Here is a 72,089-nt window from a genome sequence, read left to right as displayed (position 1 = left end):
TGGATTTACAAAAACAGATTTTTAAATGTATTGACTCAGATGTTCTATCTCATGTATTAGGGTCCCATTCTTCCCAATTGCTACCCTGACTTTGTTGTGGCAATCCTGTTGAAGTTGAAAATTTAATCTCCTCTGAAGTTTGCTCTTCTTAGAATTAAGTCCTAGAGCTGATCTGCAGTCCTTTCTGCTCTTTGGCTGCTGCAGGGCAATCACTAGAAAAGGATGCATCCTTTTTAAAATTTATTTTGAATTGAAATAATTGCTTTACAATGTTGTGTTGGTTTCTTATATACAACAATGTAATTCAGCCATAAGTATACATGTATCCCCTCCCTCTTGACCCTCCCTCCCACCTGCCCCTGGTCCCACCCCTCTAAGTCAAGACAGAGCTCCAGGCTGGGCTCCCTGAGTTTCACAGCACCTTCCGACTAGCTATTATTTTACATGGTCATGTATATGTTTCAGTGCTACTCTCTCAATTCATTTCATGCTCTTTTTCCCTCGCTGCATGCACAAGTCCATTCTGTACATCCATGTCTCTATTCTGCCCTGCAGACAGATTCATTAGTACCATTTTTCTAGATTCCATATATATGTGTTAACATATTTGTTTTTTTCTCTTTTTGACTTACTTCATTCTGTTTAACAGACTCTAGGTTCACTCACCTCAGTTCAACTGACAGTATGAGGATTCCTTTAAAAACTAGGACTAAAACTACTGCATGAACCAGCAATCCTGCTAGTGGGTGTATACCCCGAGAAAACATAATTCAGAAAAGCACGAGTACCGAAATGTTCATTGCCACACTACTTATAATAGCCAGGACATAAAAACAACCTAGATGTCCATCGACAGATAGATGGATAAAGAAGTTGTGATACGTATACACAATGAAATATTACTCAGCCGTAAAAGGATGCACCTTTGATCCCTTAGCAGCCAACACACCAAGGAGCTAGAGGAATGAGTGCCTTGATTCTGCAGGGGGATCTTCAAGGTGAACCAGGGCTTTTGCAGCAAGCCCTATGAATAAGTACTGAAAAAAATGCCCATTTTATGATAGTCTCCAAAGCAGTAAAATAACTTGCTCAAGGCTACACGGATAGCAAATAGTGACCCAATATTCAAAACTGGTTTGTTCTGAATATTGTGCCAGAACTCTTAAGCAACATGTTGTATTATATTTCATGAGTGTATTTGCCAAATATCTCAGTTTCAGAAACCTGCTTAGTCCCTTGAAAAAAGCTCTTAGTTAACTTTTGTATTATTTTCTGTGGTAGGCAGAATGCCCCTCCACATATGCCCATGTTCTTATCCTCAGAACCAGTGCATAAAACTACAAAGTGTCATTTTTAGTGAGGATCTGATACATTACTTGGGAGTTTTATTGTTGTTGTTTATTTATGTTTTAGTGAAAAGTAGTAGAAACCTAACTTGAGACTTTACTGATTAATATAACCAAGACATGAGATGCCATAGGCCTGGAGTTAGAGATTCCAAGTAGGCCACTTTCTCTCCACCTCTCATCTTGGCTTTTCTTTTCTTTAATTAATTAATTTTTATTGAGGTACAATTGATCTACAATATTACATGTTTCAGATGTACAACACAGTAATTGACAATTTTTAAAGACTATACTCCATTTATATTTGTTAGAAAATATTGGCTACATTCCTTGTAGTTTATTTTATATATAGCGGTTTCTATCTCTGAAACTTCTACCCCAATCTTGTCCTTCCCCATTCCACTCTCCCCACTGCTAATAGCTAGTTTCTTCTCTATACCTGTGAGGTGTTTGTGGGTCCTTCCTTTTATGGGATTTGACAAGAACTGTGTCTCTGAGTCAAAGTTCTTTACACAGACAGGTACAGAAGGGACAAATACTCCTTCCTCAGCTGCATAATTGCAAGTGAGGGAGATTTGGGAGGATCAACAACATGCTCCTGACAATCTCAGTGGCAGGGGATGACAGTGATTCCATTAAAATTAAATTACCTTGTGCAAAGGGACGTTCTAGACTAGGCACTACATTCAACATGAGGCCCTAGGATTTTTTTAAGGGAAGGAATGGTTTTTGCCTTGGTTTGTGGCTGGTTCTAATAGCTTTCCCTGGTGCAGTGCTTTGAGGCACAGTGGTTGAAATGTGAGGCGGTGTCAACTATAAGGGCTGCCCAGGTGGCTCAGTGGTAAAGAATCTGCCTGCTTATTTATTGATTGATGGGATATGTTTGTTTAGTATACATATTATTTGTTTAACATATGTGCGTTTAATGGCTGAATGACATGCCCCTTCCTTCACTTCCTTAGGTCTCCCTGGCTAGAGCCCTGGTCTCTCTGATAGTCACGGTATTTAAAACACATGTGTGAGCCACTGCTCCAGCGCAGTGCTCAGTGCTGTGCATTTAATTCTTACAGTAACTGACAGTGGTAGGTGCTCTCATCACTGCCATGTCTTACAGTTGGGGAAACTGAGGCTTAGAGAAGTTGCCACTGGTTTAAGTACCATGTGAGTCCAGGAGCTATGTTTCATCCACAGAACAGTGTTTTGCAGGAAGTGGGTCAGAATTTGATCTGTAAGTAGATCCAACACAAAGCAGGATAATTTTTGGAGATGTGAATCCTCATATCCCTTTTTCCTGCTTCCATTTACCGGCTCGGTTGTTTCTTATCCTGGGGAAGGTTTAATGCAAGGCAGGCAGGCTGATTTCTTCTCTTGCTTTGTTTTCCTCTGGGTGAGATCCAGATGCCATGTTCCTAACTCTGAGCAGTTTTAGGGAACAGGATTATAAAGCATCATTTTTGCTACACAATGGATGCAATGATTGCTCAGCAATTTAATATTTCAAGAACTAACCTACTGATGCTGACATACTTGCATTTCTTCCTCCAACCCAATTATTTCAAGTGGAGGAAAATCTATTGTAAAAAATATACAGATTGCAAAAACAAAAAAAAAATCAATTGACCCATCAGAACTATTGCCAATACAATGAAGGCTTTGAATAAAATCATTAAAAATGAAATAGGAAAAAAATATTTCTGCAGATCTGCTGAGATCATTATCATAAATACAATATATGTGCAAGTTTTGCAGAATAGGTTCTTAATTAATTTTATTTTGACAATTTCTATCTTTGTCTCTACAGTAGAATGTCTTTCTCCATCTTAAAAATTAAAAGCCATTTAAGTAACACAATGGGATAACCATGATTAATAGAGCTACTGCTATTAACCATGGAAGCTAAAGCAACTGAAAAAATGGAAGCAGTAACATGTTTATAATTTTGCTAATGTCAGATTACAAGATAGAATATTTTAAGCTTATTAAAAATTTTAAATTTGCTTGTAAAGGCAAAATCTTTAGTCTTCATCAAGTTTTTCCTTAAAGTTTTAAGATTCCATATTTGCTTATATAGTGACTTTGTTTATCAAAATGGATATCATTTTATGAATAAAGTTATGTGATATTTACTGATAGAAAAATAAGCTCTTCTTATTGTCCATAGACAAGATTAGGCCTATTTTATAAGAACATAGGAACTTGAATATATTTTTCTAATTTTAAATAAGTTCCAGAATTCATTGTAGTTGGTGTAGGTAACTCTACTCTAACTTTCAGGAATTTAAGGAAATATGAATAGTGGTCATGTGGGAAGATATTTAGAAATAGATTTTTGAATTTGGTAATATCAAATACTTCAAAATGTATATTTCAGGCCGATTTTCCTTTTTGTTTCTTACCAGGGTAAGATGTTTCTATTTAGTCAATAATGAATGCAGGTTAATATTAGAAACTTTTGGTCCACTTACGGCTCACTGTATGCCTGTGTAATGAGAAGAACTGGCAGGGGAGGGGGTCTTATGATACCCTGGAGGCACCATGTGATACAGAGGAGAGATTAAGATCATGACTTAGCTTCTCTAACCTTCAATTTGTTCATCTGTAAATTAGGGATGGTAAGTCAGACCTGCTTAGGAGAATGGAGACAGTGTATATAAAGTACCTGGCAAGTAGTATAGTTCAATATCATTTTATATGATTATTATTCCAGGTGAAAGTCTATCCTGGCATAGGCTGTTATGCCCCATAGTTACGTTACTCATCTAATTGCGCAAATAAAATTAATATTTTTTGAATTTTACCCAGTTCAAACAAATATGAAGGATTGCTGAAGGCATTTGTTTAACTTACTGTTGACAGCAGCCGGTTATTTACCTTGATATTAGGCAAGTATACTTTTGATCAGATGACTTCAATATACTCTGAAATTCAAGTATTTTGAATTTAAAATAGTTTTGAAATTATTTCAACATTTATGTTTTTTTAAAAAAGGAGATAGAGACTGGATCTTGAAATTGTAAATTTTAGTGATATGGATACAATTTAAAACTATCCATGATCTGGAGATTTTTTCATGGGATTTTTATGAGATTTACATTTTGTGCTGCTCTCTGTTGTGGTCTGAAATAACACAAAATGTGAAACTTTTGGTCTACCCTAACCTTTCCTTCTTCCTAGTTCAAGGCTAGTGATTGCACCAAGGATCCCAACCCCTCTCTCTTCTAGGAACAGGGGTAGTGGGGAGACCTTAACTTCCTGCCTCAAATCCCCATGTGGCTGTGTGCTCAGTCATGTCTGACTCTTTGTCACACTATGGACTATAACCCACCAGACTCCTCTGCCCATGGGATTCTCGGTGCCCCCCACCACCAGATTGTGAGCTCTGCCAGGGCAAGGCCTCCCCTTGATCCATCTTTGTCTCCTGGTGTCACTCAGCACTGGCTGGTGTAGAGGAGTGGGTTGCCATTTCCTCCTCCAGGGGATCTTCCCAACCCAGGGATCGAACCCATGTCTCCTGTGTCTCCTGCACTGCAGGCAGATTCTGTACCACTGAGTCACCTGGGAAGCCCCCCACCCCTACACATGGGTAACATCAAAATTTTTTCCTTCTCAGAGCCAGACTTTTCAGGGTGGTTAATGCTTTCTCCACTGTCTCAATGAATTGCCATCATATTCACTTCTCGACCCACATTATTTTGGCTTCTATAATTTTAATATATCTTCTTACAGTTAACACTGACTTCTGTGATGCTAATCCCAAGACACACATTTTATGTTTGGTCCTCATTGTCTCATGCGCCCAGAATTCATCTTTCATTTCAAGTGTTGTGAAACTCTCTCCTTGTGGAGAGTGCTCCTAGTTTCCCTCATACTTCTCTGTGGCTCCTTTTCCTCCTCTGGAGCCTCACACTTCTTACCCAGTTTTTAAAATATTGGTATTAGTCATGGTAACAGAGTACCATGACTAGACACATTCAAAAGTCTCCCCTTATGGCAGAAAGTGAAGAAGAACTAAAGAGCCTCTTGATGAAAGTGAAAGAGGAGAGTGAAAAAGTTGGCTTAAAGCTCAACATTCAGAAAACTAAGATCATGGCATCCAGTCCCATCACTTCAGGGCAAATAGATGGGGAAACAGCAGAAACAGTGGCTGACTTTATTTTTCTGGGCTCCAAAATCACTGCAGATGGTGATTGCGGCCATGAAATTAAGACACTTACTCCTTGGAAGGAAAGTTATGACCAACCTAGACAGCATATTAAAAAGCAGAAGCATTTCTTTGCCAACAAAGATCCTTCAAGGCTGTGGTTTTTCGACTAGTCATGTATGGATGTGAGAGCTGGGCTATAAAGAAAGCTGAGCGCAGAAGAATTGATGCTTTTGAACTGTGGTGTTGGAGAAGACTCTTGAGAGTCCCTTGGACTGAAAGGAGATCCAACTAGTCCATCCTAAAGGAGATCAGTCCTGGGTGTACATTGGAAGGACTGGTGTTGAAGCTGAAACTCCAATACTTTGGTCATCTGATGTGAAGAGCTGACTCATTGGAAAATACCCTGATGCTGGGGAAGATTGAGGGCAGGAGGAAAAGGGGAAAACAGAGGGTGAGATGATTGGATGACATCACCGAAACAATGGACATGGGTTTGGGTGGACTCCGGGAGTTGGTGATGGACAGGGAGGCCTGGGATGCTGCGGTTCATGGGGTCACAGAGTTGGACACGACTGAGCCACCGAACTGAACTGAACTGAAAGGTCTCCCCGATTCACTGGTTGTATCATTCAAAGGGACTGGGGAGACCAGTGCAACTGCTGTGTCACACAGGAGACAAAGAGAAAACGAGAAGGGACCTTAAAATTCTCAGTCTGGTGATAAGGGGCTTAGGGCAAGTCCCTTCCCCTTTTTTGGATTTAATTTCCTTATTCCAAGGACAGGACAAGGTCTAAATAATCCACATGGGTCCTTCCAATTGTGGCATTTACCCATTGTATTGTATCTCTTTGCTTATCAATCTGTCCCCCCCACCACCAGATTGTGAGCTCTGCCAGGCCACGGCCTCCCCTTGATCCATCTTTGTATCCTGGTGTCGCTCGGCAATGGCTGGTCTACAGGAGGCAACAGTGCCCGTGGCGAATGGGTCTATGCTTCCTACCTGAACATTTCCTTTCTCTTACCTCCAGGCTCTTGTGGAAGGAAGTAATGGAACTCTGTGTCCTTGGCCCTCTGCATGGAACTTGCTATGTAAATCCCACTGGTTCCTGTCTTTTCGCATCTTATGTGCCTACGTCCTCACATTAACCATGGTGGCTGTCCCAAATCACCACTCTGCTCAGGCACTCAATCCTCCCCGTCCCTGCCAGAGCGAACAATGCCTCAGAACCTTTTAAGAAAATTGAGGTTATTTGGCATCAGAAATCTAATCTACCCACTCCCTCCCTGTTTCTCACCTCTCACACTTCTCACATTTCTTCCCAGTTGCACCCCTTCAAAAACTATAACTTCTGTGTTAAATTAAGAGCAGAACGCAGTGATTTCTACCCAGCCTCAATATTTTCATGAAAATATCCATCTATAAGTTTCTGAGCCACATCCCACCGGCTCATTCATTCTATTCAATGCCCCATTCATCCGCTGGCCCTATTTTTTCTCTCTTATTGCCCCCTCTCAGCACTTTGCAACACCATGTCCGTTATGAACAAGCACCAGGCTCCCTGTCATGAAAATAACTGCCATTTTAATTTATTCTTCCTCTTCTCAACTCCCTTCCCCACTCCCTACGTTATGCTTATTCTCTTAGTATACAAACTGTTGGACCTGGGAAGTCTCCAGTTCTTTGTCTTCCATTTGTTTTGGAGATCATTATTCTATATTCCTCACTCTGCTCATTCCGAAATCTCCCCCTTCCCCCACATGTCTCCTTAGTTCAAGTGAATTAAAGAACTATTTTTAAAACATCTACTGTGTGTCTAGCCCAAAGTTGGGCTCCAAGAGAATCCAAGAGATGAAAAACACAATATTTGAACCACTATAGAGTTTCAAAACCTAATTAGGAAAGCAAATTGCATATATAAAGAGGTACATAATGAGGAATACATAATGAGGCTGCATAGGATTGGTGATTGTGAGATGCACAATAAATGAAAGCAGGAGCAAAGTGTCAAATGAAAGCTATAAAAATGTGTTGGGACGTCCCTGGTGGTACAGTGGATGGGAATCCACTTGCCAATGAAGGGGACATGGGTTCAATCCCTGGTCCAGGAAGATTCCACATGGTGTGGAGCTGCTGGGGTTGTACACCACAACTACTGATCTCCCACACTCTAAAGCCTGAGAGACACAACTACTGAGCCCATGTGCTACAATTACTGAGCCCGTGTACCTAGAGCCTGTCCTCCACAAGAAGAGAAGCCACTGCAGTGAAAAGCCTATGAAAAGCCTGAAGAGTAGACCTCGCTCACTGCAACTAGAAAAAGTCTGCGTGCAGCAATGAAGATCCAGCACAACACAAAATAAATAAAAATGGATGTGTTGATTGTTCACAGGATAGATTCCCATGGGCTGGGGCTGGTTAGAGAAGCATTTATAGAGGCAGTGAATCTTGAAGATGAGTTTGAGATGAGCACAAGACACACAGGACAAGGATTGGGGGGTGTCAGGGAAGAGGGACGTTAGGGAATATTAATTCTTCTTGCTTTGTCTATCTCAAGAATAGAAACATAAGGATCATCCTAGATTTCTTCCCTACTGTGTCCACATCCAGTCAGTTACCAATCCCCATAAAAACTACATCAGTATTTCTCCCACTCATTCTGCCTCTCTGTCCCATGATACTGGCAGTCCAGGCCATTTTCACTTCTTACCTGAACACAAAAATAGCATTTGAACTGTTCTCCTAGCTCAGGTCCTATATCCCTCTATTTTTGTGGCTTAGTGCCTAAGTTGTGTCCAACTCTCACAGCCTCATGGACTAGAGCCCACCAGGCTCCTATCTATAGGACTTCCCAGGCAAGAGCAGTGAGTAGGTTGCCATTTCCTTCTCCAGGGCATCTTCTTGACCCAGGGATCGAATCTGCGTCTCGTGTCTCCTGCATTGGCAGGAGGATTCTTTACCACTGAGCCCCCTGGGACACCCATATCCTTCTATATGCACACATAATTTGCTCCCATAAATGTTAAGATCCTGAGACCTGGATTCTTGGGATTGCCTCCTTACCCTCTAGTGTCCTTGGGCAAATTGCATAATTTCTCTGTGTCCCAGTTTCTGTATACATAAAATGAGGATATGTAAAATGCTAAAACCAATCTCAGATTTTTAATTTGATAATTAAATAAGCTACGACTTCTAAATCACTTTAGAATAGTACTTGGCACTTAGTAAGCACACAATAAATATTTACCTGCTATTATCATCCAAATAGTCATCAGAGTGCTCTACTATCTAACCCATGTAACTTTCCATCTTAAATCCCGTCAGTGGATTCTTATGTCCCAGGCAAAGCCTGAAGTCCTTACTTATTTGGACCTGCCAAGCATCATTGTCTGTGTTGCTGGGGGCTTTTTCAATGACCCCTGTCCCCTGTACTGCAGCTGAGGAAATTGAATTCAGTGGCTATTTGCATAAGAATGCCAACAGAAGGAAGGGACTGCTCCCCCCAAAATGGGATTTTTGAGTGCCAGTAAGTATGGAAAGCTAGTCTTTAGCCAGAACAAATTTCTAAGTTTCTCTACTTCCCCACTGTTGGAGTGAATGGTAGATCTTCACTCTCAATTGAAGGTAGACAGAACACAGGCAACATCATAAGGAAAGTTCTTCCTACATGAAATGGAGGTTGTGGAAAAGCCACCTCTTCCAACCTACTGGGCTGGGGAAAGAATGGGCAGAGGTCAGGAAGCCAGTGGTCAGGAGAGTAACTAATTTCTCTCATCTAGTCTAAAATCGAGGGAAGGCAAGTTTTGGATAGATGACAGAAAAGTTGATAGCACAACAGTTCCTTTTTGGGAGGAAGCAGAATGAAACTGGCAGTGAAGGAGAAAGAAGGCCTGAGCTAGCACCCTCATGCCTCTTAGGGTATATTGGTAAAAAGCCCAAAGTTCCTTTGTTCTGCAAGGGAGGACATGGAATGCTGAAAATAGGCTGGCCAGGTCTCAGAGAGCTAACACTTCCAGCAAGAGCCTGGGTGGGACTGGGTCAGGTAAGCTGTCCTCAGGCCCTGACCCTGCTGAGAGAACTAACTAGAAGTTCACCAACCCAAGGACCAGACCAGACTAGATCTCACAAAGCTGAGACTACCCAGGACCTAGGTATGAATCTGAGGTCTTCAGCCAGACCACTACGATGCAGTTTTATGAAGGCCACCATACACTTACCATGGTCTAGGGAAAGAGCAGGGCACAGAGGAAGAATCAGAAAAATAAAAATGCTATGACTCTCCCAGGAGAGATTGTAAACCAGCAGATTCTGATACACTGTTAAACAGCAGTTTCTGGTTGAGAGAGAGAGAGAGGCGGGAGGTGGTAAGGTCTGAGAAGAGGCAACTGAAACACTTCATGTGTGGTGCACAGTGGATTTAAGGGGCCGGCACTTGGTCCAGGTGAAATTGTCTTCATTGGAGTCTGTCCTGCCGTTACCTTGCCAAGTAAAACCTGGCTCCAGAGACTGGGGTGGGAGCCTGAGGAGTGGGTGGTACCAAGGAGCGGGGAGTAGGGGCTTGCAGCAGAGACTGGGTTTATTATTCTGGGCTGTGAGTCCAACACCTTACATTTGCCTGTTTTAGCATAAATAAATGGATGTATAAAAGAAGGCTAGATGTGAGGGACAGCAGCTTGAGAAATTAGGTCTCTTGAATCCTAGTTTACCGCCTGACGGTTTTGCTGTTGTCATTGTGTTAATCACCCAGTTCTGTCTGACTCTTTGTGACCCCATGGATTGTAGCCCACCAGGCACTTCTATCCATGGGATTTCCCAAGCAAGAATACTGGAGAGAGTTGCCATTTCCTTCTCCAGGGCATCTTCCCAAACCAGGGATCGAACCTGCCTCTCCTACATTGGCAGGTGGATTCTTTACCACTGAACCACCAGTGAGGCCCATATCTGATGATTAATAAGTACTGCTGCTGCTACGTTGCGTCAATCGTGTCCGACTCTGTGCGACCCCATAGACGGAAGCCCACAAGGCTCCCCCGTCCCTGGGATTCTCCAGGCAAGAAAATGCATAATTTTCTAATTTTACTATACTTTACTATTATCTATGCTCTTGAGATTATTAATAATTAGGTCTCTTGAAAGTGAAAGAGGAGAGTGAAAAAGTTGGCTTAAAACTCAAAATTCGGAAAACTAAGATCATGGCATCTGGTCCTATCACTTCATGACAAATAGATGGGGAAACAATGACAGACTATTCTGGGGGGCTCCAAAATCACTGCAGCCATGAAATTAAAAAACACTTGCTCCTTGGAAGAAAAGTTATGACCAACCTAGACAGCATATTAAAAAGAAGAGACGTTACTTTTCCAACAAAGGTCTGTCTAGTCAAAGCTTCGGTTTTTCGGTTTTTCCACTAGTCATGTACGGATGTGACAGTTGGGCTCAAAAGAAAGCTGAGCACCAAAGAGTTGATGCTTTTGAACTGTGATGTTGGAGAAGACTCTTGAGAGTCCCTTGGACAGCAAGGAGATCTAACCAGTCCATCCTAAAGGAAGTCAGTCCTGAATAGTCATTGGAAGGACTGATGCTGAAGCTGAAACTCCAATCTTTTGGCCACCTGATGCAAAGAACTGACTCATTGGAAAAGACCTTGATGCTGGGAAAGACTGAAGGCGGGAGGAGAAGGGGAGGACAAAGGATGAGATGGTTGGATGGCATCACTGACTCAGTGGACATGAGTTTCAGTAAGCTCTGGGAGTTGGTGATGGACAGGGAGGCCTGGCGTGCCGCGATTCATGGGATCGCAAAGAGTCAGACACGACTGAGTGACTGAACTGAACTGATGTCTCTTGTATCCAGGGCTGGCTTCATGGGCCTGAGATCTAAGCCCTGCACTCAAAAGGGTGTGTGCTTGGTTTAATGCTCTGCTGTCATCATCTTGAAATTTTTAATAAGTTTTAACAAGGAACCCCACATTTTCATCTTGCACCTGGATCCACAAATCCTGTAACTGGCCCCGTCTGAATCTGTGTGGTGGAACTACTATATGATGGTAGCAACTTTGCATCTCTTCCCAACTCAGTGTTCAGGGTCCTCTGCTGGCAGACTTGAAATAAGACTTGCTGGACACTGGCAAGCACAAGTAACCAGAGTGAGAACCAGCTGTAAGACATTACTGGCACACCACTGGACAGGGTACCTATATAAGGGTAATAATCCTACTCACGCATTACCAGCCCCCAGACTCTTGTGGGTTTTGACAGCATTTCAGGGGGGAACAAGTTCTTTTTTTCAGCTCAGTTTACAACCGCTTTGTGGCAAAGACGAAAACCAACGACTTTAGCTTTGGCATTATTTCAAAACCTAAAATTCAGATCTTCTGTGACTGAAAACTGTCACACATGAACTATGACACTCCATGAGAAGTCGTCCTGAATACAGGTTTGCATCCATTGATAAAGGGCAAGAAATCCGGGAACTCGCGCCTGCTTCCTCCAGCCAAGAGGGAACTGCCTCTCTCACCTCTTCCTCAGCACCCTTGGCGACGAGAGGGGGAAGCGGGGGAGAGGGAGAAGGGGAGAGGGAGCGGGGATCTTGCCTGAGGGCACAGAGAAACAGTGGGCGGGCTTTGCCCTGGAGTGAGTGGGTGGATCCTCCCCCAAGAGCCGGCTAAACAAAGCTCCCGGCGGGCAAGGCAATCCTCGCAACACAGAGCGATGGCGTCCTCCTGGATGGAGTCCTCCTGGCTTGAGACGCACTGGGCAAGGCCCTTTCACCTGACGTTGGTGTTCTGCTTGGCCCTAGGGCTGCTGCACGCCATCAGGCTCTACCTGCAGAGGCAGAGGTTGCTTCGGGACCTGCGTCCCTTCCCCTCGCCCCCCACTCACTGGCTCTACGGGCATCAAAAGGTAGACACATACGAGGGAGGGGTGAAGGAGGATGCTGGAAACCCGATCGCGCAGAGAAGCGGCTACTTCCTTATTTTCCTCCCATCCCTCAGTCCTGCACCGACCTTTCCTGCCCAGCCTGTGGCACCCGGCAATTACATTACTCCATGAAACACCCTAGAGCCACCAGAAGGGATATTTAGGGGGTGGGAGTAGGATGGGGGATGTTTAAAGAGACAATATGGAAAAAGAAAGCTGTGGTGTAATTCAGGTCTGTCTAAACTGCTTCGCTCATCTCTTGCATTTATGTATGCGTTTTAAAAAGACTTCCACATACATTGCTAAAAAATAGTCTTGTTATCCTAAACAACATGGGTTTGTTTTGTTTTGTTTTTTTTCTTTATTTTTGGCTGTGCTGGGTCTTCATTGATGTGCATAGGCCTTTTCTATTTGCAGTGAGCAGGGGCTACTCTCTAGTTGTACCCTGCACGGACTTCTGATTGCGGTGACTTTTCTTGTCACAAACCATGAGCTCTAGGGCTGGGGCGGGGGGTTCAGTAGTTGCTGCGTGTGGGCCAGTAGTTGTGGCACGGGGTCTTAGTTGCCCTGCAGCTAGTGAAATCTTCCCAGACCAGGGACCAAACCCTTGTCCCCTGCATTGGCACACAGATTCCCAGTCATATCACATCATCCGTATCATAGCATGTGTCAGAATTTCCTTCCTTTGTAAGGCTGAATAATATCCCAGTGTATGTATATATCACATTTTCTTTATCCATTCATTCGTTGATGGACACTTGGGTTGTTTCCACATTTTAGCAGTTGTGAACATGAGTGTACAAATATCTCTTTGAGACCTTGCTTTCAATTCTTTTGGGTAAATGTGCAAAAATGGAATTGCTGGATCGTATGGTAATTCTATTTGTAGTTTTTTGAGGAGCCACTGTACTGTTTTCCACAGTGGCAATACCATTTTACATTTTCACCAGAAGTACACAGGAGTTCCAGTTTCTCAACATGCTTGCCAAAACTTGTTTATTTTCTGTTCTTTTTTTGAATGGCAGCCATCCTAATGGATGTGAGGTAGTATCTCATAATTTTGGTTTGCATTTCCCTAATGATAAAGCTGAGCGCCGAAAATTTGATGCTTTGAACTGTGGTGTTGGAGAAGACTCTTGAGAGTCCCTTGGACTGCAAGGAGATCCAACCAGTCCATCCTAAAGGAGATCAGTCCTGGGTGTTCATTGGCAGGACCGATGCTGAAGCTGAAGCTCCAATACTTTGGCCACCTCATGCGAAGAGTTGACTCATTGGAAAAGACCCTGATGCTGGGAGGGATTGGGGACAGGAGGAGAAGGGGACGACAGAGGATGAGATGGCTGGATGGCATCACCGACTCGATGGGCATGAGTTTGAGTAAACTCCAGGAGTTGGTGATGGACAGGGAGGCCTGGCGTGCTGCGATTCATGGGGTCGCAAAGAGTTGGACACGGCTGAGCAACTGAACTGAACTGAATGATCAGTGATCCTGAACTGATGTATCACTGAACATCTTTTCATGTGCTTATTTCCATTTGTATATCTTACTTGGAGAAATGTCTAATTAAGTCTTTTGTTCTTTTTTAACTTGAAAATTTTTACTGAATGGAAGATTCTTTAAATTCTATAGTGCTTTACAATTTTCAGAAGTTACATACATATGATTTCATGTAATCCATTGTTGTTGTTCAGTTACCCAGTCGTGTCTGACTCTTTGCAACACCATGGACTGCAACACACCAGGCCTCTCTGTCCCTCACTATCTCCAAAGTTTGCTCAAGTTCATGTCCATTGCATTGGTGATGCAATCTAGCTATCTTACCCTCTGACGCCATCTTCTCCTTCTGCCCTCAATCTTTCACATCAGGAATTTTTCCAATGAGTCGGCTGTTCACATCAAATGAACAAAATACTGGCGTTTCAGCTTCAGCATCCTTCCAATGAGTATTCAGGGTTGATTTCCCTTAAGATTGACTGGTTTGATCTCCTTGCTGTCCAAGGGACTCTCAGGAGTCTTCTCCAGCACCATAGTTCAAAGGCTTCAATTCTTTAGCGCTCCGTCTTCTTTATAGTCCAGCTCTCACAACTGTACATGACCACTGGGAAGACCATATGCTTGACTATAAAGGACCTTTCTCGGCAGAGTAATGTCTCTGCTTTTCAACACACCGTCTAGGTCTGTCATAGCTTTCTTTCCAAGAAGCAAACATCTGATTTCATGGCTGCAGTCACCATCCTCAGTGATTTTAGAGCCCAAGAAGAGGAAATCTGTCACTACTTCTACCATTTCCCCTTCTATTTACCATGAGTTAATGGGGCCAGGTGCCATGATCTTAGGTGTTTTTTTTTTAATATTTAGTTTTAAGCTGGCTCTTTTTCACTCTCATCCCTCACTCTCATCAAGAGGTTCTTTAGTTCCTCTTCGCTTTCTGCCATTAGAGTGGTATCATTCACATATCTGAAGTTGTTGAAGTTTCTCCTGCCTATCTTGATTCCAGCTCGTATCTCATCCAGCCCAACATTTCTCATGATGTGCTCAGCATGTAGATTAAACAAACAGGGTGACAGCAGACAGCCCTGTTGTATTCCTTTCTCAATCTTGAACCAATCAGTTGTTTCATACAGGGTTTGCCTTTGCATACAGGTTGCTTCTTGAGCCGCATATAGGTTTCTCAGGAGACAGGTAAGATGGTCTGGTATTCCCATCTCTTTAAGAGCTTTCCACAGTTTATTATGATCCACACAGTCAAAGGCTTTGGCATAGTCGATGAAACAGAGGTAGTTTTTTTTTTTTTTTTTGGAATTCCCTAGCGTTCTCTATGATCCAGAAATGTTGGCAATTTGATCTCTGGTTCCTCTTCCTTTTCTAAATCCACCTTGGACATCTGGAAGTTTTTGATTTGCATAATCCTGAAGCCTAGCATACAAGATTTTAAGCATGACCTTACTAGCATGGGAGATGAGTGTAATTGTCTGATGGGTAGCAGATTCTTTAGTACTACCCTTCTTGGGAATTGGAATGAGGATTGACCTTTTCCAGTCCTGTGGCCACTGCTGGGTCTTCCAGATTTGCTGACATATTGAATGCAAAACCTTGATGGCATCATCCTTTAGGGTTTTGAATAGTTCTGCTGGAATTCCATTGCATCCACTGGCTTTATTAACAGTAGAGCTTCCTAAGGCCCACTTGACTTTACTGTCCCAGGATGACTGGCTCTGGGTGGCTGACCATACCATCGTAGTCATCCAGTTCATCTGTATCTTTTTTATACAGTTCTTCTGTGTATTCTTTCCACCTCTTCTTGATCTCTTCAGCATCTCTAAGTTCTCTACCACCTCTGTCCTCTATTGTGCCCATCTTTGGGCAAATGTTCCCTTGATATCTCCAAGTTTCCTGAAGAGACGTCTAGTCTTCCCCTTCTGTTGTTTTTTCTAGTTTTATACACTGCTCTTTGAAGAAGGCCTTCTTGTCTCTCCATGCTGTTCTTTGGAAATCTGTATTTAATTGGTATACCTTTCCCTTTCTCCCTTGCTTTTCACATCTCTTCTTTCTTTAGCTATTTGTAAGGCCTCCTCCCATAACCACTTGGCCTTCTTGCTTTTCTTTATCTTTGAGATGGTTTTGTTCACTGCTTCCTGTACAATATTATGGACCCTCATCCATAATTCTTCAAGCACACTGTTTACAAGTTCTAATCCTTTAAATCTATTCATTACCTCCACTGCATATTCATAGGGGATTTGATTTAAATCATACCTGGCTGTCCTAGTGGTTTTCCTCACTTTCTTTAGTTCAAGCCTGAATTTTGCCATGAGAAGCTGATGATCTGAGCTACAGTCAGCTCCAAATCTTGTTTTTGCTGACTGTATACAGCTATTCCATCTTCAGCTACAAAGAGTGTAATCAATTTGATTTCAATATTAGCCATTTGGTGATGTTCATGTGTAAAGTCGTCCCTTGTGTCATTGAAAAAGGACATTTGCTATGACCAATGCATTCTTTTGACAGAATTCAGTTACCCTTTGCCCTGCTTCATTTTGTTCTCCAAGGCCAAACTTGCCTGTTACTCCAGGTATCTCTTGACTTCCTGCTTTTGCATTCCAATCGCCAATGATGAATAGAACATCTTTTTTTGGTGCTAGTTTTAGGAGGTCTTCTAGTTCATCATAGAACTGATCAACTTCAGCTTCTTCAGCATCGTTGGTAGGGGCATAGACGTGGGTTATTGTGATATTGATTGATTTGCCTTGGAAATGAACCCAGATCATTCTGTCACCTTTGATGTTGCACCCAAGTACTGCATTTTGGACTCTCTTGTGGATTTCAGAGCTATTCCATTTCTTCTATGGGATTCTTGCCCGCAGTAATAGATATAAAGGTCATCTGCATTAAATTCACCCATTCCCATCCATTTTAGTTCACTGATTCCTAAGATATCAATGTTTATTCTTACCATCTCCTGCTTGACCATGTCCAATTTACCTTGATTCATGGACCTAACATTCCAGGTTCCTATGCAATACTGTTCTTTGCAGCATCAGATTTTACTTTCATCACCAGAAATATCCACAGCTGAGTGTTGTTTCCACTTTGGCCCAGCCGCTTCATTCTTTCTGGGGCTATTAGTAGTTCTCCTCCACTCCTCCCTGGTAGCATATTGGACACCTTCAGACCTGGAAACACTCATCTTTTGGTATTTTATCTTTTTGTCCTTTTATGCAGTTTATGAAGTTCTCAATAGCGAGTAAATTGGGGTGGTTTGTCATTTCCACCTCCAGTGAATCATGTTTTGTTAGAACTCTCTGCTATGACCCTTCCATCTTTGGTGGCCCTCCATGGCATGGCTCATAGCTTCATCGAGTTACATGAGCCCCCTTACCACAACAGGGCAGTGATCCATGAAGGGGTGCTTTACAATTTTTAAATTCTGTAGTGCTTTACAATTTTCAAGAGTTTCATACATATAATTTCATATAATCCATAATAACCCTTTTTTCCTCCTACCCCTATATTTCCCACCCCCCTTTCTTCTCGCCACTGGTAAACACTAGTTTCTTCTCTATATCTGCGAGTCTGCTTCTTTTTTGTTTTATTCACTAGTTTGTTGCATTCTTTAGAGTCCACATTTAGGTGATATCATACAATAGGTGTCTTTCTCTGACCGACTTATTTCACTTTGCGTAATGCCCTCCAAGTCCATTTGTGTTGTTGCAAATGGCAAAATTTCATCTTTTTTATTGCTGAGTAGTATTTTGTTATATATATGTACACCACATCTTCTTTATCCATTCTTCTGTTGATGGACACAAGTTGCTTCCATACCCTAGCTGTTGTAAACAATGTTACTATGAACATCACAGTGCACATATCTTTTTGAATTAGTATTTTTGGGATTTTTTTTTGGCTATATACCCAGGAGTGGAAAAGTCATACAGTAGTTGTATTTTTAGTTTTTTGAGAAGCTTCCATACTGTTTTTCACAGTTGCTACACTAATTTACAGTTCCCACCAACAGTATGTGAGGGTACCCTGTTTGCTGTGCTGTGGTGTTCTTGGTTGCTCAGTTGTGACAGACTCTTTGTGACCCCATGGACTATAGCCCACCACTGTGGCCATAGGGATTCTCCAGGTTTCACCATTTCCTTGCCAGCATTTGTTATTTGTTCTTCTTTTTGATGATAGCTATTCTGGCAGGCATATGGTGATCTCTCATTATGGTTTTGATTTCCATTTCTCTGATGATCAGTCATGTTGAACATCCGTGTACCTGTTGGTTCACATCTGCATTTCCTCTTTGGAAAAGGGTCTATTTAGTCCTTTGTTGATTTTGAATCAGGTTGTTTTTTGTTGTTGAGTTTTAGGGGTTCTCTATATATTCTAGATATTAACCCCAGATGTATGATTTGCTAATATTGCCTCTCAGTCTTTGAGTTGCCTTTTTACTCTGTTGATACTGTCTCTTCACGTACAAAAATTTTTTAATTTCATTAAGTTCCATTTGTTTATTTTTTCTTCTGTTGCTTATGCCTTTGATGTCATATCCAAGAAATTATTGCCAGATCCAAAGTTGTGAAGCTTTAGTCCTATGTTTCCTTTTAAGAATTTTATAGTTTGAAGTCTTCTCTCAAGAGAAGACTCTTGAGACTCCCTTGGACAGCAAGGAGATCCAACAAGTCCATCTTAAAGGAAATCAGTCCTGAATATTCATTGGAAGGACTGATGCTGAAGCTGAAACTCCAATCCTTTGGCCACCTGATGTGAAGAACTGACTCATTGGAAAAGACCCTGATGCTGGGAAAGATTGAAGGCGGGAGGAGAAGGGGACGACAGTGCATGAGATGGTTGGATGGCATCACTGACTCAATGGACATGAGTTTGAGTAAACTTCAGGAGTTGGTGATGGAGAGGTAGGCCTGGCATGCTGCAGTCTGTGGGTTCACAAAGAGTTGGACACGACTGAGTGACTGAACTGAACTGAACTGAACTGAAGTCTTTGATCTATTTGGGGTTATCTTTTGTATTTTAGGTAAGGGTACAACTTCATTCTGTTGCATGTGAATATCTACTTTTCCCAGCACATTTCCCCATATAATGGTCCTGGCACCTTTGTCATAAATCATTTAACCATATTTTGAAGGGTTTTTTTCTAGTCTTTCTATCCTTTTCTGTTTGTCGATATGTCTGTTTTTAAACCAGAACCATACTATTTTGATTAGTATACTTTTGTAGTGAGTTTTGAAACCCAAAAACATGAGTCAACTTTGTTCCTATTGAAGATTGTTTGGGCCATTCACAATCCTTTGTTATCCCACATGAGTTTTAGAATGAATTTTCTAGAATTTTTCTATTTCTGCAAAAACATCGCTGGGATCTTGATAGGGATTGCATTGAATCTTAGATTGCTTTGGGTAGTATTCACATCTTAAATCTTCCACTCCATGAACACGAGATGTGTTTTACCTCAGTTCAATTCAGTTGCTCAGTCGTGTCCTACTCTTTGCGACCCAATGGACTGCAGCACACCAGGCTTTTCTGTCTATCACCAACTCCCGGGGCTTGTTCAAGCTCATGTCCATCAAGTCAGTGATGCCATCCAACTATTTCATCCTCTGTCGTCCCCTTCCCCTCCTGTCTTCAATCTTTCCCAGCATCAAGGTCTTTTCAAATGAGTCATCTCTTTGCATCAGGTGGCCAAAGGATTGGAGTTTCAGCTTTAGCATCAGTCCTTCCACTGAATATTCAGCACTGATTGACTGATTGACTGGTTGGACCTCCTTGCAGTCTAAAGGACTCTCAGGAGTCTTTTCCAACATCACAGTTCAAAGGCATCAATTCTTCAGCACTCAGCTTTCTTTATAGTCCAACTCTCACATCCATACATGACTACTGGAAAAACCGTAGCTTTGACTAGACGGATCTTTGTTGGCAAAGTAATGTCTCTACTTCTTAATATGCTGTCTAGGTTGGTCATAGCTTTTCTTCCAAGGAGCAAGCATCTTTTAATTTCATGGCTGCAGTCACCATCTGCAGCGATTTTGGAGCCCAAGAAAATTGGGTCTCTCACTGTTTCCACTGTTTCCCCATCTATTTGTCATGAAGTGATGGGACCGGATGCCATGATCTTAGTTTCTGAATGTTGAGTTTTAAGCCAACTTTTCCACTCTTCCCTTTCACTTTCATCAGGAGGCTCTTTATGCCTTTTAAAATTTCTTTCAACATGATTTATAATTTTCACTGAATAAGTCTTTCACTTTTGTTTGGAAATACGTAATTCCAATACTTGGAAAGAAGGAGGCTTCACTTCCTAAGTTATTAATTTTTCTTTGATAGTCAAGTATCAAAGCAGGCTCAAATGCCCAGGGGAAAAACCCTTAGGTTGATAAATACAAGAGCTAATTATGGTATATATTAAGGTGGTAAGGATGAAGAATTAGGGACAGGACATTAACAGTGAATATTACAATTTCTTCAACACATCCCCCACCTCTCTCAATTTCTCTTTTCTCTCTTTCTGGATAGATCTAGAAAGATAGGAGTTCTGGAACTCCTATTGGTTGTATATAAACCTTCTAGATCTATTTTTTTAATCTTTTCTTCTGATTTTATCTTCCTAGAATTTCTACTAAAACATTGAAAAATTTTTTACTGTCATAATTTTGATTTCCAAGAGCTCTATCTTATTCTCCATCTACTTTTGCATCAGTTACCTTATGACGCCTTTTCAAAAAACTCCCTAAGGGACTTCCCTGGTGGCCCAGAGGTTGGGAATCTGCCTGCCAAGGCAGGGGACATGGGTTCTATTCCTGGTCCAGGAAGAATACTCATGCTCTGGGGCAACTTAGCACGTGTGCCACAACTACTGAGCCTGCACTCTAGAGCCCATGAGCCACAACTGCTGAAGCCTGTGTACCCTAGAGCCTGTGCTCTGCAACACAGAAGCCACAGTAATGAGACGCCTGTGATCCACAACAAAAAGTAGCCCCTGCTTGCTGCAACTAGAGAAAAGCCACACACAGCTGTGAAGACCCAGTGCAGCCAAAAATAAATTAATTAATTTAAAAAACACTCTAAAGCTAAAGCTTGGTGGCTTAAGATGACAGCCAGTTATTTAGTTCATGATTCTGTGGGTCAGCAATTTGAGCTAGACTAGGCTATGAGGTTCTGCTCTCATAGCCAGTCTCAATTGACTTCAGTTTGGCTCACTGATGCAATTGCAGTCAGCTACTGGGACAGATAAAGGCTGACTGTCATCTTGGGTGCCTTCATTCTCTTCCATCTGGTTTGTTATCCTTCAGCTGGTTAGCCTAGCTTTGCCCACGTGGTATCAGGGTCTCGAGAATAGCAAGAGAGCAAGTCTCAACGTGCAGGTGCTTTTTAAGTCTCTGAGTCATGTTTGCTACTCTCCCGAAGCAAGACACATGGCCAAATCAGTATGGAGAACTGACAATCAAAGTACTGAATTCAGGGAGGCTTTAACAAATTGAGGCCACTACTACAGTCAATTTAACACATTCCACTTTGTTACAGAATCCTGCTGTTGAAATACTATATCATATCTTTTTTTGAAGTATTAACTTTTTCAGGTGTTTTTTGTTTTTTTCTGTTGTGTATTAGTTATCTACTATAGTCTAGCAAATTACCTTCAAGCTTAGCAACTTAAAACAACACACGGTTTTATCTCACACAATCTGTGAAGTTTGTGAGAATCTCTCTGTGAGAGACTCAGGATCTCTTCCAAGGTTGCATGGGATTGGCTGGGGCTGTAGTCATCTCAAGGCTCCACTGGGGCTAGGGAATCCACTCTTAAGTTCATTTACAGAGTTGTTGACAGGCCACAGTTTCTCATTGGCTATTAGCCAGAGGCATCAGTTCTTTCCCACACGGACCTTTCCATAAGGCTGCTCACAACCAGGATGACCAACTCATTCCGGGTTTCCTGGTTGACTCCTGATTTTAGTTCTGAAGGTTTGCATCTGGGAACCCATTCAGTCAGGCAAGCTGGAAAGATTAGTCACCCTGCTCTCAACATGGCCGCTTGTTTCCCTCAGAGTAAGATATGAGAGAGCAAGAGTGAGAAATAGAGAATCTAAGATGGAAACTGCAGTCTTTTATCACCTAATCTTGAAACTTTTATTCCATCATTTCTACTGTAAGCAATCAGTCACATTGACAAATGTGTGTACAATGTGGGAAGGGACAATATAAAGAGATGGGAGATGATTGGAGGCCATGTTGGAGGCTGGCTACCACAGGTTGTTAGTTTTGCTTTATGCCTTTCTTGGAGGCTATCTCCAAAAATGAGAGATGGTCTTTAGCTGTCATTTCATTTTCTAGAGTGAGGCTCTAAAGATGTTTGAAGTCTTGTGTACATGGCGAGAACTTTCCCTGAGAGCAAATCTGTTGGAGGACTCAACCTGTCAGTATCTATTTGTTCATTTTTCATTTTCTTGGAGGTGAACCTGCCTTTCTGTTACATAGATTGCCAGGACTCCTGGCATTCTAGAAGCAGAAAAAGGAAGGGAGTTGGGAATCTAATCATTTGTTATGCAGCCTTTCACTGAATCTCTCTATTTTTAGTCCACTGATTCATCCCTGCCCTCCACAGTGTCTGGTTTCTTCAAGTCTTAGAGGCTCTCTGTTTTAGGTTTTCTAGAAAATAAAAGCTCTGATCTGTTGTGGAACCTGAGAGGGTGTTGTACGGGGAGAAGGCAGAGATTTGGGATTGAACCAGCCTTTAAGTTATTGCTTTATATCTAGATTTTTTTTTTTCATTTAACCTGATTAACTTTTTCTAAACTTTTCATTCTCAACTTCCATTTCCTTTGTTTCTCATTAGAGTTTAATTTTCACCTCTACACCTTCCACAAACCAGAATTGAGAAGGAGCTGTCAATCAGAAATTGGGAAAACTAAAAATGGCCCAAGAGATGTGTTCTATCAGTTATTAAGAATGATATATTAACATAGTACTTCTCAAAGCATTTGTGGTGAAGAGCCATTTTTCTTTCTAATCTGTTGTAGACAATTGTTTTCATTTTTTAAAAAAAGTAAGACATTTCAGCAATGTTAAATTACTATAAAAATTTGTAAGTGCTATGCTCAGTTTCTATAATTAACTCATCATGGACTGGTTTATGGATCGTACTTGGAGTAGCATTGTGGTAAAGTCTTCCAGTCTCATTGTGAACTTCTTTATTTCTCATTTTAGTTCTAATGTCCTTTTCTGTTTTATCAATTTTCAAGCTATAATATAGTGTGCATACAGGTTTTGAATTACTGTATCTTCTGGTAGACTAATCCTTTTCATATAAGAATTGTTCCTTTTTGTATCTAGTAAGACTTCTTGCCTTAAATTTTACTGTATCTAATACTAGTGTAACTATGCAAACTTTCTTCCTAGTATTGAAATGGTACTTTTTTAATCCTTTGTTTTTAACTTTTTGAACTTTTTACCTTGTGTCTTTTGTCAGTAGTATAGTTAGGCTTTTAAAAAATATAATCTGACACCTTTTGTCTTTTACTTGAAATAATTAGGTTATTTACATGTAATATAATTACTGATATTTTATTGACTTTTTCAGAAGATAAACTTATGAGATATTTGAAAAGAACTGAGACCATGTCTGGCACTTTGTAAGTGCTATGTAAGTGTTAAATGAAATGTAAGTTCCATATGTTTAATTTGGTGGACTTTCTGAGGACTTCACACCACATAGCTCTGAGAGACTGCTCCAAAAAGGTAAGCAAGGAGCCAGGGTATGGAGGAGTTCTGCAATAAAGATCACGTAGTTGGAACATCAAAAGATTACTATTAATTAAAGAAAGCCAAGGAAATTCCCTGGCAGTTCAGTGATTAGAACTTTGCATTTCCACTGCAAGGGGCATGGGTTCCATCCCTGGTTAGAGAACTAAGATCTCACAAGCTGTGTGGTGTGGCCAAAATAATAATAATAATAAAAGGAAAAAAACTGAGTATCTCAACTTAAGGAGTTTAGTGCTTTTCTCTGTATGGGAAAATGCAAGAGTTTGGATTCACTGAAATTATTCCTTTGATGTGTACTTAGCTATCTACAGCTAGTATCATGTTCTTCCCCATCCTGAGTTCCCCTAGGCTTATGGTGGGGAGGCAGCAGCAGTGACTGATGGCTTGATGGCCGAAACAGTCTTTGTTTGCTGATGGAGCAGGCAACATTTTTCATCCATACTCCCCTTCTCCCCACTAGAATATAGGATCTGTGAGAGGAGAGTCTTTGTTCACCACTATAAACCCAGTTCTTGACTCACAGTAGGTGTTCAATGGCTACTTTGTTGCTGGAGAGGATATAGAGAAAAGGGAACCCACCTATACTGTTGGTGAGAACATGAGTTGCTGCAGCCACTATGGAAAACAATATTGGGGTCCGGGGGGCTGGCAGGGGAAGATTCCACATGCCCCAGAGCAACTGAGCCTGTGCTCTAGAGCCCAGGAACTGCAACCACTGAGCCCCTGTGCCACAACCACTGAAGCCCATATGCCTAGAACCCATGCTCCACAGCAAGAGAAGCCACAGCAACGAGAAGCCCACACACTGCAACTTGAGAGAAGCCCACAAAGCAGCAAAGACCCAACCTGCCAAAATTAAATAAATAATTTTCAAAAAGCAGTATGGGGGTTCTCCAAAAACTAAAAATAGAATTACCATAGGATCGAGCAATCCCACTCCTGAGTATATATCCGAGCAGAAGTATAATCCCAAATGATATTGCATGCCTGTGTTCATAGCTGCAGTATTCACAATAGCCAAGACATGGAAACAATCTAACTGTTCATCAACAGATGAATGGATAAAAAATAGGTGGTACATTATATAATAGGATGTTACTCAGCCACAAGAAAAGAATGAAATAAAGGCATTTGCAGCAACACGGATGGAACGAGAGATTATCATACTGATACTGAGTCCCAGCTCAGTCTGCTCGCCACACACAGGCCAATAAATCAGGAGGCGAGGCGCTGAGGCAAGGAGTAGTAGAAAAACTGCCTGTCCAAGAAGGTGGCAGACTAGAGTTCTAGAGTCCCATCTTATAGAGGTCTGGATACTTATCTTTTTTATAGAACAGAGATGGGGAGGAGGTGAAGAAATAAAGTAAAAAGGCCACAAGTCTTGCAAAATATCTCCTAGTTTGGCCAGCCCCAGGAGGGGATGTGTAAATTTCTGCTTTCCCGCAGCTGTTCACAGGTGGGCGGGGTCAAGTTGTTTGCCTGTGAGCTCAACAAAGACACTTTAGTTTAACATTCAGGCAGAGGGGCAGGGTTCCCTAAGACAGGTGTTATGTAGGCTCGTAGCTATGGATATCGTCCTTTTAGTGATTATAGTAACAAAAGCAATGGAAAGCAGAGGTTAAAGTAAGAGAAACAGATCCAATATGGAACCAGATTTTGCTCTTCCTTGTTACAGTACTAAGTGAAGTAAGTCAAAAAGAGAAAGACAATAAAATATGATATCACTTGTATGTAGAAGCTAAAATATGACACAAATGAACCTATCTATGAAACAGAAACAGACTCAGACATAGAGAATAGACTTGTGGTTGCTATGGGGGAGGGATGGACTGGGAGTTTGGGTTTAGTGCATGCAAACCATTACATACAGAGTGGATAAGCAACAGGGTACTGCTGTATAGCTCAGGGAACTATATTCAGTATCCTAAGGTAAACTGTAATGGAAAAGAACAGAAAAAAGAAAGTATATATATATATATATATAAAACTGAGTCACTTGGCTAAAGAGCAGAAATTAACACACCATTGTAAATCAACTATACTTTAATTTTAAAAAGCTGCTTGGTTGAATGCACACATATATTAGATGCTAAATAAACTGACTCATTCAAAGATCTGTTGACTATAAAGAACCGACTAGGTAGACTGACATTTATTCAGTAGACCAGTGTATGCCAGTCAGTGTGGAGGACCTAGTGTTTATGCAGGTAAACAAACACCCCTAGTTTATGCGGGGGTGTGTATGTGTGTATCCTTATACATAATTCAGGGAAGGTCTGTGTAACTAAGTAGTTCTTGGGCTCCATAATTCAGTGCAAGTTTGAATCCTTACTACTAGTGGCTGGCTATATAGTCTGTGAGAAACACACTCAACCAGCCCAAAACCAAGGGATGGACTCAAGAGACACGAAGCACAGTGAAAGCAAGACTTATAATGACAGTCTTGCAAGATCGGGTGTCTGGTGGGCAGGCACACCCGGGACAGTTACAGCTAACACTTATTCCCTGGCTTGCAGATCCCTCCCTGGTTCCTCATTAGGTGAGTCCTATACAGTTACAATCTTCCCAGAATTGCCCAAGTCTCATAGGGTATTCTTGCTTCTCCCTTCCCACCCTAGGTTTACATTTTTCAACAAGGATTTTTGTTTATCCCTTCTCAGACATCCTGTTAGCTTAGGGACTCTTCAGGTGTAAGCTGTTAGGCAAGACTAGCTTGCCAGTAATTTTCAAGACAAAACTAGTAGCTCTGAATGGAAAACCGTTTGTTAATAATTTTCCACCCAAGGCCAGCTACTTGATTCTGAAAATGGACCACTTCCAGTTTCGTTTCTTACACAATCTGGAAGAGATTACTTAACTTCTCTAAGGCTCAATTTCCTCATCTGTAAAATGGGATTGCAATTGTATCTGCTTTATAGGGTTCCTGATGTAAAGAGTAAAGAATATAAAGCATAGAAAAGCACTAAATTCCTTAACTGAAGATATCTGGTTTTATTTAATTAACAGTAATCTTTTGAAGTTTTGACTACCTGGTCTTTGTTGTAAAAACTCCTATATATCCTGACTTCTCCTTCACCTCTTTAGAGCAGTCTCTCAGAGCTATCTGAGAGGCTGCATCCTGGGCTTAAGTCCTCAGTTCTGTCCACCATATAAAACATAATTCTCAACTCTCAGGCTCTGCATTTTTTTTTCTGTTGGCAGCAGCACCTAGCTCGTCATAGTGCTTGGTAAATGTTAGCTATTACTCTATCTCAGGGGACTAAGCTTTTTTTTTAATATTTCTGAGTATCTTTCCTAAATACATGTGATACTAATTTCAAATGTGTTTACATTTGTGGATGAAGAAATATAAATTCATATATTACAGAATTCACAATAGCCTTCTTTCCTTTTTGTCCAGACAAGAGTTACTAAAAGTATAACCAGAAAGCATGGCTGAGGATGTCCATGACAATTTCAAATATAAAAAAATAATCCTCATATTAAGCTGCTATTTTCACCAGGGCAAATAACTTGCCTGTTTTATATTTCTCTGCATCTCTGTGGCCTGGCACATATAATAGGCACTTAATAAATACTTATCTGTTTATTGTTTGCAAATGAATTGTTGTTGGGAAACTCCATTTGCGCTGTCAGTGGGCTCTTATCACTGGCTTGATTGTGGGAATGTTAGCAAAACAGGGTCTGCAGTATTTCAGGAACTAGATTTCAGGAGTCTCAAATGTTTTCGGGGCCCTAAAGTATCCAGGGACCATTTCATGGGTTAGAGCTACTAACCGGTAACAGGAAATTGGGAGCTGAAGTTTTCCACATTTTCACAATCACACAACGAGTTCTGATTGGTCACACAAGAAGGAACTTGCCAGCTTTAAGATTTCTTTACAGGACTTCCCTGGGGTATGATGGCTAAGAGTCTACCTGTCAATGCAGGGGACACAATGCAGAGGAGGAGTCCCTCCTTTAGGATGATTCCACATACTGAGGGCTAACTAAGCCCGTGTACTACAACTACTGAAGTCTGCACACCCTAGAGCCCATGCTCTGCAACTAGAGAAGCAAGTGCATCATAATGAGAAGCCTGCACACTGCAACGAAGAGTAGCCCCTGCTCTCCACAACTAGAGAAATCTTGGACATAGCCATGAAGACCCAGCACAGCCAAAAATTTAAATAAATAAATAAAAATTAAAAAAAAAAATTTTTTTAAGATTTCTTGGCAAGTCAGGCCCCCCACATTTCTGCTCAAATGCATAGCTAGGCACATCCAGACACACACAGAGGTGCCTCTCTACCCTCACACTTTATACAACAAACAGATGTGAATGGATCTTATTGTCATGGATTTAGAAGTAATTTGGGGGGCTCTAGGGTGCAGTAGCTTGAAGCAGGATCTTCGATCCTTGGTCAAGAATCGAATCTGGGTCATGGTGGTTAGAGTGTTGAATCTTTAATCACTAGACTCTGAGGGCCAGTGGGCTTAAAATGGGACCTCAGTCCTTGTCTTCTTTGAAGAAAGAATTCATCATAGACCAAAAGATAGTAAGGTGGGTAAAGCGTTTATTAGAAGCAGAGTACATGTGAAAAGAACACATGGGTGGGCTCATAGAGGCATGCTTTGGGGGTGACATAAATTGCTTATATGAGGGTGTGGATTTTCCAGGTTTCCTCTGGCCAGTCACCTTGTAGATTTCCTCTGGCCAATCATCTTGCTTGTTGCTCTTATCTGGTCAGATTCAAAGTCCTTCAGATGTGCATGCATATCGCCAAGATGGATTCACGCAAGAGTCTCTGCGAGGTTGGCAGGACATATTATGGATTGGTGCCTCCTCCCTTCCCTGACCCCTAAGGATCTTTTCTGCACATGTGTGGTCTAGAAGATCTTCTTGATTCCAAAAATATGTTGTCATCTTATCTTTTTGTCCCAGCAGAGCTCAGCTCCTCTCTGCCCCTGTCTTTTCTCTGAAATGTCAGCAGGAGACAAGCTCCAGTGGCTCAGCCCGAGGACCACCTACTTCCCTCCCTCAGAAGAACTATTTAAATAAGCCGTAGTAATCTGTTTATCAAGGCAAGAATTTCATCTCTGATGGCAGTATTTGTCCACTAATGTATAAATGTTGGAAGCTGAGAGTTTTGTTTTTGAGCTTGCTTCAAGATTTACACCAGAGAAGGCAATGGCAAGCCACTCCAGGACTCTTGCCTGGCAAATCCCATGGACGGAGGAGCCTGGTAGGCTGCAGTCCATGGGGTCGCTAAGAGTGGGACACGACTGAGCGACTTCACTTTCACTTTTCACTTTCCTGCATTGGAGAAAGAAATGGCAACCCACTCCAGTGTTTTTGCCTGGAGAATCCCAGGGACAGGGGAGCCTGGTGGGCTGCCATCTATGGGGTCGCACAGTGTCGGACACGACTGAAGCGACTTAGCAGCAGCATCAGCAGCAAGATTTCCACACCTATATAAAAGCGCCTTCTACTATTACAAGGGAAAAGAATTGGGTTTTCTTTGCAGATGGAATTGGCAGATTTTTAGAGAGCATTCACTATTAACTCATGAGAAAAAATAAGTCATCAGTATTTATAGAAATGGAATGGTGAGCTGGATGATGGGTCGTGTTCAATCTACTAACGTTTTTTCCTTCCCACCTAAAAACATTTTTTTTCAGCTTCTGGACTCCACTCCTAATCTAAGTGTGTGATGCTGGCAGGTGAGGCAGAGTGTGTGACTCTATTCACTGCACCTTCTCACTTGGGGAAACAGTTCACAATATGTATCATTCAACAGGAACATTGTCTGGTGATACAATATATTATATTGAAAAGATGAATATACTGTTTGGTTAGAAAATTATACTCTAGGCTTAGAAATCCCAAGGAAAGTGTGTTCACTTACCTCCAGAAAAAGTATCAAGCCCCTCTACCTGTGGAACCTCATTCAGGACCGGAGCTCAACTTGTGTCTATAGAGGGGGATGAGTCCAGACTGGCTGACTTCTTACATTTCTTTCACTTGTTCATTGCAGTTATTTAAAGATGGTAAAATCGAGAACCTTCAGAAGATTGTAGAAAAATATCCTTGTGCGTTTCCTCGCTGGGCTGGGCCCTTTCAGGCATTTTTCTATATCTATGATCCAGACTATGCAAAGACATTTCTGAGCAGAACAGGTAAGAAAAGAGATGAATCTCAGGGTCCTAATCCTCCTAGGAGTGATATGACACAACCCACAGGCAGGATTCTAAAGGAATTCTGAAGCAAAGATTGGTACTGGGCCTTTAAGAGACACTGGCGGAAGTGTGGAGAGGTTTCCCACCAATCCTGAAGGGGATTCCCACGTCCCCCTTGTCCCTTGTCTTGTTCAGACTTCCATGGACCGTTTTAGGGCAGTGTATCTTAAAGCCTAGAAGATACCATCAAATCTCCAGGGCCTTCCTTTCCTTTCTTGGTTTTGTGACTTCAGCATCAGTAATACTCCCCATCTCAGCCCCTTTCTTGAGTATAAAGTCTCCAGGAGAAATGTTCCCAGGGTAGATTATCTAATACCACAAAATTCAAATGTCCAGTTTTTGCTCTCCCAACTTTGTAAAGCTAATGATAGGCTCAGCTTCTTTGTGCTATTACTTCCCTTGCATGCAAGCATGTGCTAAGTCGCTTCAGCCATGTCCGACTCTTTCCGACCCCATGGGCTGTAGCCTGCCAGGCTCCTCTGTCCATGGGATTCTCCAGGAAAGAATACTAGAGTGGGTTGCCATGTTCTTCTCCAGGGGATCTTCCCGACCCAGGGATTGAACCCACGTCTCTTAAGTCTCCTGCATTGCCAGGTGTGTTCTTTATCACTAGCACCACCTGGGAAGCCCCGTTACCTCCCTTACTCTTAGTAAAACCTGATAAAAACAGCCTTTCACTGAAAACCTCCGTGTCTCCCAGTCCCACAGCTCTGATTTGTCTCATCTTGTAAAGGACAAGAGCTGTAAAACACCCTCATGTTAGAGTTCAGGAGAACCCTTTTAGGGTTCTCCTTCTCCGGGTTCTGCAGGTCCCGGCTCTAATAGTTAATTTGCTTTCCAAAAAAGATGTGATATATTGTCCCAACTCCCATCCTGGACACTTTGCAACCTTTGGGCAATCTCTGTTTCTGCTGGAGGAAGCAGAAACAAGGAAAGAATCTGGATTTGTGTACCTGTCTGCCTCCTGGAGCTGCTGTTGTCAGCTTCCTGAGCCAAGACAGTCAAGGGCTGTAGGGAGTGAGCCCCGGGCTCCCTTTTGCTCACTGTTTGTGGTTGGTTTAGGCAAACAAAGAGAACCTTCCCCAACTTTGGTGATTTTCCTCTAATGTTCTTTTGTTTCCTCTGCTTGACTCTGCAGATCCCAAGTCCAGCTTCCTGTATAAGTTCATGATTCCAAGCGTTGGTATGTATGTGCAAATGAAGGAGGTGACCCACTCTTTCTTGAAGCCCATTTGTATAGTAGATCTTGCCAAGAAAACTCAAATTAGGGTTCAAATACGTACTGAGAATATGGTAGATCTATACTACAAGTTTTCTAGGGGGAAGGTCAAGAGGAAGCCCTAAGGTTAGCACAGTGCAACTTCCTAGGAATCCTCCTTGTCAATTTCTCTGCCAAAGTCTCATTTGCAAGACAGCCTGTCTGTAAATTTGTCCCATCTCTTGTCTTTAAAACTGCAGCTTTACCATCCACATTCTTTATTTTATTCTTTCTTCTCTCTTGTTTTCTCAGATCTTTCCCTTTCTTTTTGGAGTTTCTGTATTTCCATATGCAAATCAGTAAAGTTTTGCTTCCAACTGCAGTTTGAAAATATTCCATGAGCAGACAAATTAAGCGTTTTAGTTCTATAATTGGCATTTATATTAGACAAGCAAGGAATTAAATGAAAGAATATAGGTTTTGGATTCAGAGCGACTTGAATTTGCCCTTCCCCTATCCCTACTTACTAGTTGAGTGATCTTGGGGAAGTCATCTAATTTCTCTAAACCTCTGTTTCCTCATCTTTGAAAATGAAGATGAGAGTAACATCTCTGGGCTATTGTGAGGATTGAATGAAACACATATTTTCATTTTAGCCATTTTAGTGTAATGGCTGGCATTGTATCAGTGTTGGAGCATGTATCTATTGCAAGCCTGGCATGTTATAAGCATGCAATGAATGACGGCAATTGTATATTAATAAACTTTAAGGTCCTTTTAAAGCCAAATCTTTACCTCTCTGGTAACAGAAGATTATGAGGCCTTAGGTTTGATGAGTATTTTCACTTTGTATCACTTACAGATGTGAAGCACAGACCAACACTGAAGGACAGGATAGCCGAAGACAGACTTAAACCTCTTATCTAGTTCCTTGTGAACTTTGTGTTCAGACAGCAGTTTATGGATTGGTTTGGAATAGAGAGGAGATAAATATTTGTTGTGCCTTTACTGGGACCAAGCTAGGCGCCTTATGTATATGCCTTTATTTAATCTGCACAGTGACCCAGTGAAGTAGGTATTTATTATCACAGTTTCTCATTGAGAAAACCAAACTCCGGGGAGGTTACATGACTTAATTCCTACCAGGTGGTAACTGGTGATTTCAGGGTTAGCATGCTTATCCGGCTTCAAAGCTCAGGGTCTTTCTTACAGTGCTAAATACATCCATCCCAGGTGTAAGCATCAAAACTCACTTCCTCCTTAAAGTGCGAGCACTCCTTTGCCATTCCACTGTGTCCCCACTGTCAGTGTACCAACGGGCACTCCATGATGTCTGTGTTCCCCACCTGTCCTTCCCCATCTCACCTAATAAAATGGCATGTGGTTTTGTGCCTTTTATTTCTCAAGGAAAAGGACTAGTGAATTTGGATGGACCCAAATGGTTTCAGCACCGTCGCCTATTAACTCCTGGATTCCATTTTAATACCTTGAAATCGTTTGTTGAGGTGATGGCTCAATCTGTGAACATCATGCTGGTAAGTGAAGGGATAAAAGTGCTCTGGCATGTTGTAAAATGCTACAGTGAATGTATCAGAGATCTGTTTAGTGGGTAGTGAGAGTCAAATGGGGATGATTTCTAGAAATTAGCCAGTGTACAAGTACCCACCGAGCAATGAGTGTCCGTGTAAGCCTTTGCTGTTGCTCTTTGGATGATAAAAGAAGATGAAGATCTGGTCATCCATCTTAGGTATATTTTGAGATCTTATGGCAGTAAACCAAGTACCAAGTGGTAAGATTCAGATGATAAGTGCTGTGGTGACAAGTAAGGAAACTGGAAGCAGCTATATTAGCTTCAGATTCAGAGGAGACTCAAATTTACTATGAAATATGAGCTGGACTTGAACATGTGGATAACATGGATGAGGGCATTTTAGGCACAATGAGTTAGCAGGAGTAAAAGTTGGAAGGTTGGAATAGACTTGCCTGAAGGTCATAAAGGACCTAGAAAGAATGTGTCTACATTGAAGTCGCAGATGTGAGTTTCCTCTTGCAGGTAGTGGAGTTGTCATTAGGAGCTGACCTGTGCTCTTCCAAAGGGGCAGAAGGATGTTGCAGAATATTCCTGTGGGTGGTCCCTGATTTATAAATGAGTTCCATTCCAAAATTCCCCTTGTACATGGCATATTTTTGATTTTTAAATTGTACACACTTGAAAATAAGACAAGTAATTCATTAATACAGTTTCATCATAATGCTTCAAACACCACAAACAGAGCCAAAGTTGCCCTCCACCTACATCTGCAAACCTATCCCTTTCCCAAAAGAGAACCACTGTTGCTACCTGGTTGGCTGGGTCCTCAGCCAAACTCATAAAAGCAGATTTAACCTGAAACTGACTGGGATTGTGATGAAAATGTCCATTGTGCTTTCTCAAGGCAGAAGCCTAGAAGTACAGGCTAGAGAGGAAGGGGACATGCTTTCTAAGTCTGGTGCTGTGCAGTTTTATGCACAATTGCAAATCAGCCTGTGGTGATATTTGAGTTTATCAACAGTTTGATGAACCATTTCTATCTTTCTTGCTTCTCAGTTGCATATTTCCCCAAGACTCCTCTTACAGCCCCTCCCCTGCTGAATTGTCGCAAGGTATCTCCGGAGAGCCTCTTTTGTTCTCATTTCTTCTAGACTCCCTTTTTTTGGTATTCCTGTAGCTTTCATTTTCTTTTATTTATTTTTATAGAATTCTCATTGAAATATAATTGATTAACAATATTGTATTAGCAAGCTCACTTTTTGTACTCAGTAAAACTTACATAATCCTCAGTCATGTCCGACTCTTTGCAGCCCCCTGGACTGTAGCCCTCCAGGCTTCTCTGTCCGTGGACTTTTCCAGGTAAGAATCCTGGAATGGGTCGCCATTTCTCACTCCAGTGAGTCTTCCCACCCCAGGGATCCAACCCGTGTCTCTTGCATCTCCTGCACTGGCAGGTGGATTCTTTACCACTAGTGCCACCTGGGAAGCCCTCAGGATGAAAGCAACTGACTAAACAATTGACACTTGGGTAAAAGATTTTTTTAAATTTCTTTGCCTTTTTTTCTGTGGCCTCCAAATCCTTAGCACCCAGCTGTAGGCATGGGTGCTCAACAAATCGAGCTTGATCTAAACTTAAAACATGTAGATTTATTTGTGTTTTTTACACAAAGAATGCTTATTATGATGAATACATTTTCAGCAGGGAACTTTGAGACAGTTTAAGCCATAAAACATCTTGGGTAGTGGAAGTGGGTCATTTGGGGGCAGAAGTAGAGTGAACACAGGCAGTGCTTGGCTGAGAGCCACCTCCCAGCAGCTGCTCCTATTCACTGCTTACCTCTGTTCTCCACTTCTAAATCCAAAAAAAATATTTTTAATTCCTAGTTTATTGTCAAGTGTAGCTATAATGGGTAAGAGTAGTGATAGGTGGGGTATCTAGCAATCTGGGGACTGAAGAAGGTGGAAGCCCTGGGGAGAACCTTGTTATTATGGGTCTTGTGTGAGATGATCTCTTTTACTGGAACCCTGATCTGTTCTAAAACAAGAGTGGTGATAATAATTGGAAGGCCAAAGATACTTACCTCAGCCATTTACCAGATACCTGGTCTGTTCCATGCTTTTTCTCATTTGGCTGGGTGCGTTTTTCCCTTCCTCATGCCAAGTAAGCACTTGGCTTATTTATGTGAAAATTAGTAAACAGAAATCTCATTTAAAATGGAGTCAGGAGGCCAGAAAGGGGAGCTCTCACATCCTACCACTAGAGGTCAATTGCAGACCCAATCAGAAGAAACCTACCTTTGCATGTCCAACAGGAAGAAGGCTACTACTTTACCCTCCAGCAAAAGAAGAGAAGAATTTCTCCTTACCCACAACAGCCTGGTTAATGAGACTATCACAACTTGGACAATGAAAAACCACTGCACTCTAATTTCCCAGTTTCCTTCAATGGACTCTTTGTTTATAACAGCTCCCCCCAACTCCCCCTTCTCCTCTATAACTGTTCCTGTCCATAGTTCTCCTGACTTGCCCAGGGGACTCAGTGGTGAAGAATCCACCTGCAGTGCAAGAGATGCAGGAGACACGGGTTTGATCCCTGAAGTCAGGAAGATCCCCTGGAGGAGGAAATGGCAACCCACTCCAGTATTCTTGCCTGGGAAATCTCATGGACAGAGGAGCCTGGTGGGCTACAGCCCATGGGGTCGCAAAGAGTTGGACACAACTGAGCACGCACGCACCATGATTGCATGTCCTGAGTTTCAGTTTTTTGCTGTGCCTAAATAAACCCATTTTACTGGAGAAATAAGGGGCAGCTATTTCAGGTTAACATTTACCTATATGACCTTCGACCCCTGCTAAGTCAGAATTGTCTCTGTCACATGGTAAGAGAAGCGTCAGGGAGAAGTCTTCAGATAAAAGCATTTTGATGATGATGATGTTGATCTTGACCTCCTGTGCCAGGATAAGTGGGAGAAGATTTGTGGCTCTCAGGATACACTTATGGATATCTATGAGCACATCGACTTGATGACCCTGGACGTTCTCATGAAATGTATTTTCAGCTGGGAAACCAACTGCCAAACAGACAGGTCAGTTACAGGAAGGGGAAAAAAAAAAGCCTCTTTCCAATTATCTAAGTCATTTACTGACATATTTTCCCCACTCTCTCTTCTAGCTCCCATGAAGATTATATAAAAGCCACAAGTGATGGCAGCAATATCCTTATGCAACGCGTGTACAATTTCTTTTATCATTATGACCTAATTTTCAAATTAAGCCCTGTGGGCCACCGCTTGCGGGAGGTAAACAAGATGTTGCATCAGCATACAGGTATTTCTTGAGTTTGGATTGTCCAAGTCCATACACTGTCATAGTTGTATTGTGTCTCTCTAGAGGAACAGTTCTCAGTGTGAAAAGAGAAAGAATTCTTGTCTTAATGGAGCTTTTATAGGAACACTGCTCAAATGAAATAATTCGTGTACAAAAGTGTGCTACATCCACAGTAATAGTCTTATCTGAATTTTTCTACATAGATGAAAGTGAAAGTCACTCGGTCGTGTCCGACTCTTTGCGACCTCACGGACTATACAGTCCATGGAATTCTCCAGGCCAGAATACTGGAGTGGGTAGCCTTTCCTTTCTCCAGGGGATTTTCCCAACTCAGGGATTGAACCCAGGTCTCCCACATTGTGGGCGGATTCTTTACCAGCCACAAGAGAAGCCCTTTCTATATATGACACCATCTTTATTATATGCAGTTTTTATTAATACAAAGGTAACATAGCAAGTGGGCACTTAACACTTTATGGCATACATGGCATGGCTTTTTGCATAGTGATTGTCATAGTAATGGCAGGCTAAAAATATTCAGGCAACATAGGAATAAACGGAGGAAGAGAGTAAACATGGACATACATCCGAAAAAAGGACCCCCTGGGGGCCTGTCCAATGGGTATAAAGCAGTTATGCATGATGAATAAGTTCTAAAGATCTGCTGTACAACGGTACCTCTAGTGAACAATATTGTGCACTTAAAGTAGGTAGATCTTGTTAAGCATTCTTACCCCAATAAAAAAATAAAAGAAGCTTCATTCGAAAATAAATAGTTGTAGCAAAACATAAACGTAAAAGTTGAAATTGATGAAGTTTTTAAGCAATTCAACACTACTTTTCATGAACACCAAAACAGAGAATATTTATCAGGCCATTAATTAATCCTTCCTCAGCTCCACCACTGAGTAGCAGTATGACTTTGGGCAAGTTACTCTGTAAAATGAAGATTGAAAAAAAAAATCTATCTCATTGTTTTGTGATGATGATTAAATATGTTAATATATGTAAAGCACTTAAGACAGTGCCTGGAACTGAATAAATGTTAAATATAAAATATATTTGTTCCAAGAAACTTGCAGCACACACCTACACATGCATACATATGGACACACACAAATATAGATATTATAAGGACATACAGATAAGCAGATTAGAAATCATCTAATATACAAATGGGCTTTCTTTATAGCAGTAGTTATCAAACTTGTTTGTATCATGGCCCACACCAAAAATATTAATATTTAATATTGGAGGAAACAGGAGTGGATTTGGAGGCATCTACACAGAACTTAGTGAAAAGAATTGTTCACCTTCTCTTGCTATTGCATAATTATGATGAAAAAACAAAATGTAGAACACTAGGGGGAAATTAAATGTTAAATTGGTCAAAAATAAAAACTTTTCAAATTTCAAATTTTTCAATTAGTCAAATTTATTCATATTTTCTTTTACTGCATCTAGATTTTGAGTGATAGTCAAAAGCCTTCCCCTATTCCAGAATACCTCAACTATGGCACTAATGACATTTGGGGCTAGCTAAGTCTTTGTTATCCAGACAGTGAGACGCTGTCCAGCGCATTGTAGGATGTTTAGCTGCATCCCTGACATATACCCACTTGATGATAGTAGGACTCTTGATAGAGTTGCTCTAATATTTCCAAATGATTATCCAATTGTCCCATTACCATTTATTAAAAAGTTCCATCTTTTCCAGTCAGTTTGAGGTAACCACTTTTATCATATTCTAATGCACTTGGACCTATTTCTTCACTTTCTTTTCTATCCGTTGGTCTATCTATTTGTGTGCTAAATCACACTGAATCAATTAAAGAGACTTTGTAGTATGTTTTTTTAATTAATAAGATATTTTTCAGGGGGTTTTAGGCTTATAGAAAAATTGAGCAGAAAGCACAGAGTTCCCAATATTGCTACTTCTTCACCACCCCTATATACATACTTTCCCTCATTAACATCTTGTATAACTATGGTGTATTTCTTATAACCGGTGAGCCATTATTATTTTACATACATATTTATTTATGTTTGGCTGCACTGAGTCTTCACGGCTGCACATGGGCTTTCTCTAGTTGTGGCCAGCAGGGGCTACTCTCTACTTGTGCTCCCTGGGCTTCTCATTGCAGTGGCTTCTCTGGTTGAGAAGCACAAGGTCTAGGCACATGGGCTTCAGTAGTTGCGGCACTTAGGCTCTGTAGTTGTGGCTGGTGGTGTCCAGAGCACAGGGCCAGTGGTTGTGGCACGTGGGCTTAGCTGGCCTCTGTCATGTGGGATTTTTCTGGACCAGTGGTGTCCCCTGTGTTGCAAGGCAGATTCTTAACCACTGGGCCACCAGGGAAGCCCTCTTGAGCCCCTTATTATTAACTAAAGTCCATAGTTTAGGGTTCACTCTTTATGTGTACACTCTCTGGATTTTGACAAATATGTAATGATATGTTTCCACCATTACAGTATCATACAGCAGAGTTTCACTGCCCTTAAAATTCCCCTGTGCTCCACCTACTTAGCCCTCCTTTCTTTGTGCCACACCCCTGGAAACCACTAATTTTTTTACTGTCTCTATAGTTTAGCCTCTTTCGTGTCATTAACTGGAATCACACTGTATGTAACCTTTTTAGATTGGTTTCTTTCACTGAGCAATATGCATTTAAAGTTCTTCCATGTATTTTCATGGCTTGATAGTGCATTTATTTTTATTGTTCAATTATATTTTATTGTGTGAGGGCTTCCCTTGTGGCTCAGCTGGTACAGAATCCGCCTGCAATGCGAGAGACCTGGGTTCAATCCTTGGGTTGGGAAGATCCCTGGAGAAGGGAAGGGCTACCCACTCCAGTATTCTGGCCTGGAGAATTCCATGGACTGTAAAGTCCATGGGGTCGCAAAGAGTTGGACACGACTGAGCGACTTTCACTTTCACTTATGAGTGTATCACAGTTTGTTTACCTATTAAAGGACATCTTAGTTGCTTACCAAAAGCAAAGTTTTGACAATTTTGAATAAAGCTTCTATAAACATTTGTGCACAGGTTTTTGTGTGAACTTAAGTTTTCAGCTCCTTTGGGTAAATACCAAGGAGGATGATTAGAGATGGAATGGCAAGGATAAGTTTAGTTTTGTAAGAATCCACCAAATTATCCTCCAAAATGTTCCCTTTATTGTAATGTCTTTATTTGGTTTTAATACCCACTGGGGTTCTTGGTCTTCCCCAAGCAATAGAAATTGACTAGAAGCCAGACAAGAAATTCAGTCAAGTCTTCATTGGGGCTCCCGGAGGGAGCAGAAACAAGTGACAAACTCCCTTGCTTGGTCCCCGGGGCGGGTGGCTGAGCTTGTTTCTTACATGGGGTGACGATAGGAGTGTGTCCAGAGGTCTGTCTGGAAGGGTGGTTTAGGTGGTTTGCCCATCTTTTGTGTTGTTGAGTGCAGGGGGCCCTGCAGAGCACCCTGCTTTTTCTCCTGACACCCAGTTTTTGCTCCAGGTCCTTCAGAAACGGCAGATGAGTTTTGGTTTTGTTTTTTCTTTTTTATATCTTTTGGTTCAGAGTTTGCCCTAACTGCACATGCACACAATAATTTTTAGTCCCATATAGTTTCTTCATATATGGTAGCTTGAGAAAAGATGTGTCCAGGTACAAGCTTTTCAGCCCTGCAGCAAAGGGTCCTAGTTCCCAGGCCTGTCTCAGTTTAGGAGTGAGAATAATGGCTGGTGTCATAAAATAAGTCAAGAAGTTCTCCCTCTGCTTCTATTTTTCTGGAAGAGATTGTAGAGAATTGGCAGGATTTCTTTCCTAAATGTTTGGTAGAAATCACCAAGGAAATCAACTAGGTCTGGTCTGTTCTGGTTTGGAAGGTTATTAATTACTGATTCAAACTGTTTTATAGACAAAGGTCTATTCAGATTAGCTATTTCTCTTTTGACTTTTGGTAGATTGTGTCTTTCAGGAAATTGACCCATTTCAACCAGGTTATCAATTTGTAAGCATGGAGTTTTTCATAATATTTCTTTATTCTCTTTTTAATATCCATAGGATCAGAAGTGATGGCTCCTCTTATATCTCATAGTAGCAATTTTATCTTTTCTCTTTTCCTTAGTTAACCTGGCTAGAGATTTATCAACTTTATTAATCTTTTCTAAGAACCAACTTTTGGTTTCATTGATTTTGTCTCTTTATTTCTTATTTCAGTTTTATTGCTCTCTACTCAGATTTTTATTATTTCTTTTCCTTTAGTTAATTCGGACTTAATTTTTTTCTTCTTTTTTTTGTTTCCCAAGAGAGAAGCTTAGATTATTGATTTTAGATCTTTCTTCTTTTCTGATAATTCTTTTAATGCTATACATTTCCCTTTAAGCACTGCTTTCACTGCATCTCACAATTTTGATTAGTTGTATTTGAATTTTCATTAATTCAAAATATTTTTTAAGTTTCTCTTGAGACTACTTCTGTGACTCGTGTGTTATTTAGAAGTGTGTGGTTTACTTGCCAAATAATTTGGAGTTTTCCCATTATCTTTCCATTACTGATTTCTATTTCACTGTGGTTTGAAAGCATACATCCTATGAGTTCTATTTTTTGAAGTCTAGATTATGGTTTATGGCCCCAAATATGGTCTATGTTGGTCAGTGTTCTCATGTTGAATGAGATATTCTATAGTTGTCAAATAGATCCAGTCGATTGATGATATTGTTCAGTTCAAATATATCCTTGCTTGTTTTCTACCTGCTGGATCTGTCCATTATGATAGAGGGATATTGAAGTCTCCAACTATGATAGTAGATTTATTTATTTCTTCTTGAGTCCTATTACTTTTTGCCTCATGAATTTCGAGACTCTTTGTTAGGCACATGCACATTAAAGATCATTGTCTTCTTGGATAATTGACCCCTTTATCATTATGTAATGTTCTTCTTTATCCCTAATATTTTCTTTTCTCTGAAATCTCTTCCATTTGAAGCTAATATTGCTTCTCCAGCTTTCTTTTGATTAGTTAGCATGGTATATCTTTCTCTATCCTTTTACTTTTAATCTCTGTGTATCTTTATGTATTTAAGGTGGGCTTGTAGACAACATACAGTTGGATTTTGTCTTTTAGGTGCATTCTGACCTTCTTTGTCTTTTAATTGGTGTAGTAAACCTTTGATGTTTAAAGTGATTGTTGATGTTTGTTGCTCGGTCACTCAGTCATGTCCGATTCTTTACACATGGACTCCAAGGACTCCAGCACACCAGGCTTCCCTGTCCTTCACTATGTCCCTGAACTTGCTCAGACTCATGTGCTTTGAGTCGGTGATGCCATCCAACCATCTTGTCCTCTGTCATCCCTTCTCCTCTTGCCTTCAGTCTTTCCTAGCATCAGGGTCTTTCTAATGAGTTGGCTCTTCGCATCAGGTGGCCAAAGTATTGGAGCTTCAGCTTCAGCATCAGTCCTTCCAGTGAATATTCAGGATTGATCTCCTTTAGGATTGAATAGTTTGATTTCCTTGCAGTCCAAGGGACTCTCAAGAGTCTTCTCCAACACCAGAGTTAAAAAGTACCAATTCCTTGGCATTCAGCCTTCTTTATGGTCCAATTCTCACATGACTACTGGAAAAACCATTGCTTTGACTATACGGGCCTTTGTTGGCAAAGGAATGTCCCTGCTTTTTAACATGCTGTCTAGGTTTGTCATAGCTTTTCTTCCAAGGAACAACTGTCTTTCAGTTTCATGGCTGTGGTCACCATCTGCATGATTTTGGAGCTCAAGAAAATAAAGTCTGTCACTGTTTCCATTATTTCCCCGTCTGTTTGCCATGAAGTGATGGGACCAGATGCCATGATCTTAGTTTTTTGGATGTTGAGTTTTAAGCCAGATATTTCCCTCCCTACTCCTCCTATTTTTAGTAGCATTATCTTCACTTTTAATGCTTATGTGTTACTCTTTTGTCCACATCTTTATCCTTATTTTATTCTGATATCTAGAATTAAATCTTTGAAAGGCCCACCTCAGCTATTTTAATAAAATTTTTCCAGTAATTTCTTGGTTGGATGAAACTCATCCCCTATCGATTCCTCAAGATGGGCTTCATGAGCAAAGCATTTTCTGAGTTCATATAAGTTTCTAACAGTTTTTTGGTAGACTTGATACATGAAGGATCGTTTTCCTGGATAAAAATTTTGCCTCACACTTTGTTTCCTTGAGTGTTTCCTAAGTACTCTAACCTTGCCTTGGTTTTTCTTATTGTTCTTGAGAAGTATGATGCTAGCTTAATTTGTCATCATTAAAAGTCATTTGATATTTTTGTCTAGAATCTCTGAGAATTTCCTTTTCTCTGCCTTTCATGTCAAGTAGTTTTATTAAGATATATATATATATATATATATGTGTATATATATATATATATATATATATGTATATATATATATATAGGAATTGGTTATTCTGTTCCAATTTTTCCAGGCATAGTATGAACCCTTTAATATGTAGATTTGATTTTTCTCTTATTCCTAGAAAGTTTTCTTGGATTATAATTTTAAACATTCTGTTCCATATTTTTTTTCCTTTCAGCCCTTTCAGTTATATATAGGTTGGCATTTCTTTGCTGGTCTTTTTCTTTTCATTCCATTTCATGTGATAATTTTTCCATGAAAATGAAAGATTAGACTGAGAAAGAAAAGAATGATTGGTTACTTGCACCTACATTTTTTTATTATTTTAATTACATTGCCTACTTAGTTATATAAAGTATATTTTTGTCTGTTGCGTTTGTCTTTGGAACTTTGAACAAAAGTTGTCATTTGATGGTAAAATACACATCTGCATAAATTAAGTATTACTCAGTCATGTCTGACTCTTTGTGACCCCATGGACTGTAGCCCACCAGGCTCCTCTATGGGATTCTCCAGGCAAGAATACTGGAGTGGGTAGCCGTCCCTTCTCTAGGGGGGATCTTCCTGACCCAGGGATCTGACCTGGGTCTCCTGCATTGCAGGTGGATTCTTTAACGTCTGAGCCACCGAGGAAGCCCCCCTGCACAAATTAAATCTATGTAAATTAATGTACTCACTCTAACTTCAGGAAATTAGGCAAGATTTGAAACTATCGGGCGGGTCATGGCTTGTTCTGTCACTTTGACTTTTGATTGACTTTTCTGTCACTTTGGCAATGGGGAATATTTATTCTACCCTAGACAGGCTAATCAAGGATAGAAGAAATTCTCCCAAGGATGAGAATAAGCAGGCTAACACCCAGAAGAGGAAGTACCGGGACTTACTGGATATTGTCCTTTCTGCTCAGGTAAGTCTTTCAAATTCTGAGCCTACTCATGTATCTAGTTAATTGCGTGGATAGTTAGATGAGAGGGAGGACGGAAGACAAAAACCAAAATCTTTCAAATTCTGAGCCTACTTATGTATCTAGTTAATTGTGTGGGTAGTTAGATGAGTGGGAGGATGGAAGACAAAAGCAAAATTGATCAACTAAATTTAACAGTACTTTTGAACTGATGGTTGGTGCTGTACAGTTTGAGATTAAAAACTGAATTCTACAATTCTGTCACTAGAGGGAGTCACATAAGACTACATTTTTTACAAATTCAGCAGGATTTGGTGATTATCATAAAGATACATGGTAGTTCAGGGAAACACGGGAAAGTGAATCACAGGTTAAGCTGATAAAACAATGAGGAAGAGATGCTGAAAAGTCTGGATAAATCTGACAAAATGATTGCAGGAACTCACTGCGGGGCCTGCTTTTCTTATCTGTCTTTGGTTCTCTATGCTCTGGACAAAGCATGACTCTATATATTTGTTAAACTGAATAAAAATGAAAACTCTTATTTGATAGCCAGTTTTTCCCCCTAAAACCATTATTTTGATTGGGGCTTCAAACATCTGTAAACTGACACTGCATAAAAATATCTCTACTATTCTTTCTAGGCTGAAAATGATAGCTTCACAGATTCAGACGTTTGGTCCGAGGTGAACACATTCATGTTGGCAGGGCATGACTCTGTATCAGCAGGCATTTCCTGCCTCCTCTACCAGCTAGCTCGGCACCCTGAGCATCAGGAGAGATGCCGGGAGGAGATCAGAGCCATCCTGGGGGATGGGTCTTCCATTACCTGGTAAGATCTGCATCCATAAACATTTCCTCCTTGTTTTCCTCCTGGGATTTTGCTTTATTCTTTCCTCTTGGTGATCATAGTGTTTCATATACATCCACACATATGTATGTAGAAGAGGCAGGCTACTATTCTGTTATTCTAGAGGGCCCAAAATTATCCCTTTTTCTTTTATAGTCACTTATCCGTAAGTTTTCTATTTCATTGTTTTTTAGTCAGTGTGTGTGTAAATGGTCCTATTTCTTTCTTTCTCTCAGGCCCTGGTGCTTTGGAAATAGGGATATGATCTCCCTAGATTTGCATCCACAGCTTGAATGGTAGGACTCAAGTGAGGCTGTTTCTGAAAGACCTGAGAGAACATCTGTATTTCTAAGCCTCATTGAGACGGTCTCTCCCATCCCCTGTTCACTTCTCAGGATGGACTTTGGACTTAGAGCAAAGCAATAAACATCCTCAGTGCATATTTGCCGAACTCAAGTACAGTGTGTACCATTTAAGTGCTGAAAGTGCAACTGAAAGTCACTCAGTCGTGTCCAGCTCTTTGTGACCCCATGGACTATACAGGCCAGAATACCGTGGGTAGCTATTGTCTTCTCCAGGGGATCTTCCCAGCCCAGCGATCGAACTCAGGTCTCCCACATTGCAGGCAGATTCTTTACCAGCTGAGCCACCAGGGAAGCTTTAGGTACTGAGGCACTATAAAAAGGTGCCAGATTTGATGTGGGTTCTGCCCTCAATGAGCTCATGTTCTAGTACAGAAGACTGCTCCCCATATATATATATATATATTTTTTTTTTTAATTCTAAAAAATATTTATTTATCTCTTTTTGGCTATGCTAGGTCTTCTTTGCTACTCACGGACTTTCTGTAGAAGCGAGCAGGGGCTACTCTCCATTGCGCTGCGCTGACTTTGGTAGTTGCTGCTCGCAGGATCTAGAGCACTGGCTCAGTCGTTGTGACGCACATGGGCTTACGAAATCTTCCATATCCATGGCATATGGAATCTTCCTAAACCAGGGATCAAACCTGTGTCCCCTGCGTTGGCAGGCAGATGCTTATCCACAGCACCACCAGGGAAGTCTGATCCCCATATAGTTGATCGCAGTATAACATGGTGAGGGTAAGGAGAGAGATTCACATTAGTGACCACAGAGATTTAGAAGACCAGAACCTAATCTGGCATGGGAGGCTCAGGAAGACTTATTGGGAGATTGGACATTTAAGCTGCCTCTTACACGATGGGTAGGAGTTAGTCAGGTGGAAAGCTTCGACTCCATTTGGCTAGACTTTGAGCACATCTTTCTGTTAGTGAAGCCCAGGTTACAGATTTGCTCCTCAGACATACTGTTTGCCAGGAAAATGCAGCCATTGTATTTGTTTTGTTGGTCAAAGAAAGAGATGCTAACAACCCAGCCCAGTGACTAGAGGGAAAACGCCATGTTTCAAATGCAAAAGTTAGCTCAATTAGAACATTTGTAAAGGAAAATATGAATTGATATAGCAGAGATCTCACTTTGTATAATGAAATACTAGTCATTTCCTACCATAAGTCAAAGGTCTAATCTACATAGCACCAGATGCAGTGTTGACTAATAAGTTTTTATTCACTCATTGAATTTAGAAACAGTGTATATCACTTCCAAATATTAATCAGATATTTTAACCTCGATTAGGGTAGATGTATATACACAACTCAAATATTGGCCTTCTTATTCTTGTTTGGCCTATGTGAAATGTGAAAACTATAAGGAAATCTTTGCCAGGTGATACAACAAACTCCAGAGGATCTGTTTGCTACCATTTATTTTAATGAGAGAAATGGCAACCATATTATAGAGAATAAAAAATGGCCTTTCATTACATTTAATGAAATTTGTACAGAACAGTCCAAAAATTTATAATTCTAATAAAGCCACACTGCAAAGAGCAAATTTCTAAAAAAGTTAGAAAGTTGTTCAGCATCTCCATTTGCCTGCTTGTCAACCTATTTCTGCATTGGGTTAAAAGGCCTCTCATCTTTTTGCAACAGGACTGAGACGGACAACATTATCTTTCTTAAGTATGAAAAGTGCTCGGTTAAGCAGAATTCTTCTTCTTATTCCGAGCTCGAGGAGGCAAGAGTTCAAAATTAAAATTTCACATTAATGAATGGCCAAAGCCTGCATTCAAAATAAATAATCAGAGAAATAAATAAAAACACCTGAAGCAAAAAGACCAAATGTACACTGTCATTTTACGGAACCAACCTATCTATGATCAAATAAAAAATTTACTCTTCTCCCACTGATACTTCAAACTTGTGTGAGCAAGTACTTCTCATCACTGGGGTGAAACTGTGAGTGAATCTCATAGTGTTCCCATCCATTTAAATCACAAGAGCAGTCTCATTTCAATGATTAAGCTGTCTGGTCCAGTGTAATAATAAAAACTTCAAATTGTTATCCACTTGGAGCATCTCCATCTATTTCAGCTCAGGACTTCTCTGGGTCTGGAAGCCAGAGGTGGGTGAAGCAGTTGTCAGTCAGTTCAATTCAGTTCAGTTGCTTAGTCATGTCTGACTCTTTGTGACTCCATGGACTGCAGCACACCAGGCCTCCCTGTCCATCACCAATTCCCAGAGCTTGCTCAAACTCATGTCCATCGAGTCAGTGATGCCATCCAACCATCTCATCCTCTGTCATTCCCTTCTCCTCCTGACTTCCATCTTTCCCAGCATCAGGGTCTTTTCCAATGAGTCAGTTCTTCGCATCAGGTGGCCAGAGTATTGGAGTTTCAGCTTCAGCATCAGTCCTTCCAATGAATATTCAAGACTGATTTCCTTTAGGATGGGCTGGTTGGATCTCCTTGCAGTTCAAAGGACTCTTAAGAGTCTTCTCCAACATCATAGTTTAAAAGCGTCAATTCTTCAGCACTCAGCTTTCTTTATAGTCCTACTCACACATCCATACATGACTATTGGAAAAACCATAGCTTTGACTAGACAGACCTTTGTTGGCAAAATAATGTCTCTGCTTTTTAATATGCTGTCTCCGTTGATCATAACTTTTCTTCCAAGGAGCAAGAGTCTTTTAATTTCATGGCTGCAGTCACCCTCTGCAGTGATTTTGTAGCCCAAGGAAATAAAGAGGAGGTTGTGGTTGGCTTCTGCTCACTGACCCTTCTAGAAATGGTCCTGGGAGGGAGAAAGGATGAGGAGAAGGCAGCTGGTACTGTTGCCATCTTGCCCTTTAAACTTGGTGCTTCCTTTAACTCTCAGTGAGGTTTTTAGAGATTTTCTCACTGGGACTTTATGATGATGATTCACGAGGCAAAGAAATTCTTGTCCTTAGAGTGTCCTTCAAGCTGGTTCAGAAGCTCTCCCTCTTGGTGGTTCACTGGCCCATAGGACTCACTATAGGGTTATTGCTTTGTCCCTGCTCCTTTCCCTGCCTCTCTGTCTGTTGTGAGTCATGGCCTTTCCTATTAGTTCTGGTCTTCCCAGCCTCTAAGGAGCACATGTCAGAGCATCTACTGTTATCTTCTTTAATCCCCTCTTTGCTAAATATGAAGGGAACCCCCCTCCAGCATTCTCCACAGCACTCCAGCATTCAGCAGTTCTTTGGAAGGATCTTTTTTCCCTCTTAAAACTTGGAGGCCTCCTCTCTTCATTCCTTAGACATTCCTTGATTTATATGATGAGCTAAGTGTTGCAAAACAGTTTCAGAAATCTTCTCAGCAAATCCTTTACCAGTAGTTTAGTGCTTCACTTTATTATGAGGATATTTGGCGTTTTTTCCAAGTAGAGTTGATTTATAATGTTGTGTTAGTTTCTGGTGTACAACAAAGTGACTTTACTTTTTAATATTCTTCCCCTCACTTGACCCCTGTGGTAACCGTAACTTTGTTTTCTTTGATGGTGCTAGTGGTAAAGAACCCACCTGTCAGTGCAGGAGAGGTAAACAGACGCGGGTTTGATCCCTGTGTCAGGAAGATGCCATGGAGGTGGGCACAGCTACCCACTCCAGTGTTCTTGCCTGGAGAATCCCTTGGACAGAGGAGCCTGTTGGGTCACAGTCCACAGGGTCGCAAAGAATGGGACATGACTGAAGCAACTTAGCACACACAATCATAAATTTGTTTTCTTTGACTGTGAGTCTGTTTCTGTTTTGCAAATAAGTTCATTTATATCACGTTTTAAATTTCACATGTAAATGATATATATTTGTCTTTTTCTTTCTGACTTACTTCACTGAGCATGATAATCTCTAAATCCATCCATGTTGCTGCAAATGACATTGTTTCATTCTTTTTATGACTGAGTAGTTTTCCATTGTGTATATATAGCACATCTTCTTTATCCATTCATCTGTTGATGGATATTTAGGTTGCTTCCATATCTTGGCTCTTGTCAATAATGCTGCTATGAACATTGGGGTGCATATATCTTTTCAAAAAGAGTTTTCTCCAGATATATACCCAGGAGTGAGATTGCAAGATCATATGGTAGCTCTGTTTTCAGTTCTTTGAGGAACCTCCATACTGTTTGCCACAGTGGCCATGCCAGTTTGCATTCCCACCATCAGTGTAGGAGGTTCCCTCCCTCTTCTCCACATTCGTGGTGAGGATGTGTGGCACCTGTGTTGTTCCTTGTCCTCTGGGACCTCAGCTGATCCTGAGGCAGAAAGTGTTCCTTTTTAACATTCTGTTACAGAAACCAATGGGTAAAAGAACTTTGACCAGGGGCAAAGTTTGAATAGAAAAAATATGTCAGTATTTACATACTGAATATGGAGTCTGAGTTCCCTGTGTTCCCTCTCTTATACTCACAGGGACCAACTGAGTGAGATGTCATACACCACAATGTGCATTAAGGAGTCACTCCGCTTGGCACCTCCAGCTGTGTCCATTTCCAGAGAACTCACCAAGCCCATGACCTTTCCAGATGGACGCTCTTTGCCTGCAGGTCTTTGCATTCTTTTCCTAAGCAGTTTCTAAAGACCACTGACTCCTAGGGACCACAGTGAGAAAGACCAGAGGGATTCTCAACTCTTGGAAGAGTCAAAAGACAAACCTCAGGATAGCTGGCTTAGGGTTGGGCACCTGTTAAGTTCTCAGTGGGTAATGCCTTGACCAGATGTGGGTTTCTGAGACTTTCCTAAAGGCCCATAGTCATTTGAAGCAAAGCTATGAACAGAACCTTTATCACCAGAATCCCAACTCAGGGTTTCTTCTGTTATGGGACATTGTTTCTAAGCTAATCCTGGCTTGGCTGCATTTGAGACCAGGCAAGACTTCATGGGAGGTGAACACTTTTATCTTTATCTAGAAGACCCAGAGAGGGTCTTTGTCTTCATCATCATAGTAATATTACTCTAGTAAGTATGCAGCACTTAAAAGTTTACATAGAGCCTTCCAATAGATTATCTCATCTTTTTCACCTTGGAACATGCTCTTAGCAGACGCTTATATGTGTTTTGCAGTTTACAGAGCACTTTCAGATGCTTTTGCTATAGCCAAAACCCACTGTGGGATCCCAAAGTGCATTGAGCAGAGCTAGAACTTGCTCAGAGGTTCCACGTCTGGAGCCCAGTGCTCTTCAGAACAACACAAGTATCTGAGCAGGGCAAGTGGGATGCAGAGAGATCACATGAGAAACCCTCCACTTAATCTGCTTCAGTGTTCAATTAACTCTTGCCCTTAGGATCAAGCCAACAGGATTGCTTGTATCAGTACCAACAGCCTGTCACTTACTGTCCCTTTGTTGACAGATCTAGAATTACTTTACCAAAATTATTTCTGACAACAAAATAATCCTCAAATTATCTCACCTCTTTTTTCCTTTTTTGTTTTTTAAATTTTATTTTTGTTTCTTCTGTCTTTTTTACAATCCTCATACTACATGAACATTTGCCAAAATTCCCTACTTCCATTGTATGACCTGCACCAACAGAAACTTGTCATTGGATCTGCACAGTGGAGGTACAATCTTGTTCCTAAATGTACCTAAGCTGTTGTGTCTGGATACTTTATAGTCCATAAATAAATATATAAACAATGTCTAGGGATAGCGGAAAACATAAACACAGGCTATCATTTTGACATGATACCAAGAGCTCCTTAAGATAGAATCAGGTGTTAAATAGATCATTGATTTGAAAACTAAGATGCCACCAAACCCCATCTTTTTATGGGTCCTTCACTGCTGGCATCAGCTATCACAGCCCACAGAACTCTGCCAGGAACTAAGTCGTTCCTTGCAAAAAGAAAAGTGTTACTGAAGAGCTGTATAAAAGGAGCTTACAACTTGCTCTTTTTTCTGCAATCTCTTTTATTTCCTTCCTTTCTCAGGAATGACCGTGGTTCTCAGTATCTGGGGTCTCCACCACAACCCTGCCGTCTGGGAAGACCCAGAGGTATGACTGTCCCACTCTCCAGATTTCCTTTCAATGCCTTTTATTGGTCAAACCCAACAGGAAAGCCCGTGGGTCAGTTTGGAACCCAGAGCAAGGTGGGGAAGGGAGGAGAAAGGATCCGAAGAGGCAAAAAGAAGTTTTGTAGCACACCTGAGTCTCTTGAAACTCCAAACACAATGTGTGCAGACGCTTCCTTTTTTATATGCTGCTTGTTTCAAACGTGTTATGTGTAATGGGAAGTTGCACAACTGATCACGTAGGTCATCTTGGCTTGACTTCTAAGTAGATGCACTCGTACCTTCAAAGTGAAAATACTACCACCAGTCATGGTATTTCTGCTTTCCTCTTGCCTAGTCTGGGTAGCAGACTAATCACCTGGGAGACCAGACAAGGTCGGCAGGTCTAGAGTTGTGCTGTCCAGGGTTTAGTTCAGTTCAGTTCAGTCACTCAGTCGTATCTCACTCTTGGTAGCCACTAACCACATGTGGTGTGGAGCACTTGAAATGTGGCTGCTTAGAACTGAGATGTGCTGGGAAAGTAAAATTTTGCAGCTGTAGTACAAAAAATAGGAAATATTTTCTTGAAGTAATTATGTATATGAATTCATGTTGGAATGATCATATTTTCTGTTAAATAAATTGTTTTATAAAATTCATTACCCCTTGTAAAAATGTGGATACCAGAACATTTGAAACTACATATGTGGTGCATGGATATTTCTGTTGATCAGTGCTAAGCAGTAGCTTCAGAAATGTGTTAATGGTGGTGTTTTGGGGATGGTCGTGGGGTTACCCTCTCATTTCAGGTCTTTGACCCCTTGAGGTTCTCCCAGGAAAATAATAAAAGACACTCCCATGCCTACTTACCATTCTCAACTGGACCAAGGTGAGGACTATTTGAAGTTTTTAAAAACACACACAAATGTTTACTTGGGAACAGCCTTCTCTCTTCAGCCCCCCAGCTCTATAAGTTCTATAGAAACTTATCTTCTCACCTGACCACGAGGCAGTTCTTAGTGCCTGTTTGAGCCACTGAAAGGGTCAATTAGTTTCACGAAGAGCAACACCCTTTGCTATGGCATCCTATACAGCCATGGCTCAGAAGGCTAAACAGCAAGGCAAGCTGTTGCTCACAGGTTCGATGCAGGTTCACTCCCAATAAAGATGAGATGATTCTTTTTCAGAAAAACAGTTATTTCATCTTTTATTTCATCTTTATATTAGAATCTTAAATTGTAAGACACTTGAAATATTCATCATGATGATTGGATATATGCTGTGAGAAGATTCCTTCCCATGTAGTTCATTAACATATTCTTCAGCTCACATACCTGTCCTTTTTTGTGTGTGAGAGCACATTTAAGTTCTTCTTTCTTAGCAAACTTCAGTTCTACAATACAGTGTGTTACCAACTATGGTCATCATGTTTTATTATACATTAAAACTTCACGGTGGGTCGGGGTGTGGAGGGGAGGAACAATTCTGTGAGCAGCTCCAAGTGCCCCCTTGTTTCGGAAGGTTGTCAACTTGAATCTTCCAGCTCACATTCTTTCAGGGAACAAGGTAAGTCCAAAGTCCAAAAATTGGTATGGAATTTCATGTGAAAATGTATTGTTAACACCAGACTTGTTTTTCTAGTATCTTATTAAAGAGTCAGAAGGAGTGTCAGTTCTTCAAGTCTCTCTTTTTCTTGGTGTCTGCAGGAACTGCATCGGGCAGAATTTTGCCATGGCTGAGATAAAAGTGATCGTTGCCTTGATTCTGCTCCGCTTCAAGATGACAGCAGAGCCCACCAAGCCTCCTGTCTTCATGCCCTATATTTTCATCAAACCCCAGAAGGGGGTCTACTTGCACCTGAAGAAACTCCCCTAATGTTAGAGCCTAGGATATGATGATTATACACATTTTGTCTTAAAGTTAAATTACAGCTTAAGGTCCAGGAAAATAGAGAGTAATCAAAGTATGGTAACATAGAGTGTCACCTAGATCTGTTTCTGTATGATTCAGAGATCTTCTCATCCTTTCTGTTTGATTTTGGTTATTACTAATGCAAAAATCAAGAGTTTTGTAAGTGGCTCCCGTATATTTTCTGCTATTTGAAAATCTCTTTCAGAATTGCACTCATAATAGATGACTGTATGCTCAGGATAAAAGATTTACAACACTAGAAAAGCTATGGAGTAAGAAGTAAAAATCTCATTTCACATAGCCACACCTCCCTGCCCAATCCTACTGCTTCTCCGAAAAACAGAATAGTTTGGGATGCATTCTTTCAGACTTTTTCCTGTACATTTCATATATGCATATGTATGTACGTGTTCTTATCTATGGGATCATATCCATATTGTTCTTGCTTTTCTCACTCAATAAAATACATCTCATTTCTAATCATGACTTCGTGAAATTCTGTCATGTGAATATACTATAATTTTTTTAGCTCTTTTTCTATTATTGGAGATGTCATTTTTAGTTTTCAAAACATGCTTATTGGCCATTTATGTTTATCTTTGTTTTGTTCTCTGTGATGTATATGTCATCTGTTTATTTCTCTATGAAGTTATCTTTTTCTTACTGATTCATGTAAGTTCTTTACATGTTGTGGATAATAATCCTTGATTATAACTTTTCTTTGTAATTTTTCCCCCATTCTTTTGCTTTTTGAAAATTGTATTTATGGTGTCTTTTATCATATGGGACTTCTACATTTTCATGAAGTAAGATATGTAAACTTTTCTTTATGGCCTATGGGATTTGAGTCTGGGATAAGAAGGTTTTTGTTTGGAATATTATCAAGATATTCTACATAGTTTCCTGATGCTAACAACTCTTGTGAAGCCTCAACAGGAATTTTTTTTTTTTTAGTTCTACCACTTTATTGCTACCAACCCATTTCCCTCCACCCTCGTGCACACATGCTCAGTCATGTAATCCCATGGACTTCAGCCCGCCAGACTCCTCTGTCCATGGACTTTTCCAGGCAAGAATACTGGAGTGGGTTGCCATTTCCTTCTCCAAGGAATTTCTTAATGATTTCGAGATTCACCACATATTTGATGTATAGGTGCCAATATTTGATACATATGAGATACTCAGTGGATTAATAGACATGGTCCCTGCCTTCATGGAGTTTCTATTCTAAAGTGGAAAATGGTTACCAAGTAGATAAATACAAATTGTATTAATACTGAGTGCCATGAAACAAATGAGTGGGCTGAGCTAGACAGTAATCCAGTGGAACTTACTTTTTTTCACTTAAGTATAGTTGATTTACAAGGTTGTGCCAATCTCTGCTGTATCAGCTTTACACATATATACATTATTTTTAAAATTCTTTTCCCAGATTTTTCCCAGGAAAATGAAATGAAAGTTGCTCAGGCATGTCCAACTCTTTGTGACCCCATGGACTATACAGTCCATGGAATTCTTCAGGCAAGAATAGTGGAGTGGGTAGCCTTTCCCTTCTCCAGGGGATCTTCCCAACCCAGAGGTTGAACCCAGGTCTCCCCCATTGCAAGCAGATTCTTTACCAGCTGAGCCACTAGGGAAGACCAAGAATACTGGAGTGGGTAGCCTATCCCTTCTCTGGTGGATCTTCCCAATCCAGGAATCGAACCAGGGTCTCCTGCATCTCAGATGGATTCTTTACCAGCTGAGCTACCAGGGATGCCCCTTCAAGCTGTGTAGGGGTGTCGTTAAGGGATGGCAGTTAGGTTATCCCAGGAGATTGGATATGATGCCCTGTGCTATACAGTAGGACCTTGTTGTTTATCCATTCTAAATGTAATAGCTTGCATCTACCAAATCCAAACTCTCAGTCCATCTCTCTCCTCCCCTCCCTTCCACTTGGCAACCACAAGTCTGATTTCTATGTCTGTGAGTCTGTTTCTGTTTAGCAGACAGGTTCATTTGTGCCATATTTTAGATTTCACATATAAGTGATATCGTATGGTATTTATTTTTAAGGGGAATTTACTTTAGATGGGGTTGTCTAGAAAATCTTCTTTGAGAAGGTGACACTTCAGTTGAAACCTGAAAGATGCTAATGGAAGTTAGCCCTCCTTTTCCTCATGTGCCTCGTAGCAGCAAAATTATGGCATGTAGCTGGACAGTTTAAATAGCCCTGAAACATGATCCCTGCCAAGTAAAAGCAAACTAATCTTAACAATATGGGTAGCAGTAAGTGGAAAGAAAGCACTGATCACATCAATAATAACCCACTCTTAACAAGAAGACCCCCAGACAGAGAGACCTAAACCAGATAGAAATTTCTTTCTCTCTCACATTAAAGTCTCAGGGAGGCAAATGGTCCAGAGTTGGTAGCATGGTTTGCTCTACAAGACTGTCAAGGCATCCAGGCTCCTTCAGTCTTCTTGTTCTCCATCTTCAGCACTTGGCTTTCAGTTAATGATCTGAGATAGTTGCCAGCTCCTGCCACCGCATCTGCCTTTGAGCAAGTGAGAGGACATAAGAAGGAATGGGAAGAAGGGGGGCGGAGCCAAGATGGCGGAGGAGTAGGACGGCGAGACCACTTTCTCTCCTACAAATTCATCAAAAGAATATCTGAACGCAGAGCAAACTTCACAAAACAACTTCTGATCGCTAGCTGAGGTCATCAGGTGCCCAGAAAAGCAGCGCATTGTCTTCGAAAGGAGGTAGGACAAAATATAAAAGATAAAAAGTGAGACAAAAGAGCTAAGGACGGAGATCCATCCCGGGAAGCAAGTCTTTAGAGTACGTTTCCAGACACCGGGAAACCCTCGCACTGGCGGGCCTGGGGGAAGTGTTTGAATCTAGGAGGGCAATCTGACTGGGAGGGAAACAATAAATAAAACCCACAGATTACGTGCCTAAAAGCAACTCTCAGCAGAAAGGTGCCCCAGACACCCGCATCCGCCACCAGCAAGTGGGGGCGGCACGGAGAGGAGGGGGTGGCATTGTTTGGGGTAGGGTCCGGGCCTGAGTGCCCTGAGGACAATCGGAGGGAGCTTTTGTGAGTTGCCGGCTTGAACTGTGGGAGAGCAGGGAAGAGAGAGAAAATTGACCGGCCCGAACTCGCTGCCGGCCGTTCGCGGAACGGGGGGACCGAGAGAGTCCGGAGAGGGGCTCGCAGACTGCGGGCGGCCCGGACCCGCCGGAGGTAGCAGGTCGCGGCGAGACACAGCGCGCAGGCACCCGACCGACGCGGGCGGGGACGGGCTCGGGAGGCAGAGGGAAGGCGCACACACCCGACTGGCGCCGGCAGAAACCGAGATTGGGACCGTGGAAGGGAGAGGGTGCGCTGCAGCCAGAGAGAGTGCGCCGGTCAAACTCCTGGCTGCCTGGACCGCTCTGACGGGGAAGGCACAAGAGCGGACTCAGCCTTTTGTTCCGTGCTTTTGTGGATCACCCGAGGGCTGGAGCTGCGCGCCGAGCGGCCGGGATCCTAAGCAGCGCAGACCGAGAAACCAGCGCCAGCGCCAGCCTCTCCCGGCAGCGCCAGCCCATCCCCGCAGCGTCAGCCCCTCCCAGCAGCGCGACAGAACTAGCTACCTGAATAAGAGTCCGCCTCCGCCCGCCTGTGTCAGGGCGGAAATGAGGCTCTGAAGAGACCGGCAAACACAAACAGAAGCCAAATAAACAAAGGGAACCGCTTCAGGAGAGAGCGGTGCAACAGATTAAAATCCCTGTAGAAAACACCGATTACACCGGAAGAGGCCTGTAGATATCGAGAACTGTAAGCTGGAACGAGGAGATATCTGAAACTGAGCTGAACCGACACTGACCGCAACAGCTCCAGAGAAATTCCTAGATATATTTTTACTTTTTTTTTTTTTAATAAGAAAAAAAATTTTTTTTTTAATTTTTTCTTTTTTATTTTTTTTTTCTCTTTTATTTTCCTTTAAAATTCCCTATTACTCCCCCATCACTCCTTAACTTTCATTTTCATAGATTTTTACGATTTTTTTAATTAGGGAAAATTCTTTTTTTTTCTTTCTTTCTTTTTTTTCTCCTTTTTCTCTTCTATTTTCTATTTTTCTTTTTCTCTTATTTCTTTTAAAGTCCTCTAGTACTCCTCTACTACTCCTTAATTTTCATTTTCAATACACTATAACCTTACCAAAAAAAAAAAAAAAGAGAAGCCCTATTTTTTAAACTGAACTTCATATATATTTTAAAAAAAATTTTTGTGTGTGTTTTGGTTGTTGTTTTTAATATAGTATTTTTAAGAGTCTAATCTCTACTCTAGATTTTTAATTTTTGTTTTTCAATATATGATATAAATTGTGAACATTTAAGTATCCAATATTCAGTTCCCATTTTTATTCAGGAGTGTGTTGATTATTCTCTCCCAATCTTGACTCTCTGTTTTCTACCTCAGAACACCTCTATTTCCTCCTTTCTCCTTTTCTTCCCAATCCAATTCTGTGAATCTTGGTGGGTGTCTGGGCTACGGAGAACATTCTGGGAACAGACAACGGCGTAGATCTGACTCTCTCCTCTTGAGTCCCCCTTTTTCTCCTCCTGCTCAACACTATCTCCCTCCTCCCTCTCCTCTTCTTCATGTAACTCTGTGAACCTCTCTGGGTGCCCCTAATGGGGGAGAATCTTTTCGCCATTAACCTAGAAGTTTTATTATCAGTGCTGTGTAGTTGGAGAAGTCCTGAGACTACAGGAAGAATAAAACTGAAATCCAGAGGCAGGAGACTTAAGCCCAAAACCTGAGAACACCAGAAAACTCCTGACTACATGGAACTTTAAGTAATAAGTGACCGTCCAAAAGCCTCCATACCTACACTGAAACCAACCACCACCCAAGAGCCGATAAGTTTTAGAGCAAGACATACCAAGCAAATTCTCCAGCAACGCAGGAACGTAGCCCTAAACGTCAACATACAGGCTGCCCAAGGTGACACCTAACACATAGACCCATCTCAAAACTCATTACTGAGCACTCCATTGCTCTCCAGAGAGAAGAAATCAAGTTCTACGCACCAGAACACCGACGCAAACTTTCCTAACCAGGAAACCTTGACAAGCCAATCGTCTAATCCCACCCACTGGGTAAATCCTCCTCAATAAAAAGGAACCAAAGACCTCCAGAATACAGAAAGCCCAGTCCAGACACAGCAATCTAAACAAGATGAAAAGGCAAAGAAATACCCAACAGGTAAAGGAACACGAAAAATGCCCACCAAGTCAAGCAAAAGCGGAGGAGATAGGGAATCTACCTGAAAAAGAATTTAGAATAATGATAATAAAAATGATCCAAAATCTTGAAAACAAAATGGAGTTACAGATAAATAGCCTGGAGACAAAGATTGAAAAGATGCAAGAAATGTTTAATAAAGACCTAGAAGAAATAAAAAAGAGTCAATTAAAAATGAATAATGCAATGAATGAGATCAAAAACACTCTGGAGGGAACCAAGAGTAGAATAACGGAGACAGAAGATAGGATAAGTGAGGTAGAAGATAAAATGGTGGAAATAAATGAAACAGAGAGGAAAAAAGAAAAAAGGATCAAAAGAAATGAGGACAACCTCAGGGACCTCTGGGACAATGTGAAACACCCCAACATTCGAATCATAGGAGTCCCAGAAGAAGAAGACAAAAAGAAAGGCCATGAGGAAATACTCGAGGAGATAATAGCTGAAAACTTCCCTAAAATGGGGAAGGAAATAGCCATCCAAGTCCAAGAAACCCAGAGAGTCCCAAACAGGATAAACCCAAGGCGAAACACCCCGAGACACATATTAATCAAGTTAACAAAGATCAAACACAAAGAACAAATATTAAAAGCAGCAAGGGAGAAACAACAAATAACACACAAAGGGATTCCCATAAGGGTAACAGCTGATCTATCAATAGAAACCCTCCAGGCCAGAAGGGAATGGCAAGACATACCGAAAGTAATGAAAGAGAATAACCTACAACCTAGATTACTGTATCCAGCAAGGATCTCATTCAGATATGAAGGAGAATTCAAAAGCTTTACAGACAAGCAAAAGCTGAGAGAATTCAGCACCACCAAACCAGCTCTTCAACAAATGCTAAAGGATCTTCTCTAGATAGGAAATGCAGAAAGGTTGTATAAACGTGAACCCAAAACAACAAAGTAAATGGCAACAGGACCACACCTATCAATAATTACCTTAAATGTAAATGGGTTGAATGCCCCAACCAAAAGACAAAGATTGGCTGAATGGATACAAAAACAAGACCCCTATATATGCTGTCTACAAGAGACCCACCTCAAAGCAAGAGACACATACAGACTAAAAGTGAAGGGCTGGAAAAAAATATTTCATGCAAACGGAGACCAAAAGAAAGCAGGAGTTGCAATACTCATATCAGATAAAATAGACTTTCAAATAAAGGATGTGAAAAGAGACAAAGAAGGACACTACATAATGATCAAAGGATTAATGCAAGAAGAAGATATAACAATTATAAATATATATGCACCCAACATAGGAGCACCGCAATATGTGTGGCAAATGCTAACGAGTATGAAAGAGGAAATTAATAGTAACACAATAATAGTGGGAGACTTTAATACCCCACTCACAACTATGGATAGATCAACTAAACAGAAAATTGACAAGGAAACACAAACCTTCAATGACACAATGGACCAGCTAGACATAATTGATATCTATAGGACATTTCACCCCAAAACAATCAACTTCACCTTTTTCTCAAGTGCACACGGAACCTTCTCCAGAATAGATCACATCCTGGGCCATAAATCGGGTCTTGGAAAATTCAAAAAAATTGAAATCATTCCAGTCATCTTTTATGACCACAGTGCAGTAAGATTAGATCTCAATTACAGGAAAAAAATTGTTAAAAATTCAAACATATGGAGGCTAAATAACACGCTTCTGAATAACCAACAAATCATAAAAGAAATCAAAAAAGAAATCAAAATATGCATAGAAATGAATGAAAATGAAAACACAACAACCCAAAACCTATAGGATACTGTAAAAGCAGTGCTAAGGGGAAGGTTCATAGCATTACAGGCTCACATCAAGAAACAAGAAAAAAGCCAAATAAATAACCTAACTCTACACCGAAAGCAATTAGAGAAGGAAGAAATGAAGAACCCCAGGGTTAGCAGAAGGAAAGAAATCCTAAAAATTAGGGCAGAAAAAAATGCAAAAGAAACTAAAGAGACTATAGCAAAAATCAACAAAGCTAAAAGCTGGTTTTTTGAAAAAATAAACAAAATTGACAAACCATTAGCAAGACTCATTAAGAAGCAAAGAGAGAAGAACCAAATTAACAAAATTAGAAATGAAAATGGAGAGATCACAACAGACAACACTGAAATACAAAGGATCATAAGAGACTACTACCAGCAGCTCTATGCCACTAAAATGGACAACTTGGATGAAATGGACAAATTCTTAGAAAAGTATAACCTTCCAAAACTGAACCAGGAAGAAATAGAAGATCTTAACAGACCCATCACAAGCAAGGAAATCGAAACTGTAATCAAAAATCTTCCAGCAAACAAAAGCCCAGGACCAGATGGCTTCACAGCTGAATTCTACCAAAAATTTAGAGAAGAGCTAACACCTATCTTACTCAAACTCTTCCAGAAAATTGCAGAGGAAGGTAAACTTCCAAACTCATTCTATGAGGCCACCATCACCCTAATTCCAAAACCAGACAAGGATGCCACAAAAAAAGAAAACTACAGGCCAATATCACTGATGAACATAGATGCAAAAATCCTTAACAAAATTCTAGCAAACAGAATCCAACAACATATTAAAAAAATCATACATCATGACCAAGTGGGCTTTATCCCAGGAATGCAAGGATTCTTTAATATCCGCAAATCAATCAATGTAATACACCACATTAACAAATTGAAAGATAAAAACCATATGATTATCTCAATAGATGCAGAGAAAGCCTTTGACAAAATTCAACACCCATTCATGATTAAAACTCTCCAGAAAGCAGGAATAGAAGGAACATACCTCAACATAATAAAAGCTATATATGACAAACCCACAGCAAGAATCACCCTCAATGGTGAAAAATTGAAAGCATTTCCCCTGAAATCAGGAACAAGACAAGGGTGCCCACTCTCACCACTACTATTCAACATAGTGTTGGAAGTTTTGGCCACAGCAATCAGAGCAGAAAAAGAAGTAAAAGGAATCCAGATAGGAAAAGAAGAAGTGAAACTCTCACTGTTTCCAGATGACATGATCCTCTACATAGAAAACCCTAAAGACTCTTCCAGAAAATTACTAGAGCTAATCAATGAATATAGTAAAGTTGCAGGATATAAAATTAACACACAAAAATCCCTTGCATTCCTATATACTAGCAATGAAAAAACAGAAAGAGAAATTAAGGAAACAATACCATTCACCATTGCAACAAAAAGAATAAAATACTTAGGAATATATCTATCTAAAGAAACAAAAGACCTATACATAGAAAACTATAAAACACTGATGAAAGAAATCAAAGAGGACACAAACAGATGGAGATATATACCATGCTCATGGATTGGAAGAATCAATATTGTCAAAATGGCTATTCTACCCAAAGCAATCTATAGATTCAATGCAATCCCTATCAAGCTACCAACGGTATTTTTCACAGAACTAGAACAAATAATTTCACAATTTGTATGGAAATACAAAAAACCTCCAATAGCCAAAGTAATCTTGAGAAAAAAGAATGGAACTGGAGGAATCAACCTGCCTGACTTCAGGCTCTACTACAAAGCCACAGTCATCAAGACAGTGTGGTACTGGCACAAAGACAGAAATATAGATCAATGGAACAGAATAGAAAGCTCAGAGATAAATCCACGAACTTATGGACACCTTATCTTTGACAAAGGAGGCAAGGATATACAATGGAAAAAAGACAACCTCTTTAACAAGTGGTGCTGGGAAAGCTGGTCAACCACTTGTAAAAGAATGAAACTAGAACACTTTCTAACACCATACACAAAAATAAACTCAAAATGAATTAAAGATCTAAATGTAAGACCAGAAACTATAAAACTCCTAGAGGAGAACATAGGCAAAACACTCTCCAACGTAAACCACAGCAAGATCCTCTATGACCCACCTCCCAGAATATTGGAAATAAATGCAAAACTAAACAAATGGGACCTAATGAAACTTAAAAGCTTTTGCACTTCAAAGGAAACTATAAGTAAGGTGAAAAGACAGCCCTCAGATTGGGAGAAAATAATAGCAAATGAAGAAACAGACAAAGGATTAATCTCAAAAATATACAAGCAACTCCTGCAGCTCAAGTCCAGAAAAATAAATGACCCAATCAAAAAATGGGCCAAAGAACTAAACAGACATTTCTCCAAAGAAGACATACAGATGGCTAACAAACACATGAAAAGATGCTCAACATCACTCATTATCAGAGAAATGCAAATCAAAACCACAATGAGGTACCATTACACACCAGTCAGGATGGCTGCTATCCAAAAGTCTACAAGCAATAACTGCTGGAGAGGGTGTGGAGAAAAGGGAACCCTCTTACACTGTTGGTGGGAATGCAAACTAGTACAGCCGCTATGGAGAACAGTGTGGAGATTTCTTAAAAAACTGGAAATAGAACTGCCATATGACCCAGCAATCCCACTTCTGGGCATACACACTGGGGAAACCAGATCTGAAAGAGACACGTGCACCCCAATGTTCATCGCAGCACTGTTTATAATAGCCAGGACATGGAAGCAACCTAGATGCCCATCAGCAGATGAATGGATAAGGAAGCTGTGGTACATATACACCATGGAATATTACTCAGCCATTAAAAAGAATTCATTTGAACCAGTCCTAATGAGATGGATGAAACTGGAGCCCATTATACAGATTGAAGTAAGCCAGAAAGATAAAGAACATTACAGCATACTAACACATATATATGGAATTTAGAAAGATGGTAACGACAACCCTATATGCAAAACAGAAAAAGAGACACAGAAATACAGAACAGACTTTTGAACTCTGTGGGAGAAGATGAGGGTGGGATGTTGTGAAAGAACAGCATGTATATTATCTATGGTGAAACAGGTCACCAGCCCAGGTGGGATGCATGAGACAAGTGCTCGAGCCTGGTGCACTGGGAAGACCCAGAGGAATCGGGTGGAAAGGGAGGTGGGAGGGGGGATCAGGATGGGGAATACGTGTAAATCTATTGCTGGTTCGTGTCAATGTATGACAAAACCCACTGAAAAAAATAATTAATTAATTAAAAAAAAATAATGTAAGCACAGGCTTATCGGTTATTAACTATTTGGAATGTAACTGCGGGCTTATTGATTATTGACTGTTTGGACACGTACACATGGGGTAGGTGGTGGGTTTAGACACATACACATTGGGTAGGTGGTGGGTTTGGACACGTACACATGGGGTATAAAAGATTTTCACAAATGCTGGACGGGGTCCTTGGCTAAGAGGAGACTCTGCCTTGGGCCCGCCGGCGTAATAAACTGCACACCACTATCTGCATTGTCCTTCTGAGTGAGTCTGTTTCCCAGAAAGCGTGGCTATAACAATTTGGACTCTTCATGACAACCCTGCTATATGGGAAGACCCTCAGGTATGACAGTCCCAAACTCTTCCCAGTGGCATCTAAGATAGTCAGCAAGGATAGGAGGGAACAGAAGATATTCACAGTAGAGGCCATGGTTAGAACAACCATCCCTAGGTTAGGAAAGAGAAAACAGAACAAAATTTCTGTGCTTTTAAAAGAAAATTACTTTGAGACTTCCCTGGTGGTCCAGTGGCTAAGACTCTGCACTCTCAAGGCAGGGGCCCCAGGTTCAATCCCTGGTCAGGGAACTAGATCCCACATGCCACAATTAAGAGTTCATATGCCTCAACTAAAGATCCTGCATGCTGCAAACAAAGGCAGAAGATACCATGTGCCATAGCTAAGACTCAGGGCAGCCAAGTAGATAAATAAATATTTAAAAATAAAACAAAGAAAAGAAAAATATTTCCCATTTATAAAGTTGCCACTGTTCCACGATGACTCCTCCTCAACAGAGACACATCATATCCTTTTGGGAAGTAAAAGGCATGTGATTAGTCGACTGACACAACGTCGTTTAACCACCTTGCACCCCACTTTCATTTATTCATAAAGTCAAGCTAGTCATTGAGCTATGATATATATCACAAACAATTTGTTACTGGAAATCATTAAAGTAGCAACATTATAAAGTCTTTGCCTTGTAACAAATAGCGCATATTTGAGTTTAGACCTTCAAAAATCCCACTCTCATTTACACCTAAAGTTAACCTGAATGAGGGTGAGAAGGAAGGAGAGACCTGCAGGGTCTGGGAGAGAAAGAGCATGATTCTTGGCTGTCAACCAGTGTTCAGAGCCACCATACAGTCCAAATCCAGGCTGTGCTCACCCACAACCTCCCACAGAGATGGGGAGGTGGAGAGGCCAGGATCTGAATGACTTGATCATTTGAATTGCCACCCCTTGAACTTTGCACAGGGATTCCCAGGTGGCTCAGTGGTTAAGAACCGGCCTGCCAATGCAGGAGACATGGGTTCGATCCCTGGGTCAGGAAAATCCCCTGGAGGAGGGCATGGCAACTCACTCCAGTATTCTTGCTGGGAAAATCCCATGGACAGAGGAGTCTGATGGGCTACAGTCTGTGGGATCACAAAGAGTCTGACACAACTGAGTGCGCACACACAAACTTTGTACAAGTCACTAGCTCAGTCTATTGGGAACCCAAGACAAAGGAAAAGAGTAATAAATAATTTGGTTCCTTATCAATTTGTATATGACAAAGGCAGGTATTTACTGTGAAAGGATAATGAGTCAGTTCAGTCACTCAATCATGTCCGGCTTTTTGCAGCCCCATGGACTGCAGCATGCCAGGCTTGCCTGTCCATCACCAACTTCCAGAGTTTGCTCAAACTCATGTCCATCAAGTCAGTGACGCCATCCAACCCTCTCATCCTCTGTCGTCGCCTACTCCTCCTGCCTTCAATCTTTCCCAGTATCAGGGTCTTTTCCAATGAGTCAATTCTTCGCATCAGGTGGCCAAAGTATTGGAGTTTCAGCTTCAGCATGCATCCTTCCAATGAATATTCAGGGCTGATCCCCTTTAGGATGGACTGGTTGGATCTCCTTGCAGTCCAGGGGCTCTCAAGAGTCTTCTCCAACAACACAGTTCAAAAGCATCAATTCTTCAGCGCTCAGCTTTCTTTATAGTCCAACTCTCACATCCATGCATGACCACTGGAAAAACCATGTGCTGTGCTTAGTCACTCAGTCATGTGACCCCATGAACTGTAGCCTGCCAGGCTCCTCTGTTCATGGGGATTCTCCAGGCAAGAAAACTGGAGTGGATTGTCAGTTCCTTCTCCAGGGGTACTTCTCAACCCAGGGACAGAAGCCAGGTGTCCCAAATTGCAGGCAGATTCTTTACCAGCTGAGCAACCAGGGGAAAATCCTAGCCTTGACTAGACAGACCTTTGTTGGCAAAGTAATGTCTCCGCTTTTTACTATGCTGTCTAGGTTGGTCATAGCTTTTCTTCCAAGGAGCAAGCATCTTTTAATTTCATGGCTGCAGTTACCATCTGCAGTGATTTTGGAGCCCCCAAAAATAAAGTCAGCCACTGTATCCCCATCTATTTGCCATGAAGTGATGGGACCAGATGCCATGATCATTGTTTTCTGAATGTTGAGTTTTAAGCCAACTTTATCACTCTCCTCTTTCACTTTCATCAAGAGGCTCTTTAGTTCCTCTTCACTTTCTGCCATAAGGGTGGTGTCATCTGCACATCTGAGGTTATTGATATTTCTCTTGGCAATCTTGATTCCAGCTTGTGCTTCATCCAGCCCAGCATTTCACATGATGTACACTGCATATTAGTTAAATAAGCAGGGTGACAATATACAGCCTTGACTTACTCCTTTTCCTATTTGGAACCAGTCTGTTGTCCCATGTCCAGCAGGGATCGAACCAGGTCTCCCACATTGCAGGCAGACACTTTACTATTTGAACCACAAGGGAAGCCTGAAGGGAAAATGATGAACTCAATAGATTTGGCTAAGTCAGATTGTATTTTAATTGTCCTAATGATTCATGGTTGCTTTTTACCCTAGGGACATATTAGATCTGCCCCTAGATTGTAGTCTCTGCTTGCTCCAGATGTGTTTTCAATGGCAGGCCTTTAGGAGCATCAGGCTAGGCTTGTAGTACCCAGGCTTTGTCAGTTCCTAGAGTTAGCTTTAGGAATTGCAATGTTCATGATATGTGTAGAGTCTAGGGGTGGGGGGAAGTGGAGGACCTTCACTCTCATTACAGATCTTTACCCCTTGAGATTCTCCAAAGAAAATTGTGAATAAAAAGACACTCCTATGCCTTCCTACCATTCTCAGCTGGATCAAGGTAAAGACTCAAGCTGGTAAACAGGATGGAAGTGTACAATGGTGCTTGCTTGACAAAATTTACTCACTCTAACCCCACAGCTCACTGGCACTACAGCGGCTCCCTACCACGTTACCTGGCTTGTCTGCTTTTATGGCCAGGGAGTTCAGACGAGCCCCCAAAGAGATCAGTTCATTTCATAAAGGACAGCTCTGTTCCTTGGCAAGTGGGCATGTATTGATGCCAGTCATCTCCACCCCAGACAAGGCAACATTGGCAGCACCCAGGCACAATCTAAATTCCTCTTCTAAGTTCCTAATGTCCCTTTCCCATAGTAGTTGCTCAGTCGTGTCCGAATCTTTGCGACCCCATGGACTATAGCTCATCAGGCTCCTCAGTCGGTGGAATTCTCCAGGCAAGAATACTGGAGTGGGTTGCCATGCCCTTGTCCAGGGGATCTTCCTGACTCGGGATTTAACCTGGGTCTCCTGCATTGCAGCCATGCCATCTGAGCCCCCAGGGAAGCTCCAATATGGTATGAGAAAAACCTGCTTTACCAATCAGCGTAGTCAACTGAGCATACCGGGTTTAATATTCTCATGCTCTTTACTGCAAATTCAAAGCTCGGGTAAATTGTCGTGGCAACAGAGAGCGGAATTGTGAATGTAAAACATTACATGCTCCATATTTTACTTATTAAAAACCCTCTTTTGTCTCTGTCAAAAAAAACATTCTCATGCTCAACTGCACAGATTTCTAAACGAATAATAGTAAAACTAGTGTTTCTTCTCCATAATTTGGAAAGTTTTTTCTAGTTCTACGGATCCTGCAGAATCACTTGTGGATACAATTCACTATCACTTAGTCTTGACACAAAGGAACTTTATGATCCCAGTATACTTAAAACCTTTCCTGGATTTTATCGCAAACTTGGTTTGGTTTAGAATAGGGATTTTGTTTCCCTGGAAAAGGTGTCATATATAAAAAGATTGTCTCATGTTTCTAATAATATACAGATTTATCAAGTATTACTTTTCCTCCCTGATGTCCCCAGGAACTGCATTGGGCAGCATTTGTCATGGCTAAATGCAAAATGGCCCTGGCCCTGACTCTGCTCCACTTCGAGCTAACTCCAGACTGCTACAAGCCTCCCGTACTCACATGCCAAATAATCCTAAAGTCTAAGAATGGAATCCATGTGTTCCTAAAGAATGTTTCTAATATTCAGTCTCCTCATATAATGATTAATGAAGGAATTTTATTACCAGAGGAAGAATATGAAGATAAATATAATGCCAAAATACATCTATATGGTTTGGGGATAAATTGTATAATTTAGGATACTTCTGATTGGTTTTAACAACTAGTAGAAATAATCCTGATATCCTCCTGGATCACATAGGTTTCCTTTTGGTGTAACCCACAAAAAAATACATCAAAAACTCAAGCTGACTTCAACTGCAAAAAGAAATTATTGGCTCATGTAACTAGTCGTAGTGTGGCTTTCAAGCACAGTTTGATCTAGGCTCCAACTCAACATCTAGATTACTTTCATCTCTGCATATCTCTGCATGACAGCTTTATCCTCAGCTACCTTCCCTTATGATTAACAGCAAGTAACTGCATCATCTTATAGTCTCCTATTACACTCTGTAGGGAATGGGTAAATTGATAAGGGTATATAAAAACCCTAGATATTTACAAGGAATTCTGAATATAGATAGCCCTGTATCTGAGTTTCCATTTGGAATGTTATAGGATACCATACCCTGTAGAACTCTTGCTTAACATGGAGTGAGGCAGTTATGGGGTATTTAGGCAGAGATAGGGTCTACAGAGAACAACCTAGTCCCCATGCCTGAGGATGCCATTGCAGACATGGAAATTCCAGCTTATCTGCAGTGGGATACATACAATTTTTAAGAGAGCCAGTGCACAGGAAAAGGAATTGCAAATATAGACACAAATCCTGGTGCTGGATGCTCCTGATGTGATGGTCCTCAGGAAATAAATGGTAGCTAAACTTCAGGCAGGACAGGACAAGTTCTAGAATCCCAAACACCTGACTTCCAACCAGGGATCTCTCCATTTGGGCCACCCCATCTCTCAGGGATCCTATCAGTGGTCAGTACGCTCAGACCCTCGGCCTGGGCAGATTCCCCTCTACAAATAGGAAAAGGGGTTGCTGGTAGCATTAAGCATCCCAAGGATTGTGTGTGAGAGCTGCCATTTGGTGGCTTTTCAAGATACTGCCAGCAATAAGGAGAAAGGAGAAAGGACAGAACAGACATTTGGCAAAAAGAAAGTATTGTACTTTGTGAACAATTTTTAAGTGTTTGGCACCAAAGCAAACTGGAATCTTCCCCCACCCACACTGTTGACAGTGACATGATTAAGTATAAAAGGCTTCAACTGTTAAAGAAATCACTGGTGAGCATGTACTTTGCAAGAGCCTCAAAAATGCTTATATTCTTTCATGGCGTCATCCCATTCCTGGGAGTTTGTCCTAAGGCAGAACCATTGTTTGCAGGGTTTTTATGGGAGAGGCACAATGACTAAGGTCATCCAAACAGAGGCAGTGTCCCACCCCAGCCAGAGCTGGGACATCAGGAACCAGAGTGAAGGAAACAAGGCCCAGGAGAGCCTCATTCAGGAGGACAGTGGGGCTTTCAGGGACAGAGAGGCTGAGCCTGTGCTTTCCAGGCAAATGGGAGCCCACTGGACTCAGCTGAACCATCAACTACGCCTCAGCCCACCCAGCCCAGCCAGCTTGCAGACTGACTCCAGACCATTCTTGATAAAGAAGGACCTTGAGGAAGAGGTAAACTCATTTCTAATACCCTCAACTGGGATAGCAGACAGGAGTAAGCACAAGTGGGTAATAGCTGATGGGCAATGAGAATGCTCCATGGTTGGCAGGCAGGTGTCTGGGCAAGGTGGCCCTGGGTCTACACCATGTCAGATCTTACTAAGGCTTTGCACTGGACTGTCTTCAGAAATATGTTGTAGAGCCTCTTTGATGTCCATTTAAGGAAAAAAAAAAAACTTGAGAGGTAAAGTGATTTGCCCAAGATCATGCAAATCATTTAAGTGGCTGAGCTGGGACTGGCTGACACATATTCATTCCTCTGACAGACACAGCTCTTCTTCTGTGTAGGGACTCTGCCCAGGGACCCGGAGATGTCATGCCCTCCAGGAGCTCGCAGATAGAAAATATAATCCACCTGGTGAGTTTGGAGTGGGAACGATGTATCAGAAAGCGTTCTTGAAGTTGGTGAGGCTGGCAGAATGGGAAACATAAGCCCAGAACATAAACAAATAGGCACTGAGATGTGAAGCACTGTGGTAGGGGAGGAAGGAAAGCTTGTAGTTACGTAGCAGAGTGCCATCTCGTGGCGAATTAAGACATTGCAGGCAAAAGAGGAAAAGAAAGATGTCTGTTGCTAGCACTCACTAAGTATTTATTTACTCTCTGCTTCCTGAACATATATTAACTCATTTACTGTTCACTGCAACCCAATAAGACGGGCATCAATTTACCCTTAATTTTCATATTCAGACGCTGAGATGCACCTACGTTACTAACTTGCCCAACATCATGCTATTATAAAATTGGAAAAAATAAATAAACAAAAAATAAATAAAATTGGCAGGACAGGATTTGCCCAGGGAAGTCTGGCTTCAAGTCCAGGCCCACTCCTGGAGGAGGGAGGCTCACCTCACAGGTGTGACGGGCTGGGTCCCGCTTGACTCTGGGAAAGGTCTCTCGAGTGACCGTGTGTGGAGGATAGTTGGAGCATGAAGCAAGAGTGAGAACAAGGAGAAGGACAGAGGGTTGCTGCAGACATCCCTGCAAGCTGCAGACCTGAAGCAGGGGAGATGGGGTGGGGTGAGGAGGGGGATTTGGGGTGCATCCCGCCTCTGGCCTGGGTGGATGAGTGGGGGTAACCCTAGCAGCACACTCAGATGAGTAAGAGACCCAGAATTCCATCTTGGTCTGAGGTTCCTGTAGAGTTGTGCAGGAGGTAACTGGGTCCTAGAGGGGATGGGGCTGAAGATGCTGATACAGAAGCTGATACGTCATAGGAAGGAATGTAAATAAATGGAGAGGATAAGGTCCCTATGACATTCATCCAACCACCATTGACCAGGGACCTCCCGTTATTCCGGACCTACGCCAGACACTCAGACATCACAACAAACACGGCAGCTATGGTCTCCGCCTCACAGAGATCAGCATTCTTGTTCAGAGAGCAACACCATGACCAACTTGAGGCTGTGAGTCCACGGGTCTGTGTGAGCCTGGGGCGCTGAGCATTCACCAGGGTGGTCAGGAAGAACTCCCAGAGACAACGGCCATCATCCTATTGTGTTGAGAGCAGAAGCATCAGACAGGCCACTGTGTCTTGCAACAAGAAGACAGGATTCTGTGCTCCTAGTGAGGGCAGATTTGGCAGAGTGCTGGAGGTGGAAGATGTAGAGGAATGAGCAGGCAGGATGGAGGCAGAAGTAGCCACTGCCGAGCATCTGCTTAGTTACTAAGGGGACCGCTCTCCAGTTCCCAGATGCCTCTTTCCAATGGACTGTGAGTGCTACAGTGACAAACACTCTTATTTTCCTCTTCATCTCCCCATCTCTCTCTCTCTCTCTCTCTCTCACACACAGACACACACACACACACACACACACACGGAACCCTATATTGAGGTAGAATTAACAATGGATTTAAAGTCAAAAGAGCAGGGCCCAATGCCACTTCCAGACTGTGTGACCTTAAGCAATTTACCTCCCTTTCTGAGTCTGCAGTTTTTCCTCAAGAAAATAGGATCAGAATAAATCTCCAATCAGAAATCATCCTACACACCACAAAGTAGCTGTTAGCTTCAACGCGCAAACTACAATCACTGCCTTTGGGTTGAAGGGACGGCCCTTCCCAATCTCTTATTGTAACTTGTTAGCTCTTGGCACCTGGAAGATTCTTCCATCAGCTTCTTCCCAGCCTTCTCTCTCCTTTTATTCCCTGCTCGCTGGAGCTCACTCTCCTCCTCGACCCCTCCTCCACTTCGCCAGCACCCATTCTCATCACCACCCCCATCCCACACCCCAAGCTCACAGCCTGAACTGGTCAGGAGCCCGGTTACTCATTTGCAAAGTCCACGTACAGAACAGTACAGGCCTCAGCAAAGCAGAACGAACCAGCCCCAGTATGTTGGCTCCTCCAGAGGTCCAGGGGAGCAGCTGGGCCCAGCACATCCTGTTCCAACCAGCCTTGCAGAGCCTCTAGCCTGCCTCTTACTCTGATTGTCACATGACATTGGGCAGGGGCCATCCCTTCCTTGGGCTTTAGATTCCACTGTGCAATATTATTAATACTAAACTGGGCTAAATGACTCTAAGGATTTTGCTAGCTCTGACAGAGTGGTCCTGCATCCAACCGAGTTCATCCTATAATAATAATAATAATAATAAGACAAAAGCTAACATTTGTTCAGTTCAGTCGCTCAGTCGTGTCCTAGTTCTTGCAACCCCATGAACAGCTGTACACTAGGCCTCCCTGTCCATCACCAGCTCCCAGAGTCCACCCAAACCCATGTCCATCGAGTCGGTGATGCCATCCAACCATCTCATCCTCTGTTGTCCCCTTCTCCTCCCGCCTACAATCTTTCCCAGCATCAGAGTCTTTTCAAATGAGTCAGCTCTTCGCATCAGGTGGCCAAAGTATTGGAGTTTCAGCTTCGACATCAGTCCTACCAATGAACACCCAGGACTGATCTCCTTTAGGATGGACTGGTTGGATCTCCTTGCAGTCCAAGGGACTCTCGAGAGTCTTCTCCAATACCACAGTTCAAAAGCATCAATTCTTTGGTGCTCAGCTTTCTTTATAGTCCAACTCTCACATCCACACATGACCACTGGAAAAACCATAGCCTAGACTAGACGGACCTTTGTTGGCAAAGTAATGTCTCTTCTTTTTAATATGCTGTCTAGGTTGGTCATAACTTTCCTTCCAAGGAGTAAACATCTTTTAATTTCATGGCTGCAATCACCATCTGCAGTGATTTTGGAGCCCAGGAAAATAAAGTCAGCCACTTTTTCCACTGTTTCCCCATCTATTTGCCATGAAGTGATGGGACCGGATGCCATGATCTTAATTTTCTGAATGTTGAGCTTTAAGCCAACTTTTTCACTCTCCTCTTTCACTTTCATCAAGAGGCTCTTTAGTTCTTCTTCACTTTCTGCCATAAG

General features: G+C 41.5%; 1 protein-coding gene and 1 non-coding gene across 2 annotated transcripts; both read left to right on the top strand.

Annotated features, from left to right (window-relative positions):
- The first annotated feature begins 12,175 nt into the window (after positions 1-12,175).
- On the top strand, positions 12,176-52,847 carry LOC122678176 (cytochrome P450 4X1-like). Its single transcript, XM_043878743.1, has 12 exons — positions 12,176-12,390; positions 29,689-29,830; positions 31,029-31,073; positions 32,496-32,623; positions 35,578-35,705; positions 35,792-35,946; positions 43,129-43,235; positions 43,877-44,064; positions 48,871-49,004; positions 50,390-50,454; positions 51,260-51,339; positions 52,157-52,847. The coding sequence occupies exons 1-12, from the start codon at positions 12,199-12,201 to the stop codon at positions 52,323-52,325; spliced, it is 1,533 nt and encodes a 510-aa protein (XP_043734678.1). The 5' UTR covers positions 12,176-12,198; the 3' UTR covers positions 52,326-52,847.
- A 10,362-nt stretch (positions 52,848-63,209) lies between these two features.
- On the top strand, positions 63,210-63,282 carry TRNAE-CUC. Its single transcript has one exon. It is a non-coding gene; the product is annotated as a tRNA-Glu (tRNA).
- The last annotated feature ends 8,807 nt before the right edge of the window (positions 63,283-72,089 follow it).

Source organism: Cervus elaphus, chromosome 20 (genome assembly GCF_910594005.1).
Source record: "Cervus elaphus chromosome 20, mCerEla1.1, whole genome shotgun sequence".
Lineage (NCBI taxonomy): Eukaryota > Metazoa > Chordata > Mammalia > Artiodactyla > Cervidae > Cervus > Cervus elaphus.
Note: the sequence above shows the minus strand (reverse complement) of the source record. Positions and strands in the feature narration are given on the sequence as shown.

Bases quoted from the DNA above. Each gene is read 5' to 3' on its own strand.
- LOC122678176 (XM_043878743.1), top strand. From the start codon at position 12,199: ATGGCGTCCTCCTGGATGGAGTCCTCCTGGCTTGAGACGCACTGGGCA. The intron at 35,706-35,791 runs GTCAGTTACAGG...TCTCTCTTCTAG, and splicing joins ACCAACTGCCAAACAGACAG to CTCCCATGAAGATTATATAA. The intron at 51,340-52,156 runs GTGAGGACTATT...TGGTGTCTGCAG, and splicing joins CCATTCTCAACTGGACCAAG to GAACTGCATCGGGCAGAATT.